The sequence below is a fragment of the Cupressus sempervirens genome, chromosome 2, assembly GCF_028749045.1.
Source record: "Cupressus sempervirens isolate cs-2001-9-10 chromosome 2, ASM2874904v1, whole genome shotgun sequence".
NCBI classification, from domain to species: domain Eukaryota; kingdom Viridiplantae; phylum Streptophyta; class Pinopsida; order Cupressales; family Cupressaceae; genus Cupressus; species Cupressus sempervirens.
In genome coordinates, this window is record NC_143119.1 from 299,256,331 (window position 1) to 299,328,419 (window position 72,089).

General features: G+C 35.8%; 1 protein-coding gene across 1 annotated transcript; it reads right to left on the bottom strand.

Annotated features, from left to right (window-relative positions):
* Positions 1-30,471: 30,471 nt before the first annotated feature.
* Positions 30,472-36,120, bottom strand: LOC149572266 (uncharacterized). The gene is made up of 6 exons (XM_089815800.1): positions 34,975-36,120; positions 34,699-34,816; positions 34,102-34,323; positions 33,671-33,939; positions 33,026-33,109; positions 30,472-30,771 (listed from the first exon to the last, which is right to left on the bottom strand). Exons 1-6 carry the CDS (start codon positions 36,118-36,120, stop codon positions 30,472-30,474), a joined length of 2,139 nt encoding a protein of 712 aa, XP_089671926.1.
* Positions 36,121-72,089: the final 35,969 nt, after the last annotated feature.

Here is a 72,089-nt window from a genome sequence, read left to right on the forward strand (position 1 = left end):
ACCAACACCCATCAAAAATGATACATTAACCATGTGATAAAATGCTCATCACTGCGAGCTTAACCCAATACCCCATTTCTTGAGCACTCTTTGACACTTGTCAAAGATAGTACCAGCGTGCGGCTTGAAAAACCTGCCAACAGTTAAAACCCACTATCTCGACCACCATGCCCAGTCCAAGACATGCCATGTTCGAATATGCATAGATATCTTAGGCTTTGCTTCAAGTTTAGGTTAGACTTAGTTGAATACCATGTGATAGGATAGTTTAGGTATTAACTTTAGATAGTTTAGATTTATATTAACATTAACATTAACACAAGATAATATTAGTATTAACATCAATATCTATATTAATAGTAATACTAATTAATATTAATATCAATATGAATATTAACATTAATACTTGTTAATATTAATCCCACTAACACACAAACTCTGCCAAATGACAAGTATATATATATATATATAAACACACGCACACAAATATAAAAACAACTATATATATATATTTATACATTGTTATAATTATATAAATATATATATATTCTTAAATCTGATAAAAAAAAGATTCAAGGTGCTGTTAAAATTTACTATCACCCCAAATGCAAGTCTGAAAATATGAACTAGACCAATAATAAAACTGAAACCATTCATCATTGATTTATAAAATTGATTCCTGAATCCAGATTGATTTAGATGACAAATTTCTGAAAATTACACAAAATTGAAAACATAAAACATCTGATATGAGAATTAGATTTTGAGAAATCTCTGAATTCTCAAAGAGTTCACATAATAATGCCATAATTAAACTAATTTATACATGTATCAAACAATTTAGCAGAGTAAGCTAATCACAAAATTTCAAGGTGACAGAAATAGGAGCGTCAGGGCCATTACACCCTTCCCCACCAGCTTAGGCTTACTCCTGGAAGCCTGAAAACAAATGAGGATGTGAAGCTTTCATTGCCCCTATATCTTCCCAAGTAGCAGAGGTATCATCATTATGATCCCATAATACCTTTACCTGTTCCACCTTGCGACCTCTGAGATTTAGCTCTCTTTGCTGAATGATTTGCACTGGTTCCAACATCAATTGGCCATCCACTACCTGTAATGCATTCCAATTTAGAACATGAGTGATATCAGGTATATATTTCCTTAATATAGACACATGAAAGACATCATGGATTCGAGATAGACTAGGAGGCAAAGCAAGTTTGTAGGCGACCGGAAAAACATGTTCCAAGATTTCAAGTGGTCCCACAAAATGTGGAGACAACTTGGAACCTTTACCATATCTAATAGGACTTTTTCTGGGTCTGACCCGTAGAAATACTTTGTCCCCAACCACAAACTAACACTCAATCCTATGCAAATTTGCATACTTTTTCTATCTATCATGTGTAGTAACAAGGTGTTCCTTGATTCATTTCACTTACTGTTCCATATCTTGGAGCATTTCAGGACCTAGGAGAACTCTATCTTCCAAATTATCCTAGCTCAAGGGTGTTCTACAAGGTCATCCATACAAATTTTGAAAAGGAGCCATACCTATAGAGATGTGATAACTATTATTATATGCAAATTCAACTAAATACAAGAATTCTTCCCATTTGTTCTACCTATCCATGACGTACATCCTGAGCATGTCTTCTAGAATATGATTTACATGCTCAGTTTGCCCATTAGTCTCAGGATGATATGCAGAACTAAAATTTAGTTGAGTACAAAGTTCACATTACGTAGACCTCCAAAGTGAAGATGTGAAAACTAGGTCCCTATCTAATATAATCTTCTTCAAAATCCCATGCAGATTTACTATCTGTTCCATATAAATACGTGCTATAGATGCAACATTATACGAAGATCTTACTGGAATAAAATGTGCAACCTTGGTTAACCTATCCACAACAACCATGATTGAATCATGCCACCTAACTCATAAAGGTAAACCTACAATAAAATCTATGGATATGGTATCCCATTTCCATTCAGGCACGCTGTGAGATTGAAGTAAACCAGTAGGATGTTGATGTTTAGCTTTCACCATTTGACATTCTAAACATCTAGTGACAAAATGAGCAATATCCCTTTTCATACCTGGCCAATAATAATGTTGTTTAAGATCAACATTCATTTTCTTAACACCAGGATGTGCTTAATAGGGCGCTTTATGAGCTTCAGACATAACCAAATTTCGTAGCTCTCCAACCTCAGGAACATAGATACCACCTCTCTAGATCAGCAATCCATCAGTGCTGATTGAATAACCTTCAAATCTACCCTCTAGTGTGCTGCCACTATCAATAACAACCTTCACATCTAAAAACCAAGGACCAAAAATCAGGTTTTGCAATATTTTCTCCTTCAAATCTACCGTGAGAGTTAAAGAAGAGAATTCGTGACATCTTGTGCTAAGTGCATTAGCCACCTTATTCTCTTTTCCTTATACATATTTAACTTCAAAGTTATATTCACACAAAAATTCCATCCATCTGCGTTGTTGTGCATTCAGATTTGGCTATGTGAAAATATATTGAAGACTTTTATGATCAGTACATAGCTCAAAATGTTGTCCAAGGAGAAAATGTCACCATTTAGTCAACGCATGAATTACTATAACAAGTTCCAAATAGTGAGTAGGATAGTTTAACTCATGATCCTTAAGTTTCCTTGATTCATAAGCTATCACCCTGCCATCCTGCATTAAAACTGCTCCTAATCCATCTGTGCAAACCACAAATTCTTTACAAGGATTAGGTATAGCCAACACATGTGCACTAGTCAGAAGTTCTTTAAGATGTTGAAAAGCTTCTTCACACTTATCTAACTAGACAAATTTCTTATCTTTTCTCTAAAGAGAAGTGATAAGATGTGCTATTTTTGAGAAATTAGCCACAAACCTTCGGTAATAACTAGCTAGGCCCATAAAACTTCTCACTTCAGACATGTTATTAGGTACTGACCACTCTATGATAGCTCTAATTTTAGCTGGATCCACAACTATTCTATCTCCAGTAATAATGTGTCCAAGGTAACTTATCTCAAATTTGAAAAAGTCACACCTTTCAGGATTAGCATACAGCTTATTCCTTTGGAGACATTCAAAACCTTGTCTCAAATTCTTTTCATGCTCCTCCAAGGAGTTAGAATAAACCAGAATGTCATCCAAAAAGACAACTACAAACTTATCAAGGAAGGTTCTCAAAACTCCCTGCATCAGACTCATAAATACTGATGGCGCATTTGTTAAATCGAAAGGTACAACTGTGAATTCATAATACCCATACCTAGTTCAACATGTTGTTTTATGAATATTGGCCTCTTGAATTCTAAGCTGATAATACCCAGATTTAAGATCAATTTTAGAGAATACCTTAGCACCCTTAACTTGATCAAATAAATCATCAATTCTAGGTAAAAAAAACCTATTCTTGATAGTAACTTTATTCAACTGTCTGTAATCGATACACAGTCTAAGAGATCCATCTTTCTTCTTAACGAACATAATAGGTGCTCCCCAAGGAGAAACACTAGGTCTAATTAGCCCTTTCTCAAGAAGTTCTTCAAGCTAAACTTTGAGTTCCACTAATTCTTGTGCTATCATACGATATGGAGTCTTAGAAATAGCTTTAGTTCTAGGAACAAGATCAATCCTAAAATTGATTTCCCTCTTGGGTGGAATACCCAAAATTTTCATTACAAAGATATTAGAAAATTCCTTTAACAAAGGATGATCTAAATTGGTTTGCTTTCCTGTGGGTTCTAAAAAATCATTTATAGAAATAGCAAACAGCTTGCAACCCTTCCTAAAACACCTTTGAAGTTGTTTAGTAGAAATAATTCTAATAGAAATAGGCCTATTAATACCTCCTATGATTTTACTTGCCCCAACATCATCAATGCATTCAATAATCTTTTCACTGCAATCAATTATAGCTTGATGTTGATCCAACTAGTCCATTCCTAGAATTACATCATAGGTTCCTAAAGGAATAACTCTGAGGTTCGCTATAGTGGTAAATGCCTTAAGATGAATCTCACAATCTATCGCAATCAACCCAATTTCTACCTTAGATCTAGAAGCTAACTCAACTTGCCATGCCATCTCAACCTTTCTCATAGGAATACTGCAATATTTAACCAAATTGGCAAAAATGAAAGAATCAGTGGCATCTGACTAAAATAAAATGGAAATTTTCATACCTTGAAAAGTACCTTTAGCCTTGATAACCGTGTTCTGATGTTCAACTTGGTTATGATCCACAGTAGCAAAAATACGGTGGTTCCTGCTAGAATCACCAATAGTAGCTTTAGAACTTGATGCTCTTGGCTTACCCTAATTATTGCCTTTTAGAGGAAAATTCCACTGTAAATGACCCAGCTGCCCACAATGCCAACATTTTGCTCCTCTTTTGGAACTCTTATCCTGTGAGAAATTTTCTTGTGGTGGTGCAAAACTCTGTTTCACACTTTCAATAGGCTTAATGGATTTAGGTAGTTTAGGGACCTTAAACCCCTTGTCTGATTTGGTAAACTTATTGAACATCCTCTTCTGGGATTTACTACCATAGCCACTAGGTGATGCCTTAGAATCATCCTTGAAGGATTTCTAATTTTTACTAGTGCTAGGAACAGATCGGTTAACAACACTCTTGGTTGAAAAACCAGATTTCATTTTAGTAAGCTTAGCCTAATCAGCAGCTTCCTTAATAGATTTAGGTTTGAAAGTTCTCACTTCTTCACCAATCCTAGGATTTAAACCTTGGATAAAGTGCTGCACTAAAGGTTTATCACATTCATTCCAACCAGAATACTTCTTAAGCTGAAAGAATTTTCTTTCGTACATTTCCACTATACAGTTTCCTTGAGAAATGTTAAAGAATTCCTCAGACCTGGTTTGTTTCCAGTACTCAAACAAAAACCTTTCCTAAAACCTTTTAATGAATAATTCCCAAGTGACTTGAGAAATATGCAACCCAAGGTGCTCTAACTCCATATTCCACCAAATTGATGCAAAAGACCTTAACTGCATTGCAGTCCAGTGAACTTTCACATTAGTGCGATAATCATGCAGAATAAAAAATCTTTCGATGTTTAGAGGCCAAGCTTCAGCTTCATTACCAACTTCAGTTCCATTAAAATATGGAACTTTGAGCTTAGATATGTCTTTCAGCTGAGTCTTGATAACAAGATCTTCTACAATAGCCAGATTGACATTAGGAATCTGCAAATTCTGAACATTTGCTCTCCCACCAGGAATTTTATTCCTAGCTTTAATCCCATCCAAACCTCCAAGAATCTGCTGAAGAATTTCAGCTTAGAAACCCCCTTGCTCCTCATCATGAGGAATTTCATCATCAAGCATTTCATGGCAAACCTGATCCCTTCCTAGGCAAAGACCTCTACCTTTGCCATGATCACGGCCTCTACGTCCACCTCTGCCTCTGCCTACTTCGGCATCAGCATTAGGGATACCTCGTCCCCATGCTCCTTGTGTAACAAGAGGCATACTGGAATTCCTATAAAAGATATTTAATTAAAATCTCATACAAAGCATAATGAAACCCTTACTAAAACCTATCGAGTCCCGAGTGTTTAAACTAGGCTCTGATACCAAATGTAATGCCCTTAACTTACATATAACCATAAATATAACTAAACAACTTAAAATCAAACATACATAAGAGATTAAAAAAAATGAACAATTTTTTTTTTTTTTTTACAATTTCCATTACAAATAACCTTATACAACAAGTACGGTAATGAACTCATAATAAAAAATGTAACATTACTATTTATTACATTTGAGTATATTATATATTTATACTCTCTTATCATAAATACAACATCTTTTGAAATACATTCAAGTTAAACACTGAATCTGAATATTAATTAGCCAATTTTCTTCTAGGTCCGTAATCAAACATATCTTGAACTTGAAATCAAATCAACACAACCACAACACACAAAATAGGTCTTAGATCACAAGTTAAATCGATAAAACCTCCAATAAACCTACACATTAGATTTAATGACAAAACTATAATCATTAAATCCAAATAACAGATGTACTATAAATACAATTTTCTTTTCATGCAGATATGCAGAAATAAACTCACATAGAATATGACAAAGTAATGATCCAATAGTCCATGGGTGTCAACATAAGAATCTACATTTAGCCACTCATAGAACTCAATATGTCAGGTGAAACCATAATGTTCTTATCTTATTATATGATTCCCAACCCATGAAATTTTAAATATTACCACTTGATTAACTAACTATCATAAACTTTCCCATAAGGATCTAGACTAGTGTCGGAGGGCATCCGGCAACATAATTCTATCACCACAAGTTACTCGCTTTATAACAGCCACCCAATCTAAAGGATCACACTTGCATAATCTAACAGACACATAATTCTTGTTATTCTAATTGGAAGAAAACATAAATTCATTTTCTAATTCCAACAATAAATTTATTTCATTTGCTCCAATTAAACACTTGAATCAACAACAGAAATATCATATAAAACCAAATGAAACCATAGTTGTATCCTTTCAAACATTTCACAATACATATACCAAAAACAGCCTTGTCCCTTTACTTTTCACAAACATCCAACTTTCAAACTACATTCCCATTATATTAACTAATAGTAAAAAATTAACTATTCTAGGCTTCACTGTACTTTTATTTCTTTTTAACAATACCAATAAAATATTGTTACAAACTGACATCAGACTGAAAATTAAATCAATTTCCATTTCCAAAACCACAAATCATTGTAATTCAATTTATAATTATGGATTTAAATTCTAACAATCTATTCACAAGAAATTACACACACACACACACACACACACACACACACACACACACACACACACACACACACACACACACACACACACATATTTGTACTTACTTACATATACCAATATACACATAAATTACTTTATGAATTTAAAGTCAGAATTATAATAAATAAATAAACGTTTCTATTTGTATATCAAATAACTTGCTATTACCCAATATCAACAATTTCCAATTCATAACATCACCTTTCAGTTTTAAATTTGTGAGAGACACACAGTGCCTCTAAGACTAATATAATTCATCTTCCAAAAACTGTTTTACAATGCCTCTTTCCATTCTAGAAATAGCATAACGTAAAGTAACAAATTTTAACTGAATCTTCATGCAATTAAAATATCATGCAAGATCAAAGTATCGACTCATCTATTGATTACTTCTAGCTCTAATAATAATAATATTTACGTTGAGAGACGAAAATAACCATTTAAAAAAAAAAAAAAATCCCAACTGTTGATATCATAATCATGCCTAAATTCGCAACATAGTTATGTAAAAACTACTTCCAAATGCCAATATAGCTGTATAGCTCTATTTGCCTAAAACCCACGACTTAAACATAACAAAATTTCAAACCCTAATCTCATTGATCGTTTGTTTAAATATCAATGTTACTCATACCCTACTAACCATTAACAATATATCTCACTCCCATTAACACATTTATGCCCTCGGTTCATGACCACAACTTTAAAGACTCCGTACTTGTAATCATAGACAAGATGCAAACAACTTAGAAGTATTTTACAATGAAACTCGAATTCAACAGTGTTAACAAAACAAAATTTCCATACCCACACTCAAGTATGAGTGCATACAAAACCTAGCAACATTAAAATTTGCCAAACCCTACATGTAACCATGCTTGGGTATCTATATTAACGAGTAAATAAAACTTAAACATTCTAACATTCTTAATCTCTTACACCCAAATTTGGGTTTAACCACTTACAATTTAAATATACAAAACTTCACAAATGTGATGAAACATAACTAAAACTATAGGAAAGAGTCAAGAAAAGCCCCCTGCCTGTAAGTGTGAATCGATTCTCACAAGAATATGCCTGTAAAGCCTTCTACCCCAACTCTCAGACCACGCTTCCAACTTTTATGCCGATTTCCAAAGACACCAAGAAACTTTCTCAATGGCATAGACTGAGAAACACAGCCATGGAGCAATAGAAAAATAAAAATCACGAAATTATGAGGACTTAAAGAACAGAGATGAATCGAATACTCCTCCATGTTTAACAGTTCCCTCAATTTAGCACCGAGAAAACCATTCCTCAAAAAATTCACATTTACCATCTAAAGATCATCGATAACAGACTAAAATCAAAATGCAACCAACACCCATAAAAAATGATAGATTAACCATGCAATAAAATGCTCATAATTGTGAGCTTAACCCAATACCCCATTTCTTGAGCACTCTTTGATACTTTTCAAAGATAGTACTAGCTCGTAGCTCGAAAAACTTGCCAGCATTTAAAACCCACTATCTCGACCACCATGCCTAGTCCAAGACATGCCATGTTCGAATATGCATAGATATCTTAGGCTTTGCTTCTAGTTTAGGTTAGACTTAGTTGAATACCATGCGATAGGATAGTTTAGGTATTAACTTTAGATAGTTTAGATTTACATTAACATTAACATTAACATTAACACAAGATAATATTAGTATTAACATCAATATCTATATCAATAGTAATACTAATTAATATTAATATCAATATTAATATTAACATTAATACTTGTTAATATTAATCCCACTAATACACAAACTCTGCCAAACGAAAAGTATATATATATATATATATATATATATATATATATATATATATATATATATATATATATATATATGTATGTATGTATGTATGTATGTATGTATGTATGTATGTATCTTTGTATGTATGTATGTATGTATGTATATATGTATGTATATATATATATACATATATACATACATATATATACATACATATATATACATACATACATACATACATACATATATATATACATATATATATATATATATATATAAACACAAGCATTCAAATATAAAAACAACTATATATATACATATATAAATATATATATAATACTTATTTATATATATATCCATAATTATTTTATACTAATGCACTTATATTCATATACGTATATATATTTATACATTGTTATAATTATATAAATATATATATATATATATATATATATATATATATATTCTTAAATCTAATAAACAAAAGATTCAAGGTGCTATTAAAATTTACTATCATCCCAAATGCAATTCTAAAAATACAAACCAGACCAATAATAAAACTGAAACCATTCATCATTGACTTATAAAATTGATTCCTGAATCCAGATTGATTTAGATGACAAATTTTTGAAAATTACACAAAACTGAAAACATAAAACATCTGATCTGAGAATTAGATTTTGAGAAATCTTTGAATTCTCGAAGAGTTCACATAATAATGCCAGAATTAAACTAATTTAAACATGTATCAAACCATTTAGAAGAGTAAGCTAATCACAAAATTTCAAGGTGACAGAAATAGGACTGTCAAGGCCATGACACCCTTCCCCACCAGCTTAGGCTTACTCCTGGAAGTCTGAAAACAAATGAGGATGTGAAGCTTTCATTACCCCTGTATCTTCCCAAGTAGCAGAGGTATCATCATTATGATCTCGTAATACCTTTACCTATTCCACCTTGCGACCTTTGAGATTTAGCTCTCTTTGCTGAATGATCTACACTGGTTCCAGCATCAATTGGCCATCCACTACTTGTAATGCATTCCAATTCAGAACATGAGTGATATCAGGTATATATTTCTGTAATATAGACACATGAAAGACATCATGGATTCGAGATAGACTGGGAGGCAAAGCAAGTCTATAGGCGACTGGACCAACATGTTGCAAGATTTCAAACGATCCCACAAAACGTCGAGACAACTTGGAACCTTTACCATATCTAATAGGACTTTTTTTGGGTCTGACCCGTAGAAATACTTTGTCCCCAACCACAAATTGATGCTCAATCCTATGCAAATCTGCATAGTTTTTCTATCTATCCAGTGTAGTAACAAGGTGTTTCCTAATTCATTTCACTTGCTGTTCCATATCTTGGAGCATTTCAGGACCTAGGAGAACTCTATCTTCCAAATTATCCCAGCTCAAGGGTGTTCTACAAGGTCATCCATACAAAGCTTGAAAAGGACCCATACCTATAGAGCTGTGATAATCGGTATTATATGCAAATTCAACTAAATACAAGAATTCTTCCCATTTGTTCTGCCTATCCATGACGTACATCCTGAGCATGTCTTCCAGAATCTAATTTACATGCTCAGTTTGCCCATTTGTCTCAAGATGATATGCAGAACTGAAATTTAGTTGAGTACCAAGTTCACATTGCATAGACCTCCAAAGTGAAAATTTGAAAACTAGGTCCCTATCTGATATAATCTTCTTCGAAATCCCATGCAATTTTACTATCTGTTCCATATAAATAAGTGCTACAGATGCAACATTATGTGAAGATCTTACTAGAATAAAATGTGCAACTTTGGTTAACCTGTCCACAACAACCATGATTGAATCATGCCACCTAACTCATAAAGGTAAACCTATGATAAAATCTATGGATATGGTATCCCATTTCCATTCAGGCACATTGTGAGATTGAAGTAAACCAGCAGGATGCTGATGTTTAGCTTTCACCCTTTGACATTCTAGACATCTAGTGACAAAATCAGCAATATCCCTTTTCATACCTGGCCAATAATAACGCTATTTAAGATCAGCATTCATTTTCTTAACACCAGGATGTGCTGAATAGGGCACGTTATGAGCTTCAGACATAACCAAATTTCGTAGCTCTCCAACCTCAGGAACATAGATACCACCTCTGTAGATTAGCAATCCATCAGTGTTGATTGAATAACCTTCAAATCTACCCTCTAGCGTGATGCCACTATCAATAAAAGCCTTCACATCTAAAAACCAAGGATCAAAAATTAGGTTTTGCAATATTTTCTCCTTCAAATCTACTGTGAGAGTTAAAGAAGAGAGTTTGTGACATCTTCTGCTAAGTGCATCAACCACCTTATTCTATTTTCCTTATAAATATTTAACTTCAAAGTTATATTCACACAGAAATTCCATCCATCTACGTTGCCATGCATTTAGATTTGGCTATGTGAAAATATATTGAAGACTTTTATGATTAGTACGTAACTCAAAATGTTGTCCAAGGAGAAAATGTCACCATTTAGTCAACGCATGCATTACTGCAACAAGTTCCAAATCGTGAGTAGGATAGTTTAAGTCATGATCCTTAAGTTTCCTGGATTCATAAGCTATCATCCTACCATCCTACATTAAAACTGCTCCTAATCCATCCAAAGAAGCATCTGTGCAAACCACAAATTCTTTACAAGGATCAGGTACAACCAACACAGGTGCACTAGTCAGACGTTCTTTAAGATGCTAAAAAGCCTCTTCACACTTATCTGACCAGACAAATTTCTTATCTTTTCTCTGAAGAGAAGTGATAGGATGTGCTATTTTTGAGAAATTAGCCAAAAACCTTCGGTAATAACTAGCTAGACCCATAAAACTTCTCACTTTAGACACATTATTAGGTACCAGCCACTCTATGATAGCTCTAATTTTAGCTAGATCCATAGCTATTCCATCTCTCGTAAGAATGCGTCCAAGGTAACTTATCTCAGATTTGAAAAAGTCACACTTTTTAGGATTAGCATATAGCTTATTCCTTTGGAGACATTCAAAAACTTGTCTCAAATGCTTTTTATGCTCCTCAAAGGAGTTCGAATAAACCAGAATGTCATCCAAAAAGAAAACTACAAACTTATCAAGGAAGGTTCTCAAAACTCCTTGCATAAGACTCATAAATATTGATGGCCTATTTGTCAAACCAAAAGGTAAAATTGTGAATTCGTAATGCCCATACCTAGTTTGTAACGCTGTTTTATGAATATTGACCTCTTGAATTCTAAGCTGATAATACCCAAATTTAAGATCAATTTTAGAGAATACCTTAGCACCCTTAACTTGATCAAATAAATCATCAATTCTAGGTAATGGATACCTATTCTTGATAGTAACTTTATTCAATTGTCTGTAATCAATACATAGTCTAAGAGATTTATCTTTCTTCTTAATGAAGATAACTGGTGCTCCCCAAGGAGAAACACTAGGTCTAATCAGCCCTTTCTCAAGAAGTTCTTCAACCTAAACTTTGAGTTCCACTAGTTCTTGTGTTGTCATATGATATGGAGTCTTAGAAATAGGTTCAGTTCAAGGCACAAGATCAATCCTAAAATCAATTTCTCTCTTGGGTGGAATACACAAAATTTCCATTACAAAGATATCAAAAAATTCCTTTAACAAAGGATGATCTAAATTGGTTTGCTTTACCGTGGGTTCTGAAAAATCATTTACAGAAATAGAAAATAGCTTGCAGCCCTTCCTAAAACACCTTTGAAGTTGTTTAGTAGAAATAATTCTAATAGAAATAGGCCTTTTAATACCTGCTATGATTTTACTTGCCCCAACATCATCAATGCATTCAATAATCTTTTCACTGCAATCAATTATAGTTTGATGTTGATCCAACCAGTCCATTCCTAGAATTACATCATAGGTTCCTAAAGGAATAACTCCAAGGTTCGCTATAGTGGTAAATGCCTTAAGATGAATCTTACAATCTACCACATCAGCCCAGTTTCTACCTTAGATCCAGAAGCTAACTCAACTTACCATGCCATCTCAGCCTTTCTCATAGGAATACTATAATATTTAACCAAATTGGCAGAAATGAAAGAATCAGTGGCACCTGAGTCAAATAAAATGGAATTTTTTTTACCTTGAAAAGTACCTTTAGCCTTAATAACCATGTTCTGATGTTCTGTTTGGTTATGATCCACAATAGCAAAAATATGGTGGTTCCTGCTAGAATCACCAACAGTAGCTTCAGAACCTGATGCTCTTGCCTTACCCTGATTATTGCCTTTTTGAGGACAATTCCACTGTAAATGACTCCGTTGCCCACAATGCCAACATTCTACTCCTCTTTTGGAGCTCTTATCCTGTGAGGAATTTGCTTGTGGCGGTGCAAAGCTCTGTTTTACACTTTCAACAAGCTTAATGGATTTAGGTAGTTTAGGGACCTTAAACCCCTTTTCTGATTTGGTAAATTTATTGAACTTACTCTTTTGGGATTTACTACCATAGCCACTAGGTGCTACCTTAGAATCATCCCTGAAGGATTTCTGATTTTTACTACTGCTAGGAACAGATAAGTTAACAACACTCTTGGTTGAAAAACTAGATTTCATTTTAGCAAGCTTAGCCTGATCAGCAGCTTCCTTAACAAATTTAGGTTTGAAAGTTCTCACTTCTTCACCAATCCTAGGATTTAAACCCCAGATAAAGTGTTGCACTAAAGGTTTATCACCTTCATTCCAACTAGAATACTTCTTAAGCTGAAAGAATTTTCTCTCGTACATTTCCACTATAGATTTTCCTTGAGAAATGTTAAAGAATTTCTCAGACCTGGTTTACTGCCAGTACTCAGACATAAACCTTTCCTGAAACCTTTCAATGAATAATTCCCAAGTGACTTGAGAAATATGCAGTCCAAGGTGCTCTAACTCCATATTCCACCAAATTGATGCAAAAGACCTTAACTGCATTGCAGTCTAGAAAACTTTCGCATTAGTGTGATAATCATGCAGAATAAAACATCTTTCAATGTTTAGAAGCCAAGCTTCAGCTTCATTACCAGCTTTAGTTCCATTAAAATATTGAACTTTGAGCTTAGATATGTCTTTCAGCTGAGTCCTGATAACAAGATCTTTTACAATAGCCTGATTGACATTAGGAATCTACAAATTCTGAACATTTGCTCCCCCACCAGGAATGTTATTCCTAGCTTCAATCCCATCCAAATGTCCAAGAATCTGCTAAAGAATTTCAGCTTGGAAACCCCCTTGCTCCTCATCATGAGGAATTTCATCATCAAGCATTTCTTGATGAACCTGACCCCTTCTTAGGCCACAACCTCTACCCTGGCCATGACCATGGCCTCTACGTCCACCTCTACCTCTACCTGCTTTGGCATCAGCATTAGGGATACCTCATCCCCATGCTCCTTGTGTAATAGGAGGCATACTGGAATTCCTATAAAAGAGATTTAATTAAAATCTCATAGGAAGCATAATGAAACCTCTAATAAAACCTATCGAGTTTTGAGTGTTTAAACTAGGCTCTGATACCAAATGTAATACCCTTAACTTACACATAACCATAAATATAATCAAACAACTTAAAATCAAACATACATAAGAGATTAAAAAAAAAAAGAACAATTTTTTTTTATTTTTTTTTACAATTTCCATTACCAAATAACCTTATACAACAAGTACGGTAATGAACTCATAATCAACAATGTAACATTACTATTTATTACATCTAAGTATATTATATATTTATACTCTCTTATCAAAAATACGACGTCTTTTGAAATACATTCAAGTTAAACACTGAATCTAAATATTAATCAGCCAATTTTCTTCTAGGTCCATAATCAAACATATCTTGCACCTGAAGTCAAATCAGCACAACCACAACACACAAAACAAGGTTTAGATCACAAGTTAAATCAATAAAACCTCCAGTAAACCTGCACGTTAGATTTAATAACAAAACTATAATTATTAAATCCAAATAACAGATGTATTGTAAATACAATTTTCTTTTCACGCAGATATGCAGAAATAAACTCACATAGAATATGACAAAGTAATGATCTAGTAGTCCATGGGTGTCAACATAAGAATCTACGTTTAGCCACTCGTAGAACTCAATATGTCAGGTGAAACCATAATGTTCTTATCTTATTATATGGTTCCCAACCCATGAAATCTTAAATATTACCACTTCATTAACTAACTGTCATAAAATTTCCCATAAGGATCTAGACTAGTGTCGAAGGGCATCCAACATCATAATTCTATCACCACAAGTTACTCGCTTTATGACAGCCACCCAATCTAAAAGATCACACTTGCATAATCTAAAAGACACATAATTCTAGTTATTCTAATTGGAAGAAAACATAAATTCATTTTCCAATTCCAACAATACATTTATTTCATTTGCTCCAATTAAACAATTGGATCAGTAACAGAAATATCATATAAAACCAATTGAAACCATAGTTGTATCCTTTCAAACGTTTCACAATACATATACCAAAAATAGCCTTGTCCCTTTACTTTTCACAAACATCCAACTTTCAAACTACATTCCCATTATATTAACTAATAGTAAAGAATTGACTATTCTAGGCTTCACTGTACTTTTATTTCTTTTTAACAATACCAATAAAATATTGTTACAAACTGACATCAGACTGAAAATTAAATCAATTTCCATTTCCAAAACCACAAATCATTGTAATTCAATTTATATTTATAAATTTAAATTCTAACAATCTATTCACAAGAAATTACATAGACATTGATACATATAAATAAATACACACACACACACACACACACACACACATGTATGTATGTATTTACTTACTTACATATACTAATATACACATTAATTACTTTATGAATTTGAAGTCAGAATTATAATAAATAAATAAACTTTTCTATTTGTATATAAAAAAACTTGTTGTTACCCAATATCAACAGTTTCCAATTCATAACATCACCTTTCAGTTTTAAATTTGCGACACACACACAATGCCTCTAAGACTAATATAATTCATCTTCCAAAAATTGTTTTACAATTCCTCTTTCCATTCTAGAAATAACATAACTTAAAGTTACAAATTTTGACTGAATCTTCATGCAATTAAAATATCATGCAAGATCAAAGTATCGACTAATCTATTGATTACTTCCAGCTCTAATAATAATATTTATGTTGAGAGATGAAAATAACCATTTAAAAAAAAAAAAAAAAAACCCAACTGTTGATATCATAATCATGCCTAAATTCGCAACATATTTATGTAAAAACTACTGCCAAATGCCAATATAGCTGTATAGCTCTATTTTCCTAAAATCCTTGACTTAAACATAATGAAATTTCAAACCCTAATCTCATCGACAGTTTGTTTAAATATCAATGTTACTCATACCCTACTAACCATTAACAATATATCTTACTCCCATTAACACATTTATGCCCTCAATTCATGACCACAACTTTAAAGACTGCGTACTTGTAATCATAGCCAAGACGCAAACAACTTAGAAGTATTGTACAACAAAACTCGAATTCAACAGTGTTAACAAAACAAAATTTCCATACCCACACTCAAGTATGAGTGCATACAAAACCTAGCAACATTAAAAAATTTTGAATCCTACATTTAACCATGCTTGGGTATCTATATTAACTAGTAAATTAAACTTAAACATTCTAACATTCTTAATCCCTTACACCCAAATCTGGGTTTAACCATTTACAATTTAAATATACAAAACTTTACAAATCTGATGAAACATAACTAAAACTATAGGAAAGAGTCAAGAAAAGCCCCCTGTCTGTAAGTGTGAATCGATGCTCACAAGAATACACTTGTAAAGCCTTCTACCACAACTCTCAAACCACGCTTCCAACTTTTAAGCCGATTTCCAAAGACAGCAAAAAACTTTCTCAATTGCAAAGACTGAGAAACACAACCATGGAGCAATAGAAGAATAAAAATCACAAAATTGTGAGGACTTAAAGAATAGAGGCTAATCGAACACTCCTCCATGATTAATAGTTCCCTCAATTTAGCGCCGAGAAACCTGTTCCACAAAGATTTCACATTTACCATCTGGAGATCATCGATAACAGACTTAAATCAAAATGCAACCAACACCCATAAAAAAGGACAGATTAACCATGCGATAAAATGCTCATAACTGTGAGCTTAAGCCAATACCCCATTTCTTGAGCACTCTTTGACACTTGTCAAAGATAGTACCCACTTGCAGCTCAAAAAACCTGCGAGCATTTAAAACCCACTATCTCGACCACCATGCCCAGTCCAAGACATGCCATGTTTGAATATGCATAGATATCTTAGGTTTTGCTTCTAGTTTAGGTTAGACTTAGTTGAATACCATGCGATAGGATTGTAGAAAAAGAATCTTAGTGTGCAAAGAACATTAACATTAAAACAAACATTCACAAACTAAAACTATATTCACATATGAGATTAGACAAAAGAAACAATTAAGGAATGCAAACCCAAAAAAAAAGGAAACACTCCATGCTTCCTTGATTTTGTAGATGTGTCCTTTGATGTGGATGTATGCTCAAATGCTCACAGTTGCTTCAATGATGGAGATGGATAATAGCAAATTGGTAGCTTTGTGAGCTCTCAATTTGGCATTATAAGGGTATGGGTATGGCTTTGGTTCTCAAAATAGCATGGTAACTTTAGCTCCAAGATTGTTGATGAAATGGCTTGGGATGGGATTCAATTTATAGGCTAAGGGGTAGAGGGATGGATGGCTTAGATGCAAGGATGGATGAAGGCTTAAGGATGGCTAGGATGCACTCAAAGGAGAGCACATGGATTGTGCTTGTTTAGCACCAATGGGAAGGTGACACTTTTCACAAGGAGGATGAGTGTGAGAGGGTAGGGTAAAGGTTTGGTTAAAGGCATGATGAGTGGGGTTGATTATGTAAGAGAGATGTAAGAGGAATGAGTGTGGAAGAGGGAAGAGTGTGGAAGATGGATGTAAGAGTCATGAGTGGGCTTGTAAGAGTCTTTTATGGTTTTTAAGAGCACTCATGACTTGGTGGTTGGGATTTTTGAGGGGAGACTTTGGTTTGGATTAGGAAAGTCTTAAACTTGTTTAGGGAATGTGACAAAATTAGGGGGTGGATTAGTCTTGGGCTTAGGATTAGATTAGAGATGTGCAAGTGGATGGCACTAATGAGGGTGGGTGAGTTAGTGGCTAAGCTTGGTTAGTATGGGTGGATGGGGTGGATTAGGCTAAATGGAGGATTAGGGATAGGTTAGGGGTTTTTGGATTTGAGGATTTTATTTATCAAATAGATTTATTTAATAAATGGGGATTTTTGGAATTAGATAGAAGAATAGGATTTAATTGATAAATGATAAGTTATTTGATTTATCAATTAGGACTATAGATGATTAATTAAATTAATCAACTAGGGGATGAAAAAGGATTAATTAAATAGAAATTTAATTAATGATGCCTTTTTAGTTAACCAAATAGGATTACCAAAATAGTGTAATCAAAAATAGGTGTCTACATTTTGCCCCTCTTTGACATAGTGTTGAGAAAACACTATTTCAAAGAAGTTTTAATGAAGATGACATGAGGAAGATGTTTTAGCAACAAGGTTGCCCCAGTCTCGAATAAGAAGAGGAGAGACTAGACTTAGATGATGCCCCCTCAAGAAGGTGGCGGGGAGAGAAATGAGGCTCGACGACTTCTTGAAAAGTACAAGAATTTGAGATGAGCTAAGATACAGATTGGAAAAGAGAAGGGGCTGAATTAGCTCAAGGGAAATCAAAGGCACAACAGTAAAGCAAGCTTAAGACTTTCCAGGATTAGGGGGGGGGAGGAGGAGTGGAGTGCTATAAAAGGAATCCATGGTAGGGAGATGGATGATAGAATGATAAAGCTGATGCAACAGGATTTCAAAGAGTCAGATTGGTAGAAGATGGGTTTCAGAGATCCCTAGGACCAGGATTGTGGATCTCGAAAGATGAGGCTTGGTGGATTGATTTGATTGGTGGATCCCTAAGACTAGGATTATGGATCCCTAAAGCTAAGTGTGAGGAGTGATTCAAAGAGATACTGATGCATAAGATAGGGTAGGAGCAAGAGATGCAGGATATGGATGGGGGATAATGGAGATGAAGGGAATCCATTGAAGCTTTTTGAGCGGGGGGATACTTCAAAGAGAAGTACCACCATGTAGTTGAGCACTAGATTTGCTATAGGACTGTTGGTTAATTGCCAAGGTTACCAAGAACATCAAGGCCTTTTAACCAACCGTCCAGAGGACTGACGAACTGACTCGAAATAAACACATAAGGATTGCCCCAGTATCACACATGAATCCCAGAGGAAGCAGTGTGGAAACGACACTAGGTAACCCACAAGCAGAAAAAGAAAACGAGCAAAAGACCTGATCAAGACCTTATGCTCTGATTGCCCCATTCGCAGCATACCATGATATGGAAGATCGTGGCAACCTTGAGGAGGGAACAAGGAGATTTCTTGGAAAAGATACTTCAAGACCCAAAAGGGAAGATCCCAAATCAAAGAAAGCAAAGAATCCAAAAGAGAACCGTTTGCCAATGAGATGGGTAGGACGAGGTACTAACGGACCAAGATCAGACATGAGGAAAGCTATATCTTGCAAGGATCTATCAGAGAGCACCTAAGCTGGTTGATTTGGATGAGTGATGCATCTGGCAAGCTGAACTAAGAAGGATAACACTTTGGTGATAGGAAATCTAGCTAAAGGATGCATCGAGATAGCTAACCAAGGTGTATGATGTGTGCAAGATGTTGACCAAGGATGAACTAACACGAAAGCCGGATAGATACAATGATACTAAGCTAAAGAGGATGTACAAGCTAACAGACCAAGATATGTTACAAATGTACAAGTTTGTTCATGTTTTGGTTTTTTGTGAGATGGAAATGTTTGTGAAGGATGGGATGTCTATAATAGTTGATAGGTGGATAGGTAGACGGTTTGTGAAAAGCTTAAGGAAAATGGGATTCTTTGTGTGCATGTGATAGGATACAAGCTAGGATACAAGATTATTTACAAGCTGGAATATGGTACAAGCTTTGGACAAGATTCATATATACAAGGTATGATACAAGATTTACAAGGTATAATACAAGTTTTGGTACAAGATTTACAAGCTGTACAGGAGGTATTTACAAGCTCTAATAGATTTTGGATATTTGGTTGGAACACCAAGGGAACAAGCAGGTGTTTTATGGGATGGTGGGTGGATGGATGAGGGATAGGGTAGTGATAGATAATGGATTAGTCTTTAGCACACAAGGTGCCTGAATTACCAGGTTTTCACCAAGGTATCTATCCAAGGTGCTTGAATTGCCAAGTTTTCACCATTGGACGCTTGTTTCTCTTTACTATTTTTTTTGTATTTTTTCAAAAGCTGGGTATACCAAGGATCTTCAAGCATAGAACTTATTGATATGAATGATGTTAGTGGGATCATTCAAGAGTTCTCCTTCTGGTGTAGATAATTGATAGGCTCCAGAGCAAAAGGAGGCAGTAACCACATAGGGACCAAGCCATGTAGGTTCAAACTTGCCTTTCTTTTCTCGATCTGCTTGGACTTTCATATTTTCTTTGAGGACCATATCACCTAGCTGAAAGTGTCATGGGAGCACCTTCTTGTTGAAATTCCTTTTGAGATGAGTTTGGTAGACTGTGAGATGGTCATAGGCTTGTTGTCTCTTCTCATCTAAGAGATCTAGCTGGGTGAGTCGAGCTACTCTGTATTCTTCATCTAAGATTTTCCCTCGCAAAGATATGTGTAGTGAGGGAAGTTCAACTTCTATAGGTAATACCGCTTCGGCACCATAGACTATGGAGTATGGAGTTGTTCCTATGGATGTACGAAAGGAAGTTCGATAGGCCCATAGAGCCGGATTTATTTGAAGGTGCCAATCACAGCCGGAATCATTGACAACTTTCTTTAGGATTTTGAGGTGGGTTTTATTAGTTGCCTCTGCCTGGCCATTACCTTGTGGGAAATATGGGCTAGAAAATTGGTGATGGATGCGGAGGGAAGTGCATAATTATTCCATGTTGAGATTTTCAAAGTTACCTCCTTGGTCAGTGAAGATGGTGGATGGGATGCCGAAGCGGCAAACAATGTGGTACAAGATGAACTTGGAGACCTGAACTCCTGTAGCTGAGACTAGGGGGATTGCTTCCACCCACTTAGTGAAATAGTCTATAGCTGTTATTATCCATTTATGTCCATCAGATGAGAGAGGGGTGATAGTTCCAACTAGATCAAGGCCCCAACAAGCGAAAGGCCAAGGTGGTGCAATAGGCTGTAGATCTTGTGCTGGAGCATGCACAAGATTTACATGCTGCTGACATGGGAGACACTTTCTGACAAAGTCACAAGAGTCTTCTTCAATGGTAGGCCAATAGTAGCCTACTCTAAGGATTTTTTGTGCTGGGACAATACCACTCGTGTGGGCACCGCAAAGTTCGGAATGTACTTCTTTTAATGCCATCGCGGCCTCATTTTCATCTAAACATCGAGAGAGAGTATCGTGATAACCTCGATGATATAGGGTATTGGCTATGATAACATAGTGGGATGATTTTTGGATGAGGTTCTGGTGTTGGGTATGTGTGAGGTGAGGGGATATGATACCGTCGTTAAGGTAAGCGTGAATTTCATGATACCAAGGGGATTGGGGACCAACCAAGATACAAACACAGTTTGAATCCTCATTCGCATAGGTAGGTGTGAGGAGCTGCTCAACTAAAAACTCATACTGCGTAGCTTCTTGGGGAATTTCCAAGAGTGAGCCGATAGTGACCATGGCATCTGCTGCCTTATTCTGCATTCGAGGCACTTGTGTAAACTGAAGCTTTGTAAAATGCTGGGTCATCTGATCAATTAGCTCTTTGTAGGGTAATAGCTTTTCATCTTTGGTTTGATATTCATTTAAGACTTGTTTGATGATGAGCTGGGAATCACCAAAGACTTGTAACTCAGTGATATTCCATTCTGCAGCTATCTTTAATCCTGCTACAAGAGCTTCATATTCTGCTATATTGTTGGTGCTAGGGAATTGTAGCTTGAAGGCTTTTGGAATGTAATCTCCTTGAGGTGTAACTAATAATATTCCTGCCCCTGATCCATGAGAGGTGTATGAGCCATCAAAATAAAGCTTCCATGGGGGTTGTTCTTTAATTAGGCAGATATGCTTATCTAGAAATTCTATGAGCAAAGGATATGCATCTACTAGAGGTGCATCAGCTAGGTGATATGCTATAGCTTGCCCTTTGATTGCCTTTCTGTCTACATAGTGGATGTCAAACTCACTTAGTATCATAACCCATTTGGCCAAATGGCCTGTAAGTGTTGTTCTGGAGAGCATATACTTGAGAGGGTATTTCTTGGAGACTAGTTGGATGGTATGACTTAGCATGTAGTGGCGAAGCTTTTGAGTTGAGAAAACAATTGCCAAACAAGCTTTTTCCATAGGAGTGTAATTGAGTTCATAACCAACTAGGGTTCTATTGATATAGTAGATGGCTCTCTCTCTGCTATAATCATCATATTGTGCTAGAAGTGCCCCTAGAGCAGTAGGTGTTGTTGATATATACAAGATCAAGGGATGACCAGGAACTGGTGGAACCAAGATAGGGGGATTGGTGAGATACTGCTTGAGCTGATCGAAGCTGTGCTGACATAAAAGATCCCACTTGAAGTTCTGATTCTTCTTTAGCAAGTGTGAAAATGGTGTACACTTATCTGCAAGTTGGGAGATGAAGCGTCGGATAGATTGAAGTTTTCCCTGAAGAGAGCGAAGCTGTCACAGTGTCTGGGGAGGAGGCATGTCTAAGATAGCCTTGACCTTTTTGGGGTCGATCTCTATACCTCGTTTAGAAACTATGAAGCCTAGAAGCTTTCCAGATGTGACCCCAAAGACACACTTCTTGGGATTTAGCATGAGATGATATTGGGCCAACCTATCAAAGACTTTTTCTAGGTCAGCAAGATGATCCATGAAGGTGTGAGATTTGACTAGGATATCGTCCACATAATCTTCCAAAATGCTATGGATAAGATCATGGAAAATGGTTGTCATAGCTCTTTGATAGGTAGCCCCAGCATTCTTTAGGACAAAAGGCATCATGGTGTAGCAAAAGGTTCCCCAAGGGGTAGTGAATGCTATCTTATGCTGGTCCTCTTCTGCAATCTTGATCTGATTATACCCAAAAAATCCATCCATAAGGGACAGAATTTCATGTCCACCTGTAAGATCTACAATCATATCTATGTTGGGCAAGGGAAAATCATCCTTTGGACAAGCTTTGTTAAGATCTCTAAAATCAGTGCAGATTCTTATGTCATCGGAAGGCTTAGTGACAGGGATCGTGTTGGAGATCCATTCTGAGTAGTCGATAGGTCGAATAACCTTAGCAGCTAACATTCTTTCTAGTTTAGCTTTGACTAGTAATGCCAACTTGGGGTGCATTTTTCTAAGCTTTTGTTTGACGGACTTGATCTTTGGATCGACTGCAAGATGATGAACTACAAGCTTTGGATCAAGTCCTGGCATGTCCTAATATGACCATGCAAATCAGCCAATGTTCTCTTGTAAAAGCTCAAAGAGGAGGTCATCTTGGTCTTGTGATAGGGATGTAGCAATGTGAACAATTCTAGGGATCTCTGAAGAACCAATGCTGACTTCTCTAGTATCCTCTATTAGAATAGAAGACACCTCTGGTCGATTATCTTGAGGAGGCAATACTAAATCCTCATGTTCTGCTTGTGGCTCTGGATTTTCTTGCTGAGGGGTTCTCTTCGCTGCCTTAGCTAGTCCTAGATTTACCTTAGTTCCAGTTTTGGGTGTATCGAAACTAGGTTGGGGATTTTCTCCAAAATACCCCTTAGGATCTAGCTTGTAGATGTAGGCAAAATCTGGCTTTTTCTTCTTATGAGGAGTTTCGGCTCCCATGAATCTTAGAAGTGCCTCCTCTGATATGAACTCATCAATATGTATGACACTTGGTTGGTCCCAATCTATGAGTTGTGGATGAGCAAGTGGTAGGTCAATGAGATGGATGGATAGTTCTCAGAGAATAGAGTCTCCTAGGAAGATTTGGTCTGGGATATCGTCATAGGCTCTCTTTTCAACTTCCTTAGGAATGTCTTCGATTTCAACAAGGTCACGGTGGATGTTCAAAAAAGCGTGAGCATTCTCGTTGGTGCCCCCAGTTGTGGGTATGCCAAATCCAAAACCTGACTTCATTTCCCAATTATGTGCTTCGATGGGACATTGCATGCCCCTTTCTTCTAGTCCTAGTCCACCTCCTTGATAGTTCCATTTTTCAGTGATGAGCTTATGTTGTTGGGGATACTTCTGGCTAAAGCGATCAAGGCGTGCTTGATTTCTTGGAGGTGCATCCTTATGTAACCAATTGTTGATATCTGGAGTGAGCTCTTCATGAAGAGGGGTTTTTGAGGACACAAAGGTGGTTGGGCCAAACTGTTTGTATCAAGGAGGTGGAATCTCCTTAGCTTTGTGATATGTTGGCTGTCCATGGGTATGTGGATCAAGTGGGATTGCTCCGACGGCAAATGCATCTGACAGACTATATTCTCCATAGCCTTTGTTGTTGATCTTTACAGTAGATAGGGTGGAGGTGAGGATGGTTTCTACGTCATTACAAGTGTGGGATGAGCTGGCGATAGCTGTGCTAATGTTTATTCCAGGGAAATGGTTTGTATATGAAGCTTCAACCGCATTGCAGTAAGCAAAGGGTTCTGGATTAGCATGGATGGTTACCTCAGTGCCTTGATGCGGAAATTTGATGCACTGATGGTAGGTGGATGGAACAGCCTTCATAGCATGAATCCATGGGCGACCAAGGAGGATGTTAAATGGTAGGTTTAGATCAACAACATGGAAAACTATCTCTTGGATGACCGGCCCAACCTTGATTGGTAGCAAAATAGTCCCTTCTGTGGTTCTTTCCAAGTTGTCATAAGCTTTGATGGTGATAACTTCACTGATCATATCTGCCTCAGTATACCTAGCTTATTTTATGAATTTTAGGGTGCAAATGTTCAAGGCCGATCCATTATCTATCATTACTCTTTTTATGGTGAAATTGGATACCATGATAGCTATGCGAAGCGAAAGGGTGTGATCTAGCTCAACCGCGGGTATGTCGGTGGGTTTGAAAGATAGGGCACATGAGGATGAAAGGTGCCCAACAAGATTACAAAAATCAATAGTATTGATATCAGAAGGGACATGGGATTCTATGAGAGCACTGTCAAGGATGTCTTTGTACACAGGACTAGTGTGGAGAAGGTCTAAAATGGAGATTTTGGCTGGCATGTTCCCAAGGTGTTCCAAGATATTGTACCGACTTTTTGATGGAGCTGATGGTGCTGATGAAACTGGTGGGCCTTTGATGTTAAATTGCACTCTTCGACTGGTGACCACACACTCATTGTCTTGTCCTTGAATATTGATAACATTTACAGAAGGCTCTTTCTCAGATATACAACCTATAAGGCTACCATAGTCTATATAGGATGAAGTGTGGTCATTGTTCTTCCCATGCTGTTGGTTTGGCTGGCGGTTGTTGGTGTTGTTTTGGATAGGTGCTTTTCTAGGATTTTGGTTGTTGTGTGGAGGAAAAGCATTTTGATAAATCTGTAAGCCTGCATTGGGAGAGGTTTGGGCACCAACATTGATTTCCTTTCAATCAATGAGGCCCTGTACATAGTCTTTCGGTTTCATGCATCTGAGGGTGGTGTGACTGTTTACCCTATGGAACTTGCAATACTCATTGTCCTTGTACCATGCAGCTTTGGATTGGCTTGGATCAATTTGCTGGGTAGGAGGAAATTTGATGAGGTTTTCCTTAGCCAATTTCTCAAAAATGACATCCAATGGCTCCCCAAGGGGTGTATAGTTTCTAGGTGCGGGTTGGAATCTGGGTTTTTGCCCTACAGCTACATTGATGGCATTAGCTCGATTGTTAGACCCTTGAAAGTTGGGTCTTGTATTGTGGTTTTGATAGCTTTGGTTATTTTGTTGTTGGTTGTTTGTTTGATATGGTGGGTTAGACTGGTTTTGAGAAGGACCAACAATATTCACATGTCTGGTGTCAGTAACCCCATCTGTTGCAACATGCTTGTTTTTGTTCCAATACCTAGACCTGTCATTGGAATGTGATTGATTTTGGTTGGCCTCTTTGTAAATCTTGACCACACCATCTTTGATGAGTCCTTTCTCAAGGATCATTCCTTTCTCTTTGATATCCTTATAGGTCTGCAAACAGTTCATGGTCATGTGGTGAGCCAAGCTGGGATGTGCATTATCAATAAACATTTTCACCACATGGCGTTCTGGCAAGGTGCAGGATATGCGGGTGGTAAGGGTTTGCCATCTTTGTAGGTATTCGGCAAGGCTTTCTCCACCTTTTTGCTTGGTGTGGACAAGATCAACTATTGATAGCTCTGTTTCAACAAGATGGGCATATTGGGCTACAAATGCCTTAGATAATTCAGCAAAGTTTTTAATTGTGCCATAGGGCATTCTATAAAACCATTCAAGAGCTGGTCCAGCCAAACTTTTGGGAAAAAGGTGCAAGAGGAAGACATCATTGTACGCCACGTCCTGGCAATGCATGTAAAATTCTTTGATATGTGTGACAGGGTCTCCTTTTCCTCAAGATTTGTCAAATTTGGGTACCTCAAAGTGTTTGGGAAATGGAGTCATGGTAATGGCTCTGTCAAATGGGTAAGGACACACATTCTCAAACTTGAATGTCTTTGGATCATTCCCATCTTGCATGGCTTTCAGAGCTGTCTTTATTTGCTCCCATTCTGAATTGATAGGTGATGGCTGGGGTGCCCCCAATGTAGGAGTGCCTTGAGGTAGGTATATGCTGGATGGGGCCACTGAATATGGATGGCTGTGAGGGATTTGCTGATAGGGATTGTACATTGTTTGGGCAGCTGCATGGTGGATGACGGGCTATTGAGGGGGAGGCGGCACATATTGCTGCATGTGCTGCGAGGCTTGCTGTTGATATGGGATTTGAGGTTGGGATTGAGGAACATAAGATGGCTATGGGATAAATGGATTGCTTTGTGGAGGTAAGGTATAAGATGGTTGTGAGGCTTGGGGAAAGGATCGAGGGGCTTGTGGGGTTTGACCAATATATGTGGGTTGTGCCCCCATTTGGGATGGTATCTGCCAATAAATTGGTGGTTGGCTAGGGTGGTGGATTACCTCCTAGAAGTGGCATTGAAAAGTAGTTGGTAATAGGAGGTAATAGATTAGTTGGTGGTGGAGGTGGTGGGAATTGAAAGCTTGGGAATGGAATTGATGGGGTTTGATAGCTTGGTGGCTGGATTTGGAAGCTTGGTAGAGTGGTGGCAGGAGCTGGGGTCACTTGGGAGCTTGGTAGAAGATTGGCAGTAGCTTGTGGGATTTGATAGCTTTATGGAGTGAAGGTAGTAGCTTGTGGATTTGTGGCTGGTGGTATTGAGCTCCCAAGACCTAATGGAAATGATGGGATTGTGCTTTGGGTTGTGGTGAACAAGCTAGGGGCGATGAAAGGTTGATTACTTGGCCCCATGGGTGGCATCCCTGTTGTATATTGCTGAGGTTGGCCAAAGATGCTAGCACTGATTTGGGAGATGGGTGGATTTGGAAGGCTGGGTTGGAGAGCAGTAGCAATAGTGAAGGGGGTGAACGGTGAGGTGTTTTGAGTAAAGGGGGTTTGGAGCAAAGAGGTATGAACCAAGGATGGAGTGGTGGTGGCTGGGTTGGCTTGCGGCATGGAGATTTCAACTTGGGTGGATGATGGTATGTTTGGGTCTATTGGGTCATATGGATTGCCTGGAGGCTCTTCTTTTGGAATATATTGAGGATAATTTGGATCATAAGAGCCTATGGGTGGTGACAGCTGCCCAAACAACAGGTGAGATGGATCTGATAATGGAGGGGATCTTCCAAAGTCAAAGGTTCCTACATTGTCCCTTCAAAAATTAGCCATGATTGTCTCTTTGTTTTTGTCTATAATGGCATTTACCAATACTGCATTTCCTGGTTGGTTCATGAAAGCTTCAATGTCAATAGGTGATGGCATAGCTTGCTCTGGGCTGAAGGATGGCTCACTGCTCAAGGGGGGTGAGGCTATTCGATCCAAATGATAGGGCTCCATTGTTTCTTTCTTCTTGGCTAAGTGAGTGACGGGTGGCATGAAAAATGCTCCTAGGGATGAGATGCAATAATGCTGATGGATGCAAAAGGGGGAAGGCTTTTCTATGCAAATGATTTCCTAGGTTGAGGCTATATGAAAAAACCTAAGGAGGATTGGGTTGGGGATTCTATCTTCAAAGATATGTTGCCAAAGTACAAAAGGTTTGCTTTCCTATGTGCAAGCTTGGTGGTGATTGTGTCAACTTAAGGATAGACTGATGATCCTTTAGGAAGAACATGAGATTGACCACTTGTGGATCCCAACCTTTAGCTCAAGGTGATGAGGGATAACAAGTGACAAAGCTAGATTACCCTAGACAAAGCTCTGTCAAAGGGATAACCTTGGTGAGATTGGTGGATTTGGAAGATTTTAGGAATGGAAAACTTTTAGCAAGGTGACAACAATTTTGAAAGCTTAGATGTGCAGATTTTGGATTGCTAGCTAGATGGTTTGATTCTAAATGAGATGGATGAGCTAATAATGCTTAAGGGGATAACCTAAGATGGCTGGTTTTTCTACAAAGATGACTCTAAAGTGAAGCTTATCCAAGAAGATGGGGAGAAACAAGGGTGTCTAATCATAGAAATCATGCCTAGTTGGTAAGGCATAAGTAGGATTAACTCCTGGACGTTGGCTAAATTTGATGGTGTGCTCTAACCAAGCCTCTTGAAGTGCTTTGTCGGTAGCTTTGTCCTCTTCTTTGTGGAGTTTGGCAATTCGTGGGCTTGGTGTTATTTCTTTTCTCTTGGCTGAAAGTTCTTGGTATGCTAGAGATGGCTTGAGTTTGACCTTGTGAATCTTCTGTTTGGGTTTGGGTTGTTGCGACATAAATTCCTGAATTTGCTTGGCTTTGGGAGATTCTGGTTGTTTTTCTTCAACTTGTTCAACTTTTAAAATAGGCAGTGACTATGCTAAGTGTTCCCTAAGCTAGGATTGACTAGGTTTGGCAAACATTCATTCAACAAGTAAAATAAAAACAAGCAATAGATAGGAACACCCAGATAGAAGTTTGTGGTTCTTAGAATGTGGTACCTGCACCGAGGAGTGTGTATGTTCTACAAATGTTTCCATCAGTCACTCCAAACACATTAACATCCTAGATGGTTTTCTGCAAGGCTAACAGTTGGTTTAGCTAGGGAGTCCTTGATATACGCACGGTACGTGAGGCCCAAATCCGTAGATGAGACCAAAAGGATGTCACACAGCCGAGAGGAGCGGTAACCCACTTTTCCTCTTTCACTTCTCAAGGGTATAAAGTTCCTTGAGGCTTAGCCCGAATGACAAAATCTTGATCCCAAGAGAGGTGTCTTTCGATTCACCTCTCGATTCTTATACTCTGTCGGAATGCTGAAGTTGAGGTCATCCCAGGGGTGATGAAATCCCCAAGAAGGCCTCTTAAAAAGAAACAAGGTTTTGGATCCTAATCTTATGCACCCAAGATGGCCTCGAAAGACGACAAGGGGAGAGAAGACTTGGATGACCTTGGGCTAAAAAACATGCTTGTTCTTTTACCAACTAACTCTTATGTGTGCTAATCTAGACTTTGCAAGCACTCATGTTTAAGAGACAATGTTCAATTCCAACTTGAAGTGCCAACAAAAGTAAATCGATCGAAGAATGAAAACAATAAGAAAAGTTAGGGTCAACAAAAGCAAACTCGCGTGCCCAGAGGCCCTCCATGTCAAGTATCGATTAATTTTCTTTAAGGCATTCAAGATTGAGTGTGAGTTTGTTTTAAGCCCAAAACAAAAGTGTGTGAGATTTGATTTCAAGCACGCGCCCGGAGGCTCTCCACGTCAGTTGTTGTTCAATTTTAGTGCCCAAACTTGAAGTGTGATCGATTTAATCTAGAGTTTTGGCCATTTAAGAATTTTGATAAAGTTAAAGCAAACGTTCAAAGACCAAGTGAGTGAGTTAGATTGTAGAACATTTAACACCTTTTTCAAGTAGACCCATCCCCATAAATGGCACTGAGATTGCAACCAATGGTTAATGTTTGATGGGTGATTAGAAAAGAGGTGAGTCCAAGGAACTACTCAAATTGATTTTTTCAAATTTGTATTTTAACTTAACAAAGTTTCTTAAATGTCCAAAAATCAAACTTTACCTAGATTGCATGTGGAAAAGAGATTTGTTTTGTTCAATTTTAGAAGCTCCAAATGAAGTGTTTGATATTGCAATGGTTAATTGATCCTTGGCATTCAAGATTGGATTTTTTGTTTTAAGCATGCATTCCAAGGAAAGTTGATTTTAATCCATGGCATTCAAGAGTGTGTTTTGAGCAACATTCATTCAATGGAAAATGTGTTTAACCATTCAAGTTCATTTTTTAGCAACATGCATTCAAAGACAAATGGTTAAACATTCAAGTTCATGTTTTTTTAGCAACATGAAAACCTACAAGAAACATGGTTAGTGGTTCCATATGTGCTCCAACCTGCAATGAGACAAAAAAAAAGCAATTTAGTTAGTTAGCCAAAATCTTCAAAAATGAGAGCTTAACTATGGGACAAGCAGAGACGTCGATTTGCACAGACGCTGATTTTCGCAGATGACAATTTGGGTTGGCGGCGGCGGAGACGACAGAACAGGTTGCGGAGAGGACAGTGTAGCTGGCGGAGACGCGGATCTGTGGAGACGACGATTGAGCATGCGCAGACGACGGTCTAGTGGTAGCGTCAACAATAGAAAACCAGGCAGAGATGCCAAAATGCAGAGATGTTGATTTGGTTGCACAGACGAAAAAGTAGCCGGTGAAGACGATAGTTTGCAGGCACAGACGCCAAAATTGCAGAGACGACACTGCGCGAAAAAAGTTAAAAAATGCAAAAAAATTTCAGAATTTTTTAAATTTTTTGCTATTTTTGGATTTTTAGATGGTATTTCTTCTTCCTAAGTGCGTTCTTTAACCTGCAAAAACAAGCAAAACACCCTACAACACACTCAAACAACAAAAAACATTAGATGGTTAGAAAAAATGACATATAGATGAAAATGGATGATTAAATGACCCATAGTGGGGTCCCACCGGGCGTGCCAAAATGTAGAACAAGAATCTTAGTGTGCAAAGAACATTAACATTAAAGCAAACATTCACAAACTAAAACTATATTCACATACGCGATTAGACAAAAGAAACAATTAAGAAATGCAAACCCCCAAAAAAAAGGAAACACTCCATGCTTCCTTGATTTTGTAGATGTGTCCTTTGATGTGGATGTATGCTCAAATGCTCAAAGTTGCTTTAATGGTGGAGATGGATAATAGAAAATTGGTAGCTTTGTGAGCTCTCAATTTGGCATTATAAGGGTGTGGGTATGGCTTTGGTTCTCAAAATAGCATGGTAACTTTAGCTCCTAGATTGTTGATGAAATGACTTGGGATGGGATTCAATTTATAGGCTAAGGGGTAGAGGTATGGAGGGCTTAGATGCAAGGATGGATGAAGGCTTAAGGATGGCTAGGATGCACTCAAAGGAGAGCACATGGATTATGCTTCTTTAGCACCAATGGAAAGGTGACACTTGTCATAAGGAGGATGAGTGTGAGAGGGTAGGGTAAAGGTTTGGTTAAAGGCATGATGAGTGGGGTTGAGTATGTAAGAGAGATGTAAGAGGAATGAGTGTGGAAGAGGGAAGAGTGTGGAAGATGGATGTAAGAGTCATGAGTGGGCTTGTAAGAGTCTTTTATGGTTTGTAAGAGCACTCATGACTTGGTGGTTGGAATTTTTGAGGGGAGACTTTGGTTTGGATTATCAAAGTCTTAAACTTGTTTAGGGAATGTGACAAAATTAGGGGGTGGATTAGGCTTGGGTTTAGGATTAGATTAGAGATGTTAGAGATGTGCAAGTGGATGGCATTAATGAGGGTGGGTGAGTTAGTGGCTAAGCTTGGTTAGTATGGGTGGATGGGGTGGATTAGGCTAAATGGAGGATTAGGGATAGGTTAGGGGTTTTTGGATTTGAGAATTTTATTTATCAAATAGATTTATTTAATAAATGGGGATTTTTGGAATTAGCTAGAAGAATAGGATTTAATTGATAAATGATAGTTATTTGATTTATCAATTAGGACTATAGATGATTAATTAAATTAATCAACTAGGGGATGACAAAGGATTAATTAAATAGAAATTTAATTAATGATGCCTTTTTAGATAACTAAATAGGATTACCAAAATAGTGGAATCAAATTTAGGTGTCTACAAGGATAGTTTAGGTATTAACTTTAGATAGTTCAGATTTATATTAACTTTATATTAACATTAACATTAACACAAGATAATATTAGTATTAGCATCAATATCTATATTAATAGTAATACTAATTAATATTAATATCAATATTAATATTAACATTAATACTTGTTAATATTAATCTCACTAACACACAAACTCTGCCAAACGACAAGTATATATATATAAACACAAGAACACAAATATTATATATATATACATAATTATTTTATACTAATGCACTTATATTCATATACATATACATATTTATACATTGTTATAATTATAAATATATATATATATATATATATATATATATATATATATATATATATATATATATATATATATATATATTCTAAAATTTGATAAACAAAAGATTCAAGGTGTTAAAATTTACTATCACCCCAAATGCAAGTATGAAAATATGAACTAGACCAATAATAAAACTGAAACCATTCATCATTAATTTATAAAATTGATTCCTGAATCCAAATTGATTTAGATGACAAATTTCTAAAAATTACACAAAATTGAAAACATAAAACATCTAATCTGAGAATTAGATCTAAATTCTTGAAGAGTTCACATAATAATGCCAGAATTAAACTAATTTAAACATGTATCAAACCATTCATAAGAGTAAGCTAATCATAGAATTTCAAGGTGACAGAAATAGGACTGTCAGGTCCATGACACCCTTCCCCACCAGCCTAGGCTTACTCCTAGAAGCCTAAAAACAAATGAGGATGTGAAGCTTTCATTGCCCCTATATCTTCCCAAGTAGCAGATGTATCATCATTATGATCCCGTAATACCTTTACCTGTTCCACCTTGCGACCTCTGAGATTTAGCTCTCTTTGTTGAATGATCTGCATTGGTTCCAACATCAATTGGCCATCCATTACCTGTAATGCATTCCAATTCAGAACATGAGTGATATCAGGTATATATTTCCTTAATACAGACACATGAAAGACATCATTGAGTTGAGATAGACTAGGAGGCAAAGCAAGTCTGTAGGCGACCGGACAAACATGTTCCAGGATTTCAAATGGTCCCACAAAACATGGAGACAACTCGAAACCTTTACCATATCTAATAGGAGTTTTTTTGGGTCTGACCCATAGAAATACTTTGTCCCCAACCACAAACTAACACTCAATCCTATGCAAATATGCATACTTTTTCTGTCTATCCTGTGCTATAAAAAGGTGTTCCCTGATTCATTTCACTTGCTGTTCCATATCTTGGAGCATTTCAAGACCTAGGAGAAATCTATCTTCAAAATTATCCTAGCTCAAGGGTGTTCTACAAGGTCATCCATACAAAGCTTGAAAAGGAGCCATACCTATAGAGCTGTGATAACTATTATTATATACAAATTCAACTAATTGCAAGAATTCTTCCCATTTGTTCTACCTATCCATGACATACATCTTGAGCATGTCTTCTAGAATCTGATTTACATGCTCAATTTGCCCATCAGTCTCAAGATGATATGTAGAACTGAAATTCAGTTGAGTACCAAGTTCACGTTGCATAGACCTCCAAAGTGAAGATGTGAAAATTGGGTCCCTATCTGATATAATCTTCTTCAGAATCCCATGCAGTTTTACTATCTGTTGCATATAAATATGTGCTACAGATGCAACATTATATGTAGATCTTACTGGAATAAAATGTGCAACTTTGGTTAACCTGTCCACAAAAACCATGATTGAATTATGCCGCCTAACTGATAAACATAAGCCTATGATAATATCTATGGATATGGTATCGCATTTCAATTCAGTCACACTATGAGATTGAAGTAAACCAGTAGGATGCTAATGTTCAGCTTTCACCATTTGACATTCTAAAAATCAAGCGACAAAATCAGCAATATCCCTTTTCATACCTGGCCAATAATAATGTTGTTTAAGATCAACATTCATTTTCTTAACACACAGATGTGCTAAATAGGGCACATTATGATCTTCAAACATAACCAAATTTCGTAGCTCTCCAACCTCAAGAACATAGATACCACCTCTGTAGATCAGCAATCTATCAGTGTTGATTGAATAACCTTCAAATCTACCCTCTAGCGTGTTGCCACTATCAATAACAGCCTTCACATCTAAAAACCAAGGATCAAAAATCAAGTTTTGCAATATTTTCTCCTTTGAATCTACTATGAGGGTTAAAGAAGAGAGTTCGTGATGTCTTCTGCTAAGTGCATTAGCCACCTTATTCTCTTTTCCTTGTACATATTTAACTTCAAAGTTATATTCACACAAAAATTCCATCCATCTGCGTTGTCGTGCATTCAGATTTAGGTGTCTAAAAATCTATTGAAGACTTTTATGATCAGTATGTAACTCAAGATGTTGTCCAAGGAGAAAATGTTTCCATTTAGTCAACGCATACATTACTGCAGCAAGTTCCAAATCATGAGTAGGATAGTTTCACTCATGATCCTTAAGTTTCCTGGATTCATAAGCTATCACCCTACCATCCTGCATTAAAACTACTCCTAATCCATCCAAAGAAGCAGCTGTGCAAACCACAAATTCTTTACAAGGATCAGGTACAACCAACACAAGTGCACTAGTTAGACGTTCTTTAAGATGCTGAAAAGCCTCTTCACATTATCTGACCAGACAAATTTCTTATGTTTTCTCTAAAGAGAAGTGATAAGATGTGCTATTTTCAGGAAATTAGCCACAAACCTTTGGTAATAACTAGCTAGACCCATAAAACTTCTCACTTTAGACACGTTATTAGGTACCAGACACTCTATGATAGCTCTAATTTTAGTTGGATCCACAGCTATTCCATCTCCCATAATAATGTGTCCAAGGTAACTTATCTTGGATTTTAAAAAGTCACACTTTTCAAGATTAGCATACAGCTTATTCCTTTGGAGACATTCAAAAACTTGTCTCAAATGCTTTTCATGCTCCTCCAAGGAGTTAGAATAAACCAGAATGTCATCCAAAAAGACAACTAAAAAATTATCAAGGAAGGTTCTCAAAACTCCCTGCATCAGACTCATAAATATTGATGGCGCATTGATCAAACTGAAAGGTACAACTATAAATTCGTAATGCCCATACCTAGTTAGAAACATTTTTTTATGAATATCGGGCTCTTGAATTCTAAGCTGATAATACCCAGATTTAAGATCAATTTTAGAGAATACCTTAGCACCCTTAACTTGATCAAATAAATTATCAATTCTAGGTAATGAATACCTATTCTTGATAGTAACTTTATTCAACTGTCTGTAATCGATACACAGTCTAAGAGATCCATCTTTGTTCTTAACGAAGATAATAGGTGCTCCCCAAGGAGAAACACTATGTCTAATCAGCCCTTTCTCAAGAAGTTCTTCAACTCGAACTTTGAGTTCCACTAATTCTTGTGTTGTCATATGACACGGAGTCTTAGAAATAGGTTCAGTTCTAGGCACAAGATCAATCCTAAAATCAATTTCCCTCTTGGGTGGAATACCCAAAATTTCCGTTACAAAGATATTAAAAAATTCCTTTAACAAAGGATGATCTAAATTTGTTTGCTTTACCATGGGTTCTGAAAAATCATTTACAGAAATAGCAAACAGCTTGTAGCCCTTCCTAAAACACCTTTGAAGTTGTTTAGCAGAAATAATTCTAATAGAAATAGGCCTTTTAATACCTGCTATGATTTTACTTGCCCCAACATCATCAATGCATTCAATAATCTTTTCGCTGCAATCAATTATAGCTTGATTTTGATCCAACCAGTCCATTCCTAGAATTACATCATAGGCTCCTAAAGGAATAACTTTGAGGTTCGCTATAGTGGTAAATGCCTTAAGATGAATCTCACAATCTACCGTAATCAGCCTAGTTTCTACCTTAGATCCAAAAGCTAACTCAACTTGCCATGCCATCTCAGCCTTTCTCATAGGAATACTACAATATGTAACCAAATTGGTAGAAATGAAAGAATCAGTGGCACTTGAGTCAAATAAAATGGAAATTTTTGTACCTTGAAAAGTACCTTTAGCCTCGATAATCATGTTCTGATGTCTTTCTTGGTTATGATCCACAGTAGCAAAAATACGGTGGTTCTTGCTAGAATCACCAATAGTAGCTTCAGAACCTGATGCTCTTGGCTTACCCTGATTATTGCCTTTTTGAGGAAAATTCCACTGTAAATGACCCAACTACCCATAGTGCCAACATTCTGCTCCTCTTTTGGAACTCTTAAAACTGTGTTTCACATTTTCAACAGGCTTAATGGATTTAGGTAGTTCAGGGACCTTAAACCCCTTGTCTGATTTGGTAAACTTATTGAACTTCCTCTTTTGGGATTCACTACCATAGCCACTAGGTGCTACCTTAGAATCATCACTGAAGGATTTCTGATTTTTACTACTGCTATGAATAGATGGGTTAACAACACTCTTGGTTGAAAAACCAGATTTCATTTCAGCAAGCTTAGCCTGATCAACAGCTTCCTTAACAGATTTAGGTTTTAAAGTTCTCACTTCTTCACCAATTCTAGGATTTAAACCCTGGATAAAGTGTTGCACTAAAGGTTTATCACCTTCATTCCAACTAGAATACTTCTTAAGCTGAAAGAATTTTCTTTCATACATTTCCACTGTAGAGTTTCCTTGAGAAATGTTAAAGAATTCCTCAGACCTGGTATGCTGCCAGTACTCAGACATAAACCTTTCCTGAAACCTTTCAATGAATAATTCCCAAGTGACTTGAGAAATATGCAGTCCAAGGTGCTCTAACTTAATATTCCACCAAATTGATGCAAAAGACCTTAACTGCATTGCAGTCCAGTGAACTTTCACATTAGTGTGATAATCATGCAGAATAAAACATCTTTCGATGTTTAGAAGCCAAGCTTCAACTTCATTACCAGCTTCAGTTCCATTAAAATATGGACCTTTGAGCTTAGATATGTCTTTCAGCTGAGTCCTGATAACAAGATCTTCTACAATAGCCTAATTGACATTAGGAATCTGCAAATTCTGAACATTTTCTCCCCAATCAGGAATGTTATTCCTAGCTTCAATCCCATCCAAACATCCAAGAATCTACTGAAGAATTTTAGCTTGGAAACCCCCTTTCTCCTCATGATGAGGAATTTCATCATCAAGCATTTCTTGATGAACTTGACTGCTTCCTAGGCCACGACCTCTACCTTGGCCACGACCGTAGCCTCTATGTCCACCTCTACCTCTAGCTACTTTGGCATCAGCATTAGGGATACCTTGTCCCTGTACTCCTCATGTAATAGGAGGCATACTAGAATTCCTATAAAAGAGATTTAATTAAAATCTCATAGGAAGCATAATGAACCCCCTAATAAAACCTATCAAGCCTCGAGTGTTTAACTAGGCTCTAATACCAAAATGTAATACCCTTAACTTACACATAACCATAAATATAACCAAACAAATTTAAATCAAACATACATAAGAGATTAAAAAACAACAATTTTTTTAAATTTTTTTTAAATTTTTTTAATTTTTTCACAATTTCCATTACCAAATAACCTTATACAAGAAGTATGGTAATGAACTCATAATCAGCAATGTAACATTACTATTTATTACATCTGAGTATATTATATATTTATACTCCCTTATCAAAAATACAATGTCTTTTGAAATACATGCAAGTTAAACACTGAATCTGAATATTAATCAGCCAATTTTCTTCTAGGTCCATAATCAAACATATCTTGAACTTGAAATCAAATCAGCACAACCACAACACACAAAACAGGGCTTAGATCACAAGTTAAATCGATAAAACCTCCAGTAAACCTGGACATTAGATTTAATAACAAAACTATAATCATTAAATCCAAATAACAGATGTACTGTCAATACAATTTTCTTTTCAAGTAGATATGCAAAAATAAACTCACATAGAATATGACAAAGTAATGATCCAGTAGTCCATGGGTGTCAACATAAGAATCTACGTTCAGCCACTCGTAGAACTCAATATGTCAGGTGAAACCATAATGTTCTTATCTTATTGGATGATTCCCAACCCATGAAATTTTAAATATTACCACTTGATTAACTAATTGTCATAAACTTTCCCATAAGGATCTAGACTAGTGTCGAAGGGCATCTGGCAACATAATTCTATCACCACAAGTTACTCGCTTTATGATAGCCACCCAATCTAAAAGATCACACTTGCATAATCTAACAGACACATAATTCTAGTTATTCTAATTGGAAGAAAACATAAATATATTTTCCAATTCCAACAATACATTTATTTCATTTGCTCCAATTAAACAATTGAATCGGCAATAGAAATATCATATAAAACCAAATGAAACCATAGTTGTATCCTTTCAAACATTTCACAATACATATACCAAAAATAGCCTTGTCCCTTTACTTTTCACAAACATCCAACTTTCAAACTACATTTCCTTTATATTAACTAATAGTAAAGAATTGACTATTCTAGGCTTCACTGTACTTTTATTTCTTTTTAACAATACCAATAAAATATTGTTACAAACTGACATCAAACTGAAAATTAAATCAATTTCCATTTCAAAAACCAAAAATCATTGTAATTCAATTTATAATTATAAATTTAAATTCTAACAATCTATTCACAAGAAATTACATATACATTGATACATATAAATAAATACATACACATATATATATACCTGGTATATACATGTGTGTGTGTGTGTGTGTGTGTGTGTGTGTGTGTGTGTGTGTGTGTGTGTGTGTGTGTGTGTGTCTGTGTGTGTGTGTACTTACTTACATATACCAATATACACATAAATTACTTTATGAATTTAAAGTCAGAATTATAATAAATAAATAAACTTTTCTATTTGCATATCAAATAACTTGCTGTTAGTCAATATCAAAAATTTCCAATTCATAACATCACGTTTCAGTTTTAAATTTGCAAAACAGACACAATGCCTCTAAGACTAATATAATTCATCTTCCAAGAACTATTTTACAATGCCTCTTTCCATTCTAGAAACAACATAACTTAAAAGTTACAAATTTCGACTGAATCTTCATGCAATTAAAATATCATGCAAGATCAAAGTATCGACTAATCTATTGATTACTTCCAGCTCTAATAATAATAATATTTACGTTGAGAGACAAAAATAACCATTTTTTTTTTTTAATAATCCCAACTTTTGATATCATAATCATGCCTAAATTCGCAACATAGTTATGTAAAAACTACTTCCAAATGCCAATATGGCTATATAGCTCTATTTGCCTAAAACCCACGACTTAAACATAATGAAAATTCAAACCCTAATCTCATCGACTGTTTGTTTAAATATCGATGTTACTCATACCCTACTAACCATTATCAATATATCTCACTCCCATTAACACATTTATGCCCTCGGTTCATGACCACAGCTTTAAACACTGCGTACTTGTAATCATAGCCGAGATGCACACAACTTAGAAGTATTGTACAATGAAACTCGAATTCAACAATGTTAACAAAACAAAATTTCATACCCACACTCAAGTATGAGTGCATACAGAAGCTAGCAACATTAAAACTTGTCGAACCCTACATGTAACCATGCTTGGGTATCTATATTAACTAGTAAATAAAACTTAAACATTCTAACATTCTTAATCCGTTACACCCAAATCTGGGTTTAACCACTTACAATTTAAATATAAAAAACTTTACAAATCTGATGAAACATAACTAAAACTATAGGAAAGAGTCAAGAAAAGCCCCTTGCCTGTAAGTGTGAATCGATGCTCACAAGAATACGCCTGTAAAGCCTTCTACCACAACTCTTAGACCACACTTCCAACTTTTATGCCAATTTCCAAAGACACCAAGAAACTTTCTCAATGGCAAAGACTAAGAAACACAACCATGGAGCAACAAAAGAATGAAAATCACAAAATTATGAGGACTTAAAGAACAGAGATGAGTCGAACACTCCTCCATGATTAACAGTTCCCTCAATTTAGCGCCGAGACACTCGTTCCACAAGGATTTCACATTTACCATCTGGAGATCATCAATAACAGACTAAAATCAAAATGCAACCAACATCCATCAAAAATGACAGATTAACCATGCGATAAAATGCTCATAACTGTAAGCATAACCCAATACCCCATTTCCTGAGCACGCTTTGACACTTGTCAAAGATAGTACAAGCTCGTGGCTCGAAAAACTTTCCAGCATTTAAAACCCACTATTTCAACCACCATGTCCAATCCAAGACATGCCATGTTCGAATATGCATAGATATCTTAGGCTTTGCTTCTAGTTTAGGTTAGACTTAGTTGAATACCATGCGATAGGTTAGCTTAGGTATTAACTTTAGATAGTTTAGATTTATATTAACATTAACATTAACACAAGATAATATTAGTATTAACATCAATATCTATATTAATAATAATACTAATTAATATTAATAGCAATATTAATCCCACTAACACACAAACTCTGCCAAACGACAAGTATATATGTATATATATATATATATATATATATATATATATTAGTATTAACATCAATATCTATATTAATAGTAATACTAATTAATATTAATAGCAATATTAATATTAACATTAATACTTGTTAATATTAATCCCACTAACACACAAACTCTACCAAACGACAAGTATATATGTATATATATATATATATATATATATATATAAACACAAGCACACAAATATTAAAAAAACTATATATATACATATATAAATATAAATATAAATAAATAAATATATATATATATAATACTTATATATATATATATATACATAATTAGTTTATACTAATGCACTTATATTCATATACATATATATTTATACAGTGTTATAATTATATAAATATATATATATTCTTAAATCTAATAAACAAAAGATTCAAGGTGCTGTTAAAATTTACTATCACCCCAAATGCAAGTCTGAAAATATAAACCAGACCAATAATAAAACAACCCCACCCCTTCAGAACCTGCACAATGTATTATCTTCAACACAAGGTTACAATACACTTGCAATGCAAGTTCAACATCAACAACAGAAGACTCCAGTAGCTACTCGCAGTACCAACAATACACCTTTTCACATCACATCTCTTTGCAACCCTAAAAAATGCTTATAACATGCGCTTCACTTTAGGGCTACTCCCAAAATTTAAACCGTATTAGGGTTTTACCATTCTCTGAGAAAATAGGAACCCCAAAAAATTTTCACAGTACTCAAATATCTTAGTTGCCACATGTCTTCACCTGTCATTGAATCTTCCTAACATACCTCTTACATGTCATAGGAATCCGTCATAATCGTTTTAGTCATGATCTCGTTACACACAATTCAAGATGTTGACACATCAACATTATTCACAAGAAATACATTTTACAAAACAAATAATAAGAATAGGAATTATACAAGGTTGAGACACCTTATTCCTAACAAAGCCAACATGTGGCTTGGTTTAGTATGAATGGAGGGTCTTGTGATGTCAAGAGCCATAAAATAAGTTGGGGATGAATCATTAGAGTTTGGAGTAGCTAGGAGAATCTTGAGGGATGGTAGATAGGAGGTGGATTTTTGCATATGAGGATTGAGTTGTATTCTTATTTTTATTGGTCATAACTAAAAAGGCCTTGTAGTTGGACATGTTAGATGTAAATCTTATGATGATACTCTAAAAATATGGAATTGAAATTGATTTGAATCTCTATTTTATTATTGTATTTCCACTATATGGTTATTTGTTGGGGACTAGGTCATTTCCTTTGGAGGTAGACCTTCTATGCACTATATCAAGTGGTATTAGATAGAGGTTTGATCTGGTTGGTGATTAATAGAGTGTGGTTATAGAGATCTCATAAAATTCTTATTGAATATTTGTGTTTCTAGACTTGTGAAACTCTTTCCTTTTTATGATGGGTGCTCCCCTTAATGCCATAAACTCATACCAAAAACAAAGAAACAACATCAAATGTGAGACCAAAATATGGACTTCTTATTTGCGTCACAAATTCGAAATTACAAAATTCATGAGATCAATATGGTAACCCACATGCATATCTTCTGTTGGCTCCTAATTTAACATAATTTGAATAGCCAAGTATGCAAGGCAAAATTGCATCTATGGGAAGCTATCTCCAATAATGGACACAATTCACCGAGAACTTGGGCCAACTCTAAGGCTATAATCCTACACTTCAGGCTCTGCAAAACCTAAGTGGATGAACCTCTTAGGATCCAATTATGTGACCAGTGCAATGAGCATAATCAGAATCCATGTTAGCATATGAAAACCCCTAAATCTTCTATACTTAACCAGGAATCACAGGCATGAAATAGCTAAGATCATGATTCATGAAATTGGCAAACTAAGTGTGGGTTAAACTTTGAATAACTTTCAACATGAAAGGGGAAACATTTGATTAATGATGTTGATTCAACCCAACCTCAAATATGCAACAGTATAACAAGTGATCCTATAATTGATCAGTGCCTAATCCATTGGGCAATTCCATGAATTCAAAAGATACATCTGTGACACCAAGACATATTTCGTATACCTAGATATCAGATCTATCTAATCACCATGTGATTTAGACATCAATGTTCATTCAAATTTCATTCTCACAAAATATCCTTCTCAAAACATATCAAGCATTTACTTGGCCCTTTGGTCCAATAGCAAAAATACATTAGACATACAACCTAAAGGGGATGCAAATGGATCTTAGATCTTTGTTCCAAGTGTTAGAATTCTTTAGAATAACTGTGGGGGGTGAATCAATTATTCAAGGTCTAAATGCCCTAATAATACTTTTTCTCAAATTATAGTGAGCCCATAAAATTTTCATCCATTCAAACTTAAATCAATCATCTTAAAAAATTACAGTAAATCAATCTACAGGGATGAAACATGCAAGATCAACACATGACACAGTGATTTACATGGAAACTCAATTTGGGAAAAACCACCAGTAACATGCTACTTAATTCTCACTCTTCTAAAGTGATGCCCTATTAAAAGCCTACCCTATTAAAGGCTTACAACACAATGTTAAATGTGACCTTGTTAGAGGATTTCACCATCCTATTAGGAATGGGCCTGGTCAAAGGACTTTAGAACATTCACTTGGAATGTCACACTGTTAAAGGATTTATAACATGGCTATTAAACCAACCTAAGTCCATAGGATTTAAACTATCTGTTACAATTGCTAGAGAGTAACAATAATGACTTTCTAATCTGATACAACTTACAACATATTTTGTAGATTTCAAATCACACTTCAATTCAATCTTTTTACTTGGCTTTTAATCACTTCAGCTTTGACAGCTTGTCATCTCAAGCTTCATCCCCTTCAGTCTTCTTACTCATTATACCAATGCAACCATATCTGTGGTCATCTGTTGAAGCAGAGTAACTTTTCTCTCTTACTTCTTAGCACCTCCTTTAGCACTTTATGCTTTCATGCTTGACCTCCTCTCACACTTTGCTTCCTGACCTTATGACTCCTTAAATAGAAATTTGGAGTCCCTTTCCCGCTCAATTCTTCCTCTCCAATTTTTAGGATTTCTAGTGGATTAGGTAGGGTATAATGTATCTACTACATATCTTTCTCTTATCTAGAAACTTCATCTAAAGTCCAGTTGTATTCTCCAAAAATGTTTTACATGATGTTCTGTGCCACCAGCTCATCACTCTTATCTTCTATTTAATTCATAGAATTCTAGATAACAACCTTGTTGGCTCAAATTTGGAAAATCTTTGATCTTTGAAATAATGTAGCAACTTGGCATTATTGGTTTATTGATGCTCGACACCTCTGTGTTACTCGGTACTTGTATCTTTCTCAACACCTGTATCTGCTCGGCACTTGTATCTGCTCAACACTTGTTTCTTGACTCGACACTTTTATCTACTTTGGCACTTGTATCTTGACTTGGCACTTGTTTCTTGACTCGGCACTTGTATCTACTCGGCACTTGTTTCTTGACTTGGCACTTACTGAGGTTGAACTTGCTTGGCTTCAAATAGGAATCTATTCGACACTGACTAGTTTGCTCGGCTCCCTCTCGAATAGACTTAGTTAGGCTTCACAAATGACTTAGCTAAAATCTTACATCTTTGATATGTTTCAGTGTGCCCATTCTCTGTGTCTTAGAGTATGTCATCAATACACTTTTTCATCAATGGCTTAGCTGATCCTTGTACTTCATTACAACATCATAACTTCAACCTTTCTCTAGGTGTTCTAGTTACATCTGATTGATTGCATCTTCATTGTAAATCAACCAATTGAGATTATTTGGATCACTAAAGAAATTTTCATTCCTACAAGTAGCAAGTTTGACATCAATGATAAAACAATTATTGAGAACATTCTTTACTATTTCCATTACTTTTTATGTATGATCTTTTCAATCATTTCCAACAATCTCCCTCTTTGGCATTGATGGCAAACCAAACTGATCAATTGGTCAACTTTGTTACCACCAAAATTATATACATTTTCTGCTTCTTTCTGTGTCTGCCACTTGACTACTGCATCCTTACTACTGATCTCATATATCTCCCTCTCTCATATATATCTCCCTCTTGCTTTGTATTGATCAATTTCTGCATATTTCTCCCTCTTTGACATAAATGCCAAAGATGTAGCATATTTAACATGCACAATATAAGCTTTGGCTTTTGATGTCTTCTCCCTCTATCACCATGCTTGTGACTAATTTGGATTTTCTGCTCCTGCTATCATCCTCTACATCATTCTTCAGATATTTCAATGATTTATTCTTGTTGATGCAGGGAAGCTTCCTTGTTGCTTTACACTTCTTGAGTTAGGGGCATTACCCCCAACTTTCCTCTAAGATATTCATAAGAATCCTTGGGAAATGGTTTGGTGAAGTTATTTGTAGTTTGTTCCTTTGTGTGAATGTACTCCAACTTCACTTGTTTGTCTTCTACCAATTCTCTGACATAGTGATACTTGATTGCAATATGCTTGGTTTTTGTATGCATTACTAGATTTTTGGATATTTTTATAGCACTTTTATTATCACAATACAATATCATAGGTTTGGTTACCTCTTCTTTCATCCCTTTCAATAGATGTGTGAGCCACACAATGTTTGTGCAATTGACTGCTGCTACCACATATTCTAATTTTGTAGTAGACTGGGATGTGCATGTTTGTTTCTTGCTAGTCTAGGTAACTAGCCTTTTACCTAAAAATAATGCACCTCCACTTGTGCTTTTTCTATCATCAATTTTGCCTCCCCAATCTGCATCTGTATATGCATTGAGCTCAAACTTCTCATTGTTTTTGTAATACAGACCAAAGTTGTCAGTTCCTTTGAGATACCTCATTATTATTTTTACTGCTATGAGATGATTTTCTTCGAGATTAGCAGAGAATCTAGCCACTATTCCAACTACTAATGCTATTTCTAGTATGCTATGTACAAAATATTGTAGTTTTCCAATCATGGATCTATACATTGTTTGATTGACTTCAGCTAATACATCATTTTTGGATAACTTATTTCCTATTGCCATTGGTGTGCTGACTGGTTTGGATTCTTCCAATCCAAATGTTTTAAGTATCTCTTTAATATACTTTGATTGTGTCACAAATATACCATGTTTTAGTTGATATACTTGAAATCCAACAAAAAATTTGATTTCTCCAAACATAGACATCTCAAACTCATGTTTCATTTTATCAGCAAAGCCTTTGCAAAGCACTTGATTTCCTCCAAAAACTATGTCATCCACAAATATTTTAGATAAAATAATATCCTTACCTTCTTCTGATTCGATGTACATGTTGTTGTTATCATCATTTTTCAAATCCTATTTGCACTAGATACTTGTGAAGTCTCTCATACCATGCTCTGGGTGCTTGTTTTAGACCATAGAGTGCTTTATGTAATTTGCAAACCATATCCCTATTGTTCTCATCAAAAAATCCCTCTGATTGTTCAATATAGACTTCCTCTTCCAATATACCATTTAGAAAAGCAAACTTTACATCCATCTGATAGACTTTAAGACCTTTATATGTAGCATATGCAAGTAAATTTCTTACTCCTTCCATTCTAGCAACAGGGGCGAATGTTTCCCCATAGTCTAATCCTTCTTCTTGAGCATAACCCTTGCATACTAGTCTAGCTTTGTTTCTAGTAATCTCGCCATTCTCATCTAACTTGTTTCTGAATACCCACTTGGTGCCAATCACATTCTTGTCAGCTGGTCTGGGAACCAAACTCTAGGTTTTGTTCTTCTTTATTTGATCAATCTCTTCTTCCATAGCTTTATACTAGTCATCATCTTGTAATGCACCATATACTATCTTAGGTTCAAGTTTTTTGATCAGACATGATTCATGTCTTAGTCTATTCCTTGTCATTGGTCTTGCATCTTTATCACCAATTATCTGTTCAGCAGGGCGATGTCTTTTTACATATTTGGATAATCTTTGTTCTGTCCTTGTTTCCATGTTTGATCTTTCAAATTCAAGGTCACTATGCACTGAGTTGTCAGGTTGTTCTTCATCTCTTTCATGTGTACTATTTTCAAGATCAGATTGTGCATTTCTTTCATTTTGCAACTCAGCTTCTGAATGTAACTCGACATTCACTGGTTATGACTTGGCTGAAATTGAAATTTGCTATTGAATCCCAATTTTATTGACAACATCCTTGTCAACAGGAATTCCTTCATAAGAATACACAAAGGTTCTGTATTCGTCCATTCTCTTTGGTTCTTCAGGTTGGACTTCTTTCTTGACTTGTACACGATTTAGTGTATGAATAGCTACACTTACAACTTTTCTCCAGTATTTTAGAGCAACAGTCTTTTCCATCATTAGTGTTCTGGCATAGTCAATCATAGATCTATTTCTTCTCTCAGAAATTCCATTTTGTGGGGGAGTTCTAGGAGCTAACATTTTTCTTTTGATTCTTTTGTCATCACAAAATATCTCAAATTTATTTGATGTGAATTCACCACCTCTATTTGATCTCAGGCATTTGAAACTCTTTCTTGTTTCCTTTTCATTTCTAGCCACATACCACTTAAACATTTGAAAAGCATCAGATTTTTTCTTAAAGAACATAACAATCATCATCCTGGAATAGTCATCAAAAAACAACATTATATATTTATCTCCTTTGTAGCTTTGTACTTCCATTGGACCACATAAGTCTGTATGGACTAACTCAAGTACTTCTTTAGATGTATAGTTTTTACTTTTGAAACTTGACTTTGTCATCTTTCCTAGCTGACATTATTTGCACATGATATTATCAAGTTTCTTCAATTAAGGTAAACCTCTAACTTTCTTCATTTTACTGATATTGACCAAATTGTCAAAGTTGACATGACATAGCCTTCTATGCCATAACCATTCATCATCAAATTTTGCAACAAAATAAGAAACATCATCCATATGAAGGTAAAATAGATTACTTCTTGTTTGATCTCCTTTTCCTATCAATTTACCATCAGTACCATAGATTTTTGCAGTTTTGTTTCAAAATTCTACTTTGCATCCTACATTGCCTAACTATGAGACACTCAGAAAATTGTAGTTTAATCCTTCAAAATAGTATGCATTATCACATGAAATTTGTTTTATAAGCTTAATGGAGCCTTTTCCTTTTATTTGACATGGAGCATCATTACCAAATCTAACACTATTTCCATCATATTGAGTAAAGCTAACAAAATTACTTTTGTCTTCTCTCATGTGATGTGAGCATCCACTTTCTATGATCCATTTGTCATTTTTGTTCATACTTGTTACTAGTGCTATAGGTTCTTCTAAATCAGATTGGTCCTTCATGGCTACATAAACAACTTCATCATCATGATCATTAGAATTCTCTTCAACAATATAACACTTCTTGCCTTTGTCTTTGTAATCTCTCTTATCATCTTCTCTTCTATATTTGTTGCCTTCCTTATAATCCTTTTTCTATGTACACCTTGTAGCAATATGTCCTACTTCATTGCAATTGAAAAAAATGATAGGCATCTTACCTTTGAATTTTCCTTTGCCTCTATGAAATCTTCTAGCTAGCAATGCTTCTAATTGTTCCACATCTTCCTCATCAGTGCTACTGTCACTGGTAACATATTTTATTTTTCTTCCTTTCTTTTGTTTCACCTATTCAACATCTTTTAGTGATAGCTTGGCCTTGAAAGTAGATTCAACATTCTCAGGTCTGTAGTTGTTAAAGTTAGATAACTCAAATGCAGTGAGTCTACCCACTATTCTTTCAAAACTTAGATTGTTTCTTGGTACACATATTAGTTCTTGTATTGCTGATACTCTAATAGCATAGATAGGGAGCAAGGTTCTTAAGAGCTTACTATTAATAGTATCTTCATCCAATTGACCACTCAAACATCTTATTGCACTTACCACTTCCTTTATTCTAGCACCATAGTGAGCAGCATTCTCACTTTCCTCCATTTTCATATCATCAAACTTTCCTCTAAGGCTTTCTCTTTTTTCTCTTTGGACATTCTGATCTCCTCCATAGATGTTTGATAGGGCTTTCCACATTTTGAATGTAGTGTCACATCCTTTGATATCATCAAATTTAGCATAGTTGAGTGCTAAAGCAATCTCCAACATTGTCTGATTGTGTTCTTGTCTATTTTTTCAATCTTCTGCAGTAAGAGTACTAGTTGGATCAACGTGTTCAGTAAAAATTGAATTTTGAGCATAATCTCCTACGGATCCAAGATGGAGCTTCATCAAACTCTGCCATGCAATAAAGTTGTCTTTGTTGAGCTTTGGGACTTCTCTCTTAGGAATTTTGATCTTTTCTACTTCTAGTCCCTTTAAACTGAATCAACAGTTTGGCTCTGATACCAATTGTTAGAATTTTTTAGAATAAAGAATTCTTTAGAATTATTTAGAAACCACCAGTAACATGCTACTTAATTCTCACTCTTCTAAAGTGATGCCCTGTTAAAATCCTTCCCTATTAAAGGCTTACAACAAACTGTTAAATGTGACCTTGTTAGAGAATTTCACCATACTATTAGGAATGGGCCTAGTCAAAGGACTTTAGAACATTCACTTGGAATGTCACCTTGTTAAAGGATTTATAACATGGCTATTAAACCAACCTAAGTCCATAGGATTTAAACTATCTGTTACAATTGCTAGAGAGTAACAATAATGGCTTTCTAATCTGATACAACTTACAACATATTTTGTAGATTTCAAATCACACTTCAGTTCAATCCTTTTGTTTGGCTTTTAATCACTTCAGCTTTGATAGCTTGTCATCTCAAGCTTCATCTCCTTAAGTCTTCTTACTCATCATACTAATGCAACAATATATGTGGTCATCTGTTGAAGCAGAGTAACTGTGCTCTCTTACTCGTTAGCACCTCCTTCACCACTTTATGCTTTCATGCTTGACCTCCTCTCACACTTTTCTTCATGACCTTATGACTCCTTAAATAGAAATATGGATTCCCTTTCTCGCTCAATTATTCCTCTCCAATTTTTAGGATTTCAAGTGGATTAGGTAGGGTACAATGTATCTACCCCATATCTTGCTCTTATCTAGAAACTTTGTCTAAAGTCTAGTTGTATTCTCCAAAAAAAAATTACATGATGTTTTGTGCCACCAGCTCATCACTCTTATCTTCTATTTAATTCACAGAATTCTAGATAACAACCTTGTTGGCTCATATCTAGCAAATCTTCGATCTTTGAAATAATGTTGCAACTTGACATTATTGGTTTACTGATGCTCGACACCTCTATGTTTCTCGGTACTTGTATCCTACTCGATACCTATATCTACTTGGCACCTATATCTACACAGCACTTGTTTCTTGACTCAACACTTGTATCTACTTCGGCACTTGTTTCTTGACTCAACACTTATATCTGCTCAGCACTTGTTTCTTGACTCAGCACTTGTATCTGCTCGGCACTTGTTTCTTGACTCGACACTTGTATCTGCTTGGCACTTGAAGATCACTCGACACTTACTGAGGTTGAACTTACTCAGCTTCAAGTAGGAATCTGTTCGGCACTGACTAGCTTGCTCAACTCCCTCTCTAATAGACTTAGTTGGGCTTCACAAATGACTTAGCTAAAATTTTACATATTTGATATGTTTCAGTGTGCCCATTCTCTATGTCTTAGAATATGTAATCAATACACTTTTTCATCAATGACTTAGCTGATCCTTTTACTTCATTACAACATCATAACTTCAACCTTTCTCTAGGTGTTCTAGTTACATCTTATTGATTGCCTCCTCCTTGTCAATCAACCAATTGATAGTATTTGGATCACTAAAGCAATTGTCATTCCTGCAAGTAGCAAGTTTGACATCAATGACAAAACAATGATTGAGAACATTCTTTACTATTTCCATTACTTTTTATGTATGATCTTTTCAATCATTTCCAACACCAAGACCACATAAGACTTACAAATTGTTGAGATAGGAGACAAGAACCAGAATGAAACTAGAGAAATTATTGCTCATATGTATTCATTTCCTTGAAACTATACATTCAGATGCATAAAATTAAAACATGAAAACACCTAACCTATCAGAACTTGCTGTATTATCTGCACTATTGCTGTTCACATGAGTGAATTATGCTAAAGAATGGTGTCATAGTCAAGGAAACATGTCAAAATACTGGAACCAATGGTCTCATAGCAATGAACCTTTTCTTCCCAGAAACTTGAACCTCTATAATAAGAAAGAAAGATATTGATATAGAGGAAGGAATTCTCGGATTGAATCTACAATTGACATCTATCCACATGAAATTCCCTCTCTTCACCATGAAAAGACTCTCTCTAATCTCTCTCCTCAATTGCCAAAATCAAATCATCATCATTCGTTTCTAAAAGAAAGAAATATTTGAGATATTTGATTCACCATTATAACTGATTTTGATGCCAAGTTGAACTCATGGTAAAAATGAAAAATTAGTTGAATATGGCCATCAGAATGCAATATATTCTTTCCAACTTATTTTTACTACATTCAGGCTTCAATAAGTCTTCAAATCTACCTCATGACCAATTCTGATGATCAATGATCAAATCTACTCATTTCACTAAGAAGGCCCCAAATTGCATGTTTCTAGCTATAACTCAAACTAGTGAGCATCTGTGCAAAAATAAACTCCATAATCAGAAAGTTCATCTTCTCATGATTCTGGTGGTATATAATATTGCACATTTTGCATTCTAGAAACTCATTAAAACTCAGTTTGAAAAATGCCCTTTTGGTATAACTACCTCATGTCTGCAACCTTTGAATTTTAAAAATTCAAAAATTAAATGTTCCAATGTTTGAACTATACAAAGAGGCCTTTTTGACTTAAAATGATCTGACATGCACTTCTATGTGAGAAAAATAATTAAAATCACTTATTATATTCTTCAACTTTTTATTTTTATTTTCCTCACTAGGCCCACTAGGCGCCACCCGGGCTGCCACGTGGCAACCCCTAATTGGTTGCCTAGTTGATCCTTCATTGCCCAATCATTGCCTAGTCAACACCTACCTCATCACTACCACCTCATTGCCACATGGCACTTCATTATTGGTCAAAAATCACATCTACCATGTCAGCGCTACTGGGACCCGTTGCCACATGTCAGCACCACCTCTACCCTCGCTATGTCACCAAGTTATCATGTGAGAAACTTCTCCTTGGTGAGATAGCAAGGACCACCGGATGTGCCATGTGGCATGATCTCCTTCCTCAGTCTATGATCTCACCACATCATCACCTACTTTGCCACATGTCATTCACTAGTTTGCTAATGGTGCCACATCATCTTTGGGACCCACAACCTTCTCTGCCAATTTTCATGGTTTTTCAGCCCAGATTTGTGATTTTTCGACAAGTCACTATGTCACTTACTAGAAAATCTTGCCATTTTTTGATGGCGACAGAGTGACCACCAGACGTTTCCATTTTTCTAGCATCTTTTTCTAGTTTTTTGACAACACTTCCTGGTGGCCTCAACTTGTGTGCCCATTCAAAATTTTACCTGTCAACCTACCAGCCAGCTGGGAACCACACACATGCAACTTTTCCTTTTAAAAGGTGTGTCTCTTTAAGAAACTTGTTTATTGTAAATACTTTTTTATAAAGAGTTGAAACTCCCACCTCTACATGAATGTGGGATAATTTATTTTGAACATGAGTGCTTCCACTTTCGCCCATGCCATGGACTGCCTCAAAGTAATGCACTCATTCTACCTGTGCGTGGATTGCTCATGATGCTCTACCCCTGCTAGATATGTCACCTCCCCTTCTGAAACATGGAGCCTCCTACTCCTTTCATGTGGGTCTGCTCTCAAATACCCCTGTCGCCATCACATGCTCTATATGTTGGAGCTTTTCTTTGCTTCATTTTGCTGCCCCTCTTTGGATGTCAAACTGAAAGAATTCCCCCCCTTGCCTCCATGTGTTTGGGTTGCCCCTGTTACTTATCCTTTGCATGGGACAACTTCTAAGATACCTCTGGGCCTTCACATTCATAGGTTCTTCTACTTGGTGTTATCTCTATCTTCTGTCGACTACCCTACTCTACTCTTTCAATCGTGGGATGCTTTGATGGTGTGTCATGCCCTGCGTGGAGATGCATGTTTTTTCATTTTTACATTGGGTAGCTTCTTTGCATGCTACAACTTCATTTGTTTGACATGGTTGTATATTGCAATGGCTTCCCTATTGTGAACGCCTCCATTGTTGCATTCTTTTTGGACTTGACAATTAATTTTTCCCACTCATGTTGGCTTCATTCTATGTTAACTTTGGGCTTGTTTCTAATCTTCTTTGCTCTAGTACCAAATCATAATGTAGACAAGCTCTCTGAGGCATTGAAAGAGCTTTTTGAACAACAACAGAGCAAAGCCATTCATGAGTTCCCACCTAAAGACTCTTATAAAATGCGGGTGAGCTTTGGGTGCTGGTAGGGAATATGGAAGGGCTTATCTATTGTCAATGCATTGATTACATTCCCGAGTGCAAAAAGTGACTTATTTATTGTCTTTACTTCATGCAATAGTTTCCCTTCAGCACCTATTTTTTCTACTTTCTTAGAGCCGACGAGATCCACAAGATAAATTTTACCATTTTTACACTTCTATCTTCAATGTCTGTTTGATGGGTCGTTACAAGGAAAACACAAAGGCTTTTGCTACTTGTGGAATTCATTTGGGTCTCTCCAACTACTTTGTTGGCAATGCTTTCAAATACATTTCTCTAATTAAAGGAATCCATGGACTCCAATTTAAAAACTTGATGGTTCCAAAATATAATCCAAACCGCAAAGATCCTATCTTTTAGCACCCAAGGTTATGACCTTTTAAACACTTTTTGCAATATTGTCAAGGAATCCTTGCTCTGATTCTTTTAGAACAACACTCATATCAATAATTGGATATGATATGACCAAAAAGGAGTTCAATAGGCTACATATTAATTTTCCACTCATCATCATTTTAGCTTCTCACTCCTCCTTTTGTCTGGGAATATTGCTTGAAATACTCTTATCCTATCAATCAAATATTGATCAAAAGAAACCTAAGAAAGACCATAAAAAAGAATATCAATTCTCATGTCAGATGAAAAAGTGATAGTCTTCTCTTCTTGCATAACCACTCAAGGCCTTGATCTTCCATAAGGTGTTATCCATTGTATGGTTGGATTGCCCCTAGTATTGTTTTTTCTTTTTATCCCTCATATTTGTTTTCAAAATGAACAAATAACACATACTTTGAAACAAGCATCTTAACAGCTAGGTCAAGACAAGCTTATCATGATGTCCCAATCATATTAACACAATTTACATCATCATTTGACTATGATATTTTAATCCTCTTTTATGTTATCTTACAAATCTCACAATGCCTTATCGATCTGATAACATCAGTTGGGCCCCAAAATGGGTCTGGCTAAAAAAAAAATTTGTTTCCAAACAATTAAACTACAAAACTAACTCATTCACCCCTTGGCACTTATTTGAAACAAATTTGACCACTGAAAGGAAATTTGAAGTTCATTTTACATCTTTCTGCAAACTGTCAATTTTGCTTTAGGAGGTCCTTTGATTGGCCTTAAAAATTGACCGAGCTTTGAAATCAAACACATTGATTCTTTGTTCCACACACTTTACCATGTCAAATCTCATCTCATGAAGAATTCAAGGTCAAAAGATATTAACTATCAAAGTTACCCTTTTAGAACTGCCTGCAAGTAAAACATGTTAGAAGACAATAAATTGGGTTCGAATTTGGCTTCAAAAATTGCGTAAACTGACACTTGAGGGTATGAAAACTGGGATGTTGTTTCTCTTTCATGAGGAGATTATGGATCTATGATTTGGGCTCATGATTAATAAATGGGTGAAAATGGCGAGTGGTCAAAGTGAGCTACTTGGATTTTGCAAACTAGAAACAATGTTAGAAAAGCAATTTTTGTAAATCGAATTGACTTGGAAAAGTGTGCAAATGGATTCGTCATGACTTGAAAATCAAGACACTTAAAGAATTTTTAGAGGACAACATAGGGGTACAATCCATTCTATCTTACCAATCACGGATCTCAAGTTATGATGTCCCAAATAGGGTACCAAACAATCTGCAAATACTGACACCAGTAAAACTTTAGAAATTATGTTTGGAACGGCGTTTGAAAACTAATCAAATGGATTCATCATGAGGTGAAACTTGAAATATAACAAGTCTCCAATATATATAATGTAACACAAAAGCAAAATTTCAATCAACTGGTCAAAAATTATAGCACGTCAAATAGGGCATCCCATAATTATGTACAATGTGCATCAGCATGAAAATAGTAAACTACCAACTTTGAAGGATTCAAAACCTAGTCAAACAAATTTGAAATGACTCAAAATTTAAAACATAGGTTATTGGGTATGGACACTAGACAATCCCAAAGTGGCGGGTCATGACACAATTTTGGGTGCGATATATTCAATGACAAACACAACTTCCTATCAATGTTTGACACTTTGGTGAAAAATGCAAATTTGACATTTGCTCAAAACAAGACTTCACCAAATGACTTAGAATGATAGTTTATCATCATGGAACATGTGAATGGGCTAAATGGAAGGTGTTAGAAACACTAAAACACCTTAGGGGACTCAAAGGTATAGCTAGGTACACATGCATTTATGGGGCTTGACTTGACTCTAAATTTGAAATAGATGCTCAAAATGAGAATGCAATTTTGAGCGCCAACATCTTCATTATAGTAATGTGTAAAACTAAGCTGGGAACTACCACCCAGATTTTTCCTTGATAATGTTTGGGCCTTTCTTAAATAGGACATTTTATGCCACCTGGGAAGGTTCTAGATGCTCAAACTTAATACCTAGGGCCGACAGACATAGGTAACAACATATATAGAGTTAGCTAAATATATTTTGACAAATTATTTTAAATATTTTGGTAGCCCAACTTTGGAAGGCCATAACTCTTGAACTATTGCTCCAATTGGCTATTATAACCAATTTTCAAAAATGCCAACTTTTGATCTACGGGCTTGAAACTATGATAGTGTCATTCCAACAAGTTTTCAAACCTCATTCAGGCAGTCTAAGGCCTTCAACGGTGAGCCTTAAGATTTTTTTACAAATTTTTCCATCAAAAATTTGTAATAACTTCTCTAATACTTAAGTTGGAGCAATGAGATTTTTATGGTAGGCTTATAATTCCAAAATGAAACTTCATGTAGAAAATGAGAATATTCTGAGCTTGTATGAGAAACTTACTAAAAATAGCAAGTTCCCATAAATAGTAACCACCCTGTCTACTAGTCCATATTAAAATAGAAAACACTAAAAATAAAATATTTTTGGATGATGCAAGATTGCTCTTACACCCAAGATGCTCCTACATCAGATACTCAGGATAATTTAAGAAGTGACTACATCACGTCTCAAGTGTTCAAAGGAAAACCAAGTCAGTTAACCTCCTTCTTTGCTAGCCATGATGAATCCCCTACTAGCCTCCCTTTCCATTTGACCATATATTCCTCATAATTTTTTTTCCTGGTACTTTTCCCAATGCAATTGTCTAGTATATCCTAAATCTCCTTTGTAGCCAAATTAGTTGCTAGAATACTCCACTACACTTCTGCAACTTCATCTCCATCACCTCCTTTATAATACTCTATCAAATCTAAAATATTAAATACTAGTAAAATATTCAATTCAATAGGAAACTCCACTTCATAAGCACTTCTAGAATCATGCCTTTTCACTATCTTGCACGGTCCAAACTTATTCATCTTCAACTTATTACATATACCCACTAGAAAATGCTCCTTTCTCAAATGAACCATAACTTCATCTTCAATCTAAAATTCCTCATACCTCATTTTCACATCTACATTAGCCTTGTATTGTGTATTCATCTTTATGATGTGTTTCCTCATCTCCTCATGGATGTTTTTCAAATGTTCAGTGAATTCTTATGCTTCAGCACTACTTATATCTCCTTTATCCAACTGTCTCAATTTAGAAGCATTTCTAGGATTACTCCCATATACAATTTGGAATGGTGATTTACCAGTACTCCTATTGATAAAATTATTATATGCAAATTCTACCTATGGTAAAATCATATCCCATCCTTTGGGCTTGTCTCCAACCAAACATCTTAGGAAGTTTCCCAAACTATGATTCACAACTTCTATCCATCCATTAGTTTTTGGATGATGTGATGAACTAAAATTCAAATCTATCTTAAATTTCTTCCATAATGTATGCCAGAAATACCCAATAAATTTAGTATTTTGATCTGAAACTATACTCTTTGGTAGACCATATAGTCTCACCACTTCTCTAAAAAACATTTCTACTACATGAACAATACTGCTAGTCTTCTTACAAGGAATAAAATGTGCCATCTTTGAAAACCTGTCAACCACCAAAAAATAAAATCATGCCCATGTTGTGTCCTCGATAATCCAAGAACAAAATCCATGCTAACATCCTCCCATGATTTCTCTAGTACAGGTAATGGTTGATACAACCCTATATTCTACTTTACTCCTTTTTCCATTTGATATACTCTACAACTTTGTACAAACTTCTTCACATCTTGCTGCTACTATGGCCAGTAATAATTCTCAACAACCAAATCTATGGTTTTATCTTTGCCAAAATGTCCAACCAATCCTCCACTATGCTTCTTTTTGATGAGATTCTATTTCATTGAACTTCTAGGAATGAACAAGTGGCTTCCTTTGAGCAACATACTATCTTGGATCATGAAATCCAACCACTTTGTCTTATCAAGTATAACAAATTTTGTATAAGCCTTCCATGCTTCACCAAAATCAAGATCATTTGGATACAAAGTACTAAGTTCCTTGAACCCAACCACCTCTATCTACATTTTTGTCAACAAAATTTGTCATCTACTTTGAGCATCTACAACTTTGTTCGACTTCCCACTCCTATGTTTCAAAACAAATATATAACTCTACAAAAACTCAACCCACTTCAAATGCCTTTGGTTCAATTTTCCTTGACTATTCAAGTATTGCAAAGCTTGATGATCAATATACAAAACAAACTCTTAAGTAAGAAGATAGTGTCTCCACTTCTTCAATGCTTGAACTATAGCATAAAAATCCTAATCATAAACAAATTTATTTATTTTTGCATCAGTCAACTTCTTACTAAAATAAGCAATAGGTCTACCTTCTTGGATCATAAGAACTCCTATTGTAATACCACTATCATCACAGTCTACTTGAAACACCTTGTTAAAATCAGGAAGTGCTAAAATAGCCTACTTAGTAACTTTCTATTTCAATAGATTAAAGCTCTTATCTACTCCTACAGTCCACTTAAATTCTTTCCTATCCCCTCTCATTGTTTCAACCAAGGGTCCACAAATATTGCTAACCTCTTATGAAATTTCTATAAAAACTAGCCAATCTATGAAATGATCTTACCTCTATCACAATCCTTGGAGTAGGCCATTCAAGGATAGCCTTCACTTTCTCTAGGTCTATTTTTTGACCTTTTACTGAGACTACAAATCCCAAATACACCATTTCCTTTGCAAAATTGCACTTCTTTAGGTTTATCAACAACTTTTCTTCCCTCAACTTATCAAACACCTTATGAATATGGATCAAATTCTCCTCCAATGTCTTACTAAAGATCAAAATGTCCTTCGATTCCTTATTCATGAGCCTCTTGAAAGTGCTTGATGCATTGGTTAGCCCAAAAGGCATGACTAACCACTCATATAGTCCCTCTTTTGTCTTGGAAGCAGTCTTCCACTCATCACCTTCTCTGATGTGAATATGATTGTATCCACTCTTTAGATCTATCTTTTTGAAATACTTAGCTCCACTCAAATAGTCCATAATATCATCCATCCTTGGAAATGGAAAATCTATGCTTGATTTTGATCTTGTTGATAGCACGAGAATCTATACACATACTCCATTTTCTATTCTTCTTTGGTGCTAATACTATTGGTATAGCACATGGACTCAGAATCTCTCAAATCAACCCCTTCAACAACAACTCATAAACTTGTCTATTCAACTCTTCACTTTCTACTAGTGGCATTCTATGTGTTGCCTTGTTTGGAAAATTGGCTCCTGGAACCAAATTCATCTAGTGACCGATCTTCCTCATTAGGGACAATCCATCAAGTACATTATCTAATACAATATCAAAAAACTATCCGAACATATCTATAATCTCTACAGGTACCTCCTCTACTTCTTCTTTAATATCTTTTGGAATTATAGAAAAACACATATGCTAACACTTTATACCTTTGAGAAACTCTTTTCCATCAACAAAATATATTTTGGCAGCACTACATAACTTTTCGTCTTTATCCTTCAATGATTTCAACTTATGATTCACTCCATCCTTGGTCAAAGTGTAGGTATTTTCTCACCCATCGTGTACAGCATATTGGTTAAACTACCATGGCCTACCTAAAAACATATGACATATGTCCATAGGTATGATATCACATAGTACCTCATCCTAGTAGCTTCCAATCTTGAACTTCACTGAACACTGCTCATTGACCATGATCTTATGGTCATCTTGCACCCAGGAAATACAATATGGATGCAAGTATTTCTATCTCTTCAACTTCAACTTTGTGACCATCATTTATAACACTAGATTATTAGTACTTCCACCATCAATGATCACATCACAACACTTGTCTTCACATCTATACCTTGTGTGAAACAAGCTCCTTCTTTGATTAGGTTCATTCTCAACACTCAACAGGACTCCTCTATTAACTAGGACTTCTCATTTTTCATCATCTTTAGAATGTGAGGATCTAGCATCTTCATCAACATGTGCAACTCTAGCATGGCCTTCTATTCTTTGATCTATTCTTCATTGGTGTTGGGTACACACAAATGCTCTATGCCCTTCTTCTCCATAGTGAAAGCATTTCCCACAAAAGCCTCCTCTTCCAGATCCTTGTCCTTTGCCTCTTCATCTTTGATCTCTATTTTTCTTATCATGAAAATGATTAGAATTGTTTCCCCTTAGGCTCTAAGTGCTGGTTCCAACCTCATCCTTGTTCTTCATCATCATTATGGCCTCCATAAGATTGTCTGCCAGATCTTCCACCATGACCACTTCCATAATTCTTGTTGTCAAACTTCTTGTTCAATTTTTCTTTAACTCTTAGGGAAAACTGGTCTACCTCCTCAATACTACTTAGTTGAACTAGATTCAACTCATCTTGAATGCTTGGCCTTAACCTATTAAGATAATAGGCAACTTTCTCCTTATTAGCTTCTACATGGTTGATATAATGAAAGTTCAGTAGAACTCTTTGGTATGCTCTTGAATAGATTTTCCTACTTGTTTCATTCCTTGCATTTTCTTCAACATATCAGGCTTGTAATCCACAAGAATGAATTGTTGCTTTAGTTTAGCTATCATCTAATCCCATCTAGTGATTTTTCCTTTCCCTCTCTATTTCACTCCAACTAAACATCCTACTACCAGATCTTTGCATTTTCCTTCAGTTTTTCCTTCGCAAACTTGACCCTATCTAAATCCTTAATATCTTCATACTCAAAGTACTCCTTCAGTTCATTGATCTAATTTATTGGCTTCTCTAGGTTAAGATTTTCTAAAAATGTGGGAACCTCAAACTTAGGTCTTTTTCTAATCTTGGAGATGGCCCTAAAAAGCCTCTCTTCCTTTAGCTTTAGAATTGCCACTACTTTAGCATTTTCTTCTACTTCATCCTCATACTCATTTTCATCTCTTATGGGAAGATTTATTCCTTTACTCATTTGTTCTTCCAATGCTTTCTTTTGTTTTTGGAGGGCTCTAAAACTCTCAAGTGTAACACCTACAACTCTTCCACCATGATCTATCTACACACTTAGCACAAACCATGGTCCTAGTGTGAACTACCTAATAGTCGTTGGTCTCTCCACAAATTCAAGAACTCTAGCTCTAATACCACGTGATGAAAGGTGCTCCCCTTAATACCATAAACTCGTAATAGAAACAAAGAAACAACAACAAATGTGAGAACAAAATATGGACTTCTTATGTATGCCACAAATGTGTAATTATAGAATTCACAAGTATAATATGGTAAGCCACATGGGTGCCTTCATTATAGTAGTCTACAAGACTAAGCTGCAAACTACCACCTAGAGCTATCCTAGCCAATGTTTAGGCCTTTCTTAAATAGGCAATTTTATGCCACTTGAGAAGGTTATAGATGCTCAAACATAATACATAGGGCTGACAAACCATAATAATACATATAGAGTCGGCTAAATATATTTTGACAAATTATTTTAGATATTTCAGTATCCCAACTTTAGAAGGCCATAATTCTCAAACTATTTCTCTAATTAGCTATTATAACCACTTTTTAGAAATGCCAATTTCTAATCTACAAGCTTGGAGCTGTGCTAGTTCCCTTTCACCAAGTTTTTGGGCCTCATCTGGGCACTAAAAGGCCTCCAACAGTGAGCCTAAAGACTTTTCTATAAAAATTTCCATTGAAATTCTACAATAACTTCTCTGATACTTAACCTAGAGCAATGAGATTTTTATGGTAGGCTTATAATTCCAAAATGAATCTTCATGCAGAAAATGAGAACATTTTGAGCTCATATGAGAAACTTACTAAAAATAACAAGTTTCCATAAATAGTAACCACCCTATCTACTAGTCCTTATTAAAGTAGAAAAGATTGAAAATTAAATATTTTTGGGTGATGCAAGATTGATATTACACCTAGGATGCTTTTACATCACCTTTTTTTTTGTGTGAGGTAGCATGTTATGATCTAACTTGCAAATAACTTAGGTTTGTTTCGAAGATCTTGGAACATCCCTTTAAGAAGATTAAACTCTAGGGAGATTGTATATCTCTTTTATTTGATGGAGTAAAAGTTAACATAGAAATTTTCTTGGTTGTAAGCTTTTTTTACCAATAATATCGAGGAAAGGATAGTTGAGTTTTACAGATATTACTAGAGTTGAAGTATAACAATTTGGAAGAAAGTTGTATGGCTAGTTATAAGACTTGGTTAAGAAGTAAAATGGCATGAAAAGGTTAAGATGCAAATAAAGGAGGGATTTGTGGTTATTTTTGGTAATCATTTTTTCAAGTCTCACATGAAACCTGTAGAGAAACTTGTGGTTGTTGCTAAGATAGCTAAGCTTACCAAAGAGATTCCTAAACTTGTTGAGACTAGAAAGAAGATTTTTTTCATGATTAGTTAGTTGTTTCTAACACAATAATTGTAGAGTATCTTATTGTAGATGATGATATTGTTGATTATGAGGTTTGTATTCATGGTAGTGAGGATTTGCATATGGTTACTGATATGGATCAGAGTTCATATGTTGATTCTTCTATGGTTGATGATTCTATTATTATTGATTTGGTTTTTGATTTTCACAATGTTTTTGACATGGATTTCATGTTTGAGGATGTTATTATTGCTGGTTGTAACCTATAACATTAATTTTTGGTGAATCATTATGTTCATTTTGTTCCTAGGAGTGAGTATCTTGATTGGGTTGTTGAGATTCATTTGATTCTAATGTTTGAATGGAGAAACAAGAAATGGTTGATGTGAAGACTCTTTCTCTTTTCCTTGATGCATTAAAATCTTTTGGTGAATATGAAGATGAGAATAGATATTTCTTTTGGCATCAAAGTGTGATACACACTAATCTATTTATCCTGGGAGTTTGATGCAAGAGCATTTATCTTGGTTTTGTGGACCCTATGTTTTTTAAAGTTAGGATTATTTTTTAGGAACATTGGTGGACCTTTTCCTATGTGAACATAATTATTGGATGGATCCTATTGGAGTTAGAGCTATTTTGATGGCTTCTAGTAACATGTTCCTTATTTTCTAGATAAAATTTGGAGGTTTTTTCTATGGCCTTTGATACATGGGAGTGATGTAGAGGATCTAAGGTTCTAACAATTAACCAACCTTAATGAAGGTTCTAATCCTTGAATCATCCAATTATTTTTTCTTCATCATTCCACCAATCTTAGCCTCCAAGAATCTTCCCCAACTTGTCTCCTAGGTATAGTTGGTTTGGTGTAGGCTTAATCTCCCTAATTAAGGCACTAGTCTTATTAACCCTTCCTTCCCTTAGAACCCTAACCCTTGCTTATAATCTTGTTCTTGTAATACCCCAAAATTGGTTCATTGACATGATCACCAATTCTAGTCTATTTCAATCAATCCTAAGTCCTATGTCACTAGGCAATTCTAGCTTTGATATTCGTTACTTGACTTAATTGTCAAATGCAAAAAACCCCAATCTACATTAATCATGCTATTTATTTAATTCCTAAATTATTGACTCATATTACACACATTAAACCTACTGATTAAGATTTAATTTAATTTAAAGTATTTACACTTTAATTAAATTAAATTATCTCCTAAAACTAATGTACTAAGGAATTAAAAATATCTAATTTAATAACTATGCTTATTTTAATTAATCGAATGTAATTATTCAATTAAATAGAAAGGGAATTTATGAGGTCATACCTCATTTTATTAAATTGAATATCTTTCCTAAATTCTATTTCTCAATTCAAAATGGAAATTCTCAGTTAACTACTTCTCGAATTAGAAGTGACTTAATTCACTTACTCTCACACTAAAGTGAAACTAAGTTAACTATCTCTTGCACTCAAGATCTGAGTCAATTAACTGCACCTGTATTGGGAACCTTCCACTTTGACTAAATCTTGGCTTCAATCTTGACTGTTGATTTGAGTGGATCTCAACTATTGATGGATTCTAGGAATTCTATTTAAGAGACTCCTAATTCCTCATTATGGAGGTTGAATTGAATTTGCATTGAATTTCTATCAAATTGTGCACTCATTTGCTTACTATTATCATAAGCTTTTCATTATTTAGATTTAATATCATATAGATTTAATATGCACACATATAGTCTAATTTTTTTTATATGTGATTAGATTACTTTCATCTTTCATATAGACTAATTGCACATCATCTAGATTTAATTGCATTCTAAAACCCTTCATTCTAGAAAGGTCTAGTTGCTTACATCTTGATTCTGAGAGCATAAATAGGCAAAATCCTTCTAGATAGAAGGTAATGGGTCACACTGTTGGACCTCTTGGAGGAACTATCCCATGTTCATCCCAGGATGAATCCGCAGGTAAGGACCATGTTGAAGTGTGTGAGGTTTAGAGGCCCATGAATTCACACATACATTTCTGGCCCCCACTATGGGGCCAAGAAAAACAATTTTTCTAGCGTCATCAGTATTGTTTTCTGTCATTTTCATATTTCTTCCATATTGACTTGTACAGTCTTCCAAATTTTTGCATGAGAAATTCAAATTTTGTGCAAAGATTTGAAGGGTATCACACATGTCTATAATCTTTCTCACATGAAAAAGTTCCCTATTGCGCAAATCTTTGTGTGGCACCTCATTTTCTCATGTGGGTTGGTGAAAGATCTCACATAGGCCTGAACAAGATTTCGTGCAAAGTTTTGAAATAGCATAGTTAGTTTGTCATTTTTTAACATGCTGTTCATTAATTTTTATTGATGTATTTTTCTCGGAAGCATCATTATTCTATTTTTTTGGTTTCTTACAGCTTAATGATTGTCTACAGAACATTTGACAAAGATTCCTTATACAAAATCTCCAAACACGAACTGACTTTTTTTTTGTAGGATGATTGTCAAAGATACATTTGTTGAAGAATGACATTAAAACCCACCAAACAATGTGTTTTCTTTCCTTCTTTCTAAACATAGTCTAGTTAGGGCTTGTGAACTTCTTAGGTTGCAAAATAGAAGAATAGGGAATTATGCTCTTCACCACATGGAGGTCATGACCAAGGGTGAATCAAATACCTAGACACTTCTAAAAGATAACATTCTGAGGGAGGCAAGTAGCTTAGTGTTTCTCTAGTGCTAATCCTTTTCTATGATGAGATGATGATTTCCTTTCAAGGGAATCAAAATCTTTAGGAAGGATGAGTCTAGATTGATTAAGCTAAGTCTATAATTAACTTGTTCTATGTGTTTCAGTGAGAAAGTAAGGTAGAGGAGTATGCTCTTTCCCCTTGAGGGAAATTAGAAACTTTGACCCTTATGATCAAACCACCAATCTAAGTCAATCCTTTAGAAGGCCTGCCAGAGTGATCCAACCTCTAGGAACGACCCAAGTGAGTACACTCCTTTCACCAAAGATTTCAACTCACTATAATCAAGATGCTTTGTAGAGTTAAAGACTCCAAAACTAGATTAGTTTCTTTCCCTTGATTCTTGATATCACTTATCAAGGGGAAGCTCTGTCTATTGCACTGGCCAACACCAACCCCAGTCTTACTAAGAAAGTTTGTGCACTCTCAAATGCTAGTGTGGGCTATTGGTCTAAACTCTAATTGTGGAGCCACTGGGGATTAATAAGAATGGAAGCCAAGTAAAAACCTTTAGTTAGAAGCTACCTGCTTCACCTCCAAAAGGAGGCATAATATTTGTGCAAGGAGGGGGAACAATCTCTCTTATAGAACTCACCATAGGCAAGTTAGTGGGCATTAGAAGGTGGTATATGTTCTTGACCCCTGCCACAAGGATATTCACTTAGTATATATGTTATTGAGCCCTTTGAATACACCAAAAACATGGGCACCCTCTAGGGGGTGACATGGTTGTGTGAGGTGCATGCATGCATATAGGTTGTGGGACAAAGGTTTTTCCTTCTCTACCATTTTATGTTTCTAGGGGTAAATCATGTTTGTTATTGAGTCTTAAATATCTCCAAACCTGCTTAAACTAACTGAAATTCAAGACTCCCCTATCCCTTTGAGTTGCTTTTCCCTCAGTTGGATTGTCTTCAACTACTATTTTCTTCTTGTCTCCTGTTGAAAACACTTTGTTTTGTTTGATACTCAATGTCACTTTCCCAAATCTAAAAATAAATCCTACTATCTATCTATTATCTATCACACAAAACTAAAATCTATCTGGAGCTATCCAAAACTATTGAAAATCTTTTTGAAATCCAACTCTATTTTCAGACTAGTCCAAAAATTTCTACACAACTTTGCAAGACTTCGTGGGAGATCTTTCAGTCCTAACACTTCTTTGTGTGGCTCTGTCTAGGTTCTCACATGAATAGTTTCACATCTCCATGCAAGATCTTGCCTTAGTGTCCTTGTTTTTTTGTCAAACTTTTCACTTCTTTGTACAGTCTAGAGCACATCCTCGCACTAAATTTCCATACTATCTTGAGTCTTCGTGCAGCCCTATGTACTTTCTCACACACCTCCCAGAGGATTTTCATGTGAGATCTTGAGTTTGAACTGTCAAGTTGGTCTGTTAGAGCTATTTGTGCTCTATACCAAGTCTATTTCCTACATCAATTTACTACTTCTCTATCTAAAAATAGTCCCAAACAATGGCATTTTTCTTAGCTAAAGATTCGTGATCCATATTTTGACTAGTCTCACCTTTTAGTTGTCATTGATTCTCATTCTTTAGTTCTTGTCATACTCCACATTTCAATAGTCATAATCTTTTGCTATTCTATCCTTCAAATCAGACTATTCATGCCTTAGTATACAACACTCTTTTCTTATCTTGTTGAGACTAAGTTCTAGTGCATTCCCTGTCCAAGTTTTTTCTTCTTATCCTTGTCTATGACTATGGCAATAAGAAGTAGAAACATGTTTTATCCCCTTAGGCTTAGATGAGGTAGAGCTAGGGGTCATAATCATGGCAAAGGTTTCCTTCATTTTTTTATGTGGTCTGTATCCAATTTTTCTAGTGAGGCATCTTCTAGATCTCCCTCACCTATTAGATCACCTCAAGTCCAGCAAACATTCTTCATGAACTTATGAAAAACTAGGAACCCTCTATAGCAAGAGGATCCTAAAACTAGCAAAGGTCCTATATCTCCAAACAAAATGTTTGACTTCCTTTTCAAAGGACCTTTCCAATTGCAACACATTGAAACTAAACACATTCCTACAATGGTAGATCATGAACCTGAACATGGTAGTCATAGCGGACACCAAGATCCACCTAGGAATGATAAAGAGAAAGACCATGACACAGATGAAGAATAGGAAGAGGTGGAAATACTTCCTTAACACATAGCAAAGTGTTGAAAGGATAAAAAATTTCAAAAGGTCATGGAAATCCTACTCAACGAAGAGAAAGAAAAGTATTTTCTCAAACTTGCCCAAGAGGGAGCTAAGCTACCCTCTCATTTCGATGTGGAAACCATCATCACACCTGAGGAGGAAATTGAGACTTCCAAAATCCAAAAACAACTAAAAATTATGTAAGACCAACTAGCTCAGATGATGTGTGAGAAAGAAAAACCTGCTAAAACATTCACCTTAGATGCTCTTTGTCCATTTCCATTTGACAAGAGCATAGACATGCCTCCTTTTACAAGAGGAGTAGAATTACCTAAGTATGACAAATACTTTGGAACCACTAATCCCAAAGGTCACTTGCAGGAAATCAGTGCCTTGTCTATGGAGTTTATGCATAACCAGACATATCTCATGTGTTTATTCCCTAGAAGTCTAGGTGGTCAAGTTTTTGAGTGGTTCTCACACTTGCCTCCCATTATCAAGATTTTTGATAGAATTGCCAACTTGTTTGTCTATTAGTATTCTCATAACATTCAACACCCTCTCAATATTTGAGATCTATGTAACCTTAAGAAAAAAATTGGGGAACCTTTCCTCACATTCCTCCAAAGGTGGAGACATCTTTACACTAAGTATTCATGCAAAATTCCAAAAACAAAAAACCTTGACATTTTCACTAATAATCTCCTACCTGATTTTGGGTATATAGTTCAACTTCAAGGTCCTCGTATCTCTAAAGACATGATCACACACGCCATCTTCATAGAGGGGTTTATGGTCAAGAAGGGTGAACTCACTCTTCAAAAGGACATGAAACAAGGCTTCACCTCCAGCAAGGACAAAACCAAGTACGTCAACAAGAACTGAGAAATTGTACATGATGGGGTTGTTGACACTGTCACTCCTAAACTTGATAAGGTAGCCTTTAATCTCACAGATGTTCTCAATGCATCAAAAATTCTAAGAAACCTACTCCTAACTACAAGACATTTGTAAAAAACTGAGAAACACATGGGCCACATGCCCTAAGGGAGAGTATACACCCCTGGGTGATCCTTTGGATGTGGTTTACAAAACCTTGTTACAAAATAAGCTTATTTCACCACTGGACAACTCTCACACTTATGATCCGCAACCACACCCACCATGGTGGAACAAAACCTCACTATGAGTACCACTAAAATAAGGGGCACAAAAATAGCAATTGCATAAAATTGCATCACAAAGTCTAGGACATGATTGATGCTAGTGACATTGTGGTAGATCGACATAAAAAGAAATCAGGTCACAAGGCCTTCAAAGAGCCCTTCCTAGCCTATGAAAAGGGAGAAACTTCAAAACCAAAACCTAACAACAAGATCAACTATGCATACTCTAATGATGACAATGTGATAAACATGGTTGAACCTACAGATTTTGAATAATGTGACATCATTACCATCAAGGGCAAACAAGATAATAATAAACCCAAGACACCATTTGTCTTAAGGGGGCCTACTTCCAACACAACAAATGATACACCTTTGCAACACTGTGCTAATGCTATTACACACTCTTGTGCCAAGTTGGTGCCCAAAAGCCCTATGCCTTATACTTCTGATCTTGAACAACATAAAGACAAAACCCTTGTTGGTCCATCTAGTAAAGGTGCAAAACTTGCAATGAATTCAAAAACAACCAATTATAGTGTTCTTGATCAATTGAAATGAACTAATGCTCAAATCTCCATCTTTGAGTTGCTTAAAATCTCACCTTCTCACAAGTAGATTCTGGACAAAGCCCTCACTAAAGTAAATGTTCCTCAAGATCTTGATCTTGAGCAATTTCAATCTATGGTAGGTCACCTGACCTCACCTTACTTTATGTCCTTCTTTAAGGAGGATGATAATTCATTGAGTAACCCACACAATCAACCTCTACACATTGAGGTCATGATACATCAAAAACATGTTTTTCGGGTACTCATCGATAATGGTGCTAGGTTGAACATTGTGTATGCTTCTTTGCATAGACAATTGAATTATTCTAAGGGCTCTATTGATCCTTGATGCAAGATCACTATCAAAGCATACAAAAAAGTTGAATGAAAGTCTCTAGGTCTTGTGGTCTTACCCATTCGCATTGAAGTTGTAGAAAGGGATGTCACCTATCAAGTGCTTGACATTCCCTTGGCCTATAACATTTTTCTAGGACAGCCATGGATACATGAGATGCATGTTGTGCCATCCACATATCACCAATGCATCAAATTCCCATTTCATGGCTCTGAAGTTACTATTCCTACCACTACTAGGTATACCTTCAATATGCTCAAAGTTGCTGAAAATTTTGTCCTCACTAATAGGGAATCTATTGATTATCATGACAACAAGCTGAAACAAATTGAGTAGTCATTCAAACTAAGAGAAAATAGCATTGGGGAGTACCATATTGAACTAGTGTTATCACTAACATCTCTTCCAAAGTCTCGTCATCATTATGGGAGAACCTCAGAGGAAAAGAAGCCATTTGTGTTGATGCTTCAAACCAAGCATAATGGCACTTTTGTCAAGGCTATAGTTCCCCTAGATGATGAAAGTGAAAATAGAGTCATTGCCACATGGCTTTACAGAGAAGAGAGTCCAGTAGATCTATACTAAGAGATATGGGCCTAGTCTTAGACTCATGAAGCATTTTGGCTACAAGGGAATTAGCTCTATTGGGTACAATAACAATAGCCTACTTGATCCTATCAAGGCAATAGCTCAAAGAAACAAAGACACATCTAGCCTAGGCTTTAAGAAGGTTCCCTTTTATTTGGGAGCTAACAAATTCATATTGGAACTTGAGAGTTCATCTGGAAATGAGTCACAAGCTGAGTCAGATGCTCAAGATGACTAGTCAGATGATGAGGATACTTATCCTTATCCTATTCCTCATGATCTTGCTAAATTCTTCACTAAGATGGATGACTTTGTGCCACATGTTAGCACTATGGATGATACTAGTGATTCTTCTGAGGACAATACTGATCATCCCAAAGCTCATTCAGAAAAGGGAGAGTCTAGTCAATCATTGCATATTGGGTACTTGTGTAAGAAACTAGATGATGAAGATGAGTATATCCCTATCACCATTGGGGAATTCTACAGCCTCTCTCCATGTAGCACTGATTCTAAGGAATATGAGTTTAACTCTCTTTTAGAAGTGACGACTGATAAAGACATTGACCAAGTTCATGTCTATGAAAACCAAATCAAAGTGGGTGAAATGTCTAGGGTTAGGTTTGATGGGTCTGATCCAACTAGTGTCCTAGAGTCATCAATTGTTGACGTTAGTACTTAGAGGCATTCAAACACACTTGTGGAAAAAGTCACTGTAGGTCTTGAATTATTGGTCGAATCACTATACTGTGAATGCAATCAAACCCATCACTACTCTTTCACTCACAAATCCTAAGCTTATAGACTAGAACCCTAATGCATCTAGTGAAGTCCCCACATTCCAGAACAACTATGCTCTTGCCGACTACCTAAATGCCATCGAACCTATAATGTCTTCCCCTAGTGAGCAGAGTGTCAACATGATTGAAGCTAACATCAAATATCTTAGTCATACAATTAGAAAGAAAAAATGCATAAGGTCCAATGGTGAAAACCTCATTGTGGTAGTGTCAAAACCCAAAAAAGTAAAAATAAAAGATGTATCCAAGGGTGAAAACCACTCTAAGGTGCTTGTGGATGAGATAATTAATGCACTTTTGAGTCACTTCAAAGACAGATCATCAGTTTTGATAAACCTAACACAGCCAATTAACTTGGGCATGAAAGAACATCCTCATATGATACATCTGGCATAGTCACTATCTCTTGAAGAAAAGGAGGAATTCATCGCCTTCTTCTGAGAGAAGAAGATAATTTTTTCTTGGACATATTTTGACATGCTAGGACTAGATCCTGATCTTATCATGCATCATTTTTCCATCACACCAAGCATTAAACCAGTTAAACAAAAACTTCAAAAAATGCATCCTCATGTTGCATTGCTCATCAAAGCAGAACTAGAGAAAATTCTAAAAGTTGGCTTCATCTGTGCAATTGATTATGCTAAATGGATATCGAACATTTTCCTAGTCTCTAGGCACAATAAATCTATCAAAGTTTGTATTAACTTCTATGATCTCAACTTAGCATGTCCTAAGGATGATTTTCCACTTCCCAACATTGATATGTATGAGATGTACTCACTCATGGATGGGTTTTTTGGTTATAATCAAATAAAAATTGTGCTAGAAGATGAGGAAAAGACTGCTTTTACATGTGCATGGGGAACCTTTTGCTAGAATGTAATGTCATTTGGCTTGAAAAATGCTAGTACGACCTATCAAAGAATACTAACTACAATTTTTCATGACATGATGCATAAGACCATGGAGGACTATGTGGATGATACCTTGGTCAAAAGTGCAAAATGCAATACTCATCTGCAAGATTTGGGACCCATCCTAGATCATATGGAAAAGTTCAATCTTCAGCTCAATCCTAAGAAATACACATTTGGTGTCACATCAAGAAAGTTGTTGGTATACATCATGTCTACAAAAGGAATTGAGGTGGATCCAGAGAAAGTACAAGCAATTATGGATATGCCTCCACCTCAAAACATCAGCCAAATGAGAGGTCTACAAGGAAGACTCCAATCTATTCGTAGGTTCATCTCACAATTGGAAAATAGATCACAACATTTTACAAAGACTTTACATAAGGGTGTGAAATTCAACTAGAGTCAAGATTTTGAGCAAAGCTTAACATAGATTAAACAATATCTTGCCAATCCACCAATCTTGATGCCTCCTATCTATGGGAAGCCTTTGATTTTATACATTTTAGCAACTGAAACATCTTTAGGAATCTTATTAGCTCAAGAGGACAATGAAAAGAAGGAGAGAGCTATTTACTACTTGATCCGTACACTAATATCTTACAAGAGGAACTACAACATCATTGAGAAAGCTTGCTTGGCAGTTGTCTTTGCTTCCCAAAAGTTGATACACTACATGCTTGCTTACACTATGTGGCTCATGGCTAAAATAGATCCACTAAAGTACTTTCTTAGTAAGGCAACTCTCATAGGAAGATTGGCTAAATGGGT

Bases quoted from the DNA above. Each gene is read 5' to 3' on its own strand.
- LOC149572266 (XM_089815800.1), bottom strand. From the start codon at position 36,120: ATGGCATGGCAAGTTGAGTTAGCTTTTGGATCTAAGGTAGAAACTAGG. The intron at 34,324-34,698 runs GTAGGGTGATAG...CTTGGTTTTTAG, and splicing joins AGTAGTTTTAATGCAGGATG to ATGTGAAGGCTGTTATTGAT. The intron at 33,940-34,101 runs GTATGAAAAGGG...TATGTTTATCAG, and splicing joins ACAACATTATTATTGGCCAG to TTAGGCGGCATAATTCAATC.